General features: G+C 44.7%; 2 protein-coding genes across 2 annotated transcripts in view; one reads left to right on the top strand and one right to left on the bottom strand.

Moving 5' to 3' along the window:
- The window catches only part of LOC310798965 (E3 ubiquitin-protein ligase RNF123-like), a gene marked incomplete at its 5' end in the record, with an annotated part of 386,065 nt that extends 359,682 nt beyond the window's left edge, over positions 1–26,383 (bottom strand). The window contains 2 exons of the mRNA XM_083661528.1: positions 20,913–20,997; positions 26,302–26,383. Of these exons, the coding sequence (XP_083517654.1) occupies positions 20,913–20,997; positions 26,302–26,383 (167 nt within the window). The remainder of the gene's footprint in view (positions 1–20,912; positions 20,998–26,301) is intronic.
- Positions 26,384–33,247: 6,864 nt separating this feature from the next.
- On the top strand, positions 33,248–59,204 carry LOC310799006 (delta-1-pyrroline-5-carboxylate dehydrogenase, mitochondrial). Its single transcript, XM_083661576.1, has 15 exons — positions 33,248–33,338; positions 38,725–38,818; positions 39,014–39,106; positions 43,695–43,742; positions 46,897–47,052; positions 48,260–48,409; positions 50,211–50,285; positions 50,498–50,685; positions 51,166–51,239; positions 51,955–52,151; positions 55,126–55,173; positions 55,323–55,475; positions 56,565–56,686; positions 57,149–57,267; positions 59,012–59,204. The coding sequence occupies exons 1-15, from the start codon at positions 33,298–33,300 to the stop codon at positions 59,122–59,124; spliced, it is 1,671 nt and encodes a 556-aa protein (XP_083517702.1). The 5' UTR covers positions 33,248–33,297; the 3' UTR covers positions 59,125–59,204.
- Positions 59,205–72,089: the final 12,885 nt, after the last annotated feature.

The following is a 72,089-nucleotide window of genomic DNA, read 5'->3' as shown; positions in this document are numbered from 1 at the left end:
TGACGTGTTTGACGTGTTTTTGTTTTTATGAGTGCAGCGCATAGTTGAAACACTTACCCAGCCTGTGACATAGTTTCAAGTCCCTAACCTCAAAGTCAAGCCGACAGCACGTTATCAAACACATACCGCAGCTGTTGTTTGAAATTAGGAAGAAGGTGGAAAGGAGGAGAAACGCGCTTCCTTGTTGCAGAGGAGAAACGCCATTGAAATGCCCCCTCGCCGCGCTGCAGAGCTGATCGACTTGCTGCAGAGCAGCGGACATCGAAACCGCGGTAGTCAAACCCGTGACCAACATGATCGATCCTGGTCCCTGGACCCCGTTCCTATGTGCCAGCCCGAAAGAGACGAGACGAGTCACAACTGTGTGGAGGAGGAGAACAGCTGCAGCCTCGCCACAGAAATGGCTTTCACACAGAGTCAAGCAGCAGAGCAGCACAGCCACTTTCCTGGCGAGGAAGACTGGACTGCCTAGTCAAACCCGTGACGAACATGATCGATCCGGTTCCAGCAGCGCCTGGTCCCAAAGCCAAGCCGGACCCGTTCCTGTGTCGTGTCCATGGACTGTATATAGTCGTGTCGCAGCATTCGTCCCAGCCCGAACGAGAGGAGGAAAACGAGCAGAGGAGGCAAAACGCTGATGGGGAAGGAGGGGGAAGGAGGTGGGGGGAAGGAGGTGCGATCTAGCAGCAGCTGTGGACAGAACTCTCTCTCTCTGTGTGTGTGTGTGTGTGTGTGTGTGTGTGTGTGTGTGTGTGTGTGTGTGTGTGTGTGTGTGTGTCTGTGTCTGTGTCTGTGTGTGTCTGTCTGTCTGTCTGTCTGTCTGTCTGTCTGTCTGCACACTCACTCACACTGAGCAAACTGTATTGTTGAATGTAAAAAAAGCACTTCATATATATATATATATATATATATATATATATATATATTTTTTTTTTTTTTTTTTTTGTCATTTGTGTCATAATGAATAATATTTACATGTCTGATGTCAATACAGTTCAAAATAAAAGAATTGAGAGCGAGTTCTGCCTGAGATTGTGTGCTGTACATTTTCTGCAATTTCTTTTCTCAGAGAGACCTTTTGGGTGAAAACAGGGTGTATATAAATGGCTATAAGTAGAGTACAGAACATGCTAAAAGCTCACTTTTTTTTCCTGGTGAACCCAGAGACGTACATCTTCATTTTGAGGTATTGCAAATCACTCTGGTGCTAATAGATAATTTACTGTGGGTCTTGAAAGATGACCAACAATTATGAAAATCTTTGGCCTGTGCTAAATATTGGCAGTCCTAAACTGGCGGTGAATGAGTTAACGACCAGAGGAGGAACCACATTAGCAACCAGGATATTGCATGTTTTGGTGAAGGGGTTCCTATATGAAGGAAACCCCCGGGAGGCACGGGGAGAACATGCAAACTCCACACAGAAAGGCCTTTTTGACGACCCCACCCGGGCCGTCAATTCAAGTTGTGAATTAAGTCAAATTTCTCTCTTGATTACAAAGGTGGAAAATACAACTGTTTTTAACTGGGTGTTTACTGATTAAATGTTTAAAGGGGGACTAACCCCCTAGATATGTATCAGAACAGTGATTTGAAAATACCTATGGAAAAAACCAAGAAATGACATATGCTCTTGTCTATACTGGACTCTTTGGCTGTGTTCAAGTCAAGATTCTTTTTCGGAAATCGACGCCATTACAGTTTGCCTACTGCCTCAAAAATAATTTATTTGAGAGGGGCAATATCTTTATAAATATCAACAACTAGCCAACGCTGTTGGTCTGTATGGAAACAGAAAATCTGAAAATGGTTGAAAGTTATATCAATTTGGTAATTCAGTGGCGAACTAGAAATTTAATTATTTTTCTGCATGTATCTCTATGGCAGGGTGTCAAATTACGTTACGAGAGCAAAGTGACATGGGCTCGTTAACAGCAGCACACCCACAATAGGACAAACCTCTCGCTCTGGGGTAACACAATGCGAGATTTCTCCACGTAATTCCCTCGTCTAACTAGAGATAAACCGCGCAATGAAATCCGTTTTTAATTTGCGTTTTGGGGCTTTTCGTGATTCTTGTTGAAAGTTACAACACCTCTGATTTTTCCTCTCAGAGAGCAGGACAGAGCTCTTCTCCTCCTCGGAGCACACACACACAGACAGAGCCAGTTGCTCTGCTCTGCTGACTTTCATTTCCTGAGAAGTTGGCGTTGCTTGTACACAGTGATGATATTATATTAGCCGATATGTTTAGAGAAGCTTTGTCACGTTGTCACGTCGTAGTATAGCGTTATACCTTACATTCCCGCTAAACTGCGACGAGATTTGTTTGCTGAAATGTCAGACTGTTGAAAGCCCCCGCCTCTCACTGCTGCTGTCTGCTGCTGCGGGTGCATGAGCGAGCAGACTCTCCCGTTTGACTGGCCGAGAGAAAGTGCTTCCAAGTCGGACTGATAGCCGCGGAAATGTCAGACTGTGCACAGAGAGCACTGGAGAAAGTGCTCCAGACAGCAAAACACACACACAGCGAGTCAACCCCCCCCCCCCCCGTTGCTTGTACACAGTGACGATATTATTCTCAAATACACTACTGCCGCATGCGCTGGGACGCGTCATTAGTGATGTTATCTGGGGTCGTAAGGTGTTTCGGGTCTGTCAACATCATACACCCTCGCCCAGTAGACCCAGCCGAGGCCAATTAAGACCCCGACTCGCGTCCCAGAAGCCGCTCACGGATCAGCCTTACTACTCTGTCTGCAACGTTGCCCGCGGGAGGGGTAAGCGAGAACGCCCAATCCGCTGCAATAGAGCTAGTGCTACGCCGCAGTATTGGCCCTTCGGGGCATGGAGGATCTAGGCTCTGTGGGTTACTCCCGGCCGTGCTCCTCCTTCGTCTCACCAGACCCTCCCGTGGCAAAGGCAATCCAGAGGCTGAGAGGATGCCTCAAGGACGCCTCAAGAGGGCCTGTGCGCTGCACGTCATTTACCTGCGTCGAGCACCTCGCTCTAGCCTGGAGGACCCCAGGCCGCGCCGATCTTTGCGCAGATTTTCAGGAGGCTAATCCGTAGCGTTTGTGGATTTCTCCCTCACGAGAGAGCCAGGATGGGGTGCCAATCCCATCCCGTACCGGTTGCCGTCTCTCCGGCCGTCAACTGTCTCTCCAGCTCGTCACCAAACTATACTTGGTTGTCACCTAGTCTTTCCTAAGTGTCACTGGCCAGAGGCAAGCCAGGGTTCTATATTCTCAAATACACTACTGCCGCATGCGCTGGGACGCGTCATCAGTGATGTTATCTACTATATATTACAGTAGCCGATGTGTTTAGACCAGCTTTGTCACGTTGTCACGTCGTAGTATAGCGTTATATTTTACATGTGCGCTATACTGCGATAAGATTTGTTTGCGGAAGGATGAAAGTGAGGCTCTCACTTTGATGCTGGGCGAGAGAGAGTGTGCTGTGCTGCTCACCCCCCCCCCCCCCCCCAGTCCCCAGTCGCTAGTCGCTCTGCTGACAGGCAGAGGGGGAGAGAGAGAGAGAGAGAGATCGGCTCCCTACAAGCAGCAGAGTGAGTGAGAGAGAGAGAGGGAGAGAGAGAGAGAGAGAGAGAGGGGGGGGGATCTGCATGGGGAAAGTGGGAGAGAGATATGATGCTGCTGCTAAGTGCACTGAGTTGTGAGGAGCCGAAAGGGTACAGGGGGAGTAGTGGAGTAACTATCTTGAAATCCCATAGTCTTTGGGAACACTGTGACGTCAGTGTGTTCCTAATCTCCCATTCATTTGAGAAAAAAAAAAAAAGCAGTCTTCGACCCTTAGAGGGCGCTTATGCCAGGTATGCTGCTGAAAAATGATACAAATGGTAAAATGGCAACAGTTTGGTGTCAAATGTGGAAATTCTGACCAGAATTCTTCACACATCACCCCCAAAGTCATATATATTGGTTAAAAGCTGAAAAAAAGTGTTTTGGGGGTTAGTTACACTTTAAGCTCCCCACAAATGCAGATGTTTTTTTAAATATATTATAACCAATTGCAAATTATTACAATTACAAAACAGATAAAAAGTAGATTATTATATTGAAATGTTATTTTAGATTTAGAATGTTAATTTTCTATAAAACACAATAATACATTTTAATGTAATTCCACAACGTTTATTTTTGGCCCTCGGCCCTCCACCCAGATTGAGTTTTGGCCCTTCATGGGAAAGAATTTGGGCACCCCTGTGCTAATGGGACCACTGCCTAGTGGTCCCATTGCCTTTCTCAGCCTAGTTACTTATTTCACGGGTCCTATTTCAAATATTTATTTCTGATCAACTGGACATCTTTCCATATATTCACCATTTCTCTCAGCGAATGAGCACCCCTATCCTTATTTCCCCCCTTGTTGAAGTATGCTGTGGCCAGTGATGACCCTTCACACCTCACCCGCATCCATGTGAAACCAAACCTGCTGGAGATGTCACCTAAGCCTCACTAATGGCTCATTTCCACCACATACACCACAACAGCACAGTACAGCTCTACTCGACCTGGTCTTACTCGTCTCTACTTGATATAGACTGTTTCCATAGCAAGTTTACTCGCCTCCGCCCACACCTGGTCATCATAGTGACAGCATATCTGTCCTCCGCGAACGTATAACGTTCAAATTAAATCCATACACGGAACTTTTAAACTGGTTATGAAATACTGGTGCCTCCAAATGACCTACAGTGTGCATGGGCAAATGTGACAATCGGCCAGGAGAATGGATATCACTTTGTTGTTACTCGAACTCACATGCATGCACTGCGCGAGGGACGGGAGTTACGCTACGGGGAGAAGGGAAGCCAGCCCAGTACCCGCGGCTTCACTAAATCCCCGCCTCCGGCCTAGCGGAGCCGACGTAGCACACGACTACAAAGGGCTTCCCGAGGAGCTAACTTTTTCTCTCTCAAAACAATTGAAAACCACCGTCATGTTAAAGCTGAGCAAGGAGATCGATTTTATTTCACCAGAGCCGAAGGCAGCAACACAAAAGACTGATGGAAATAACAGAAGAGAAGGTAAGCCCCACTAAACTGGTATCCAGCATTGACAGTAGACACAGTAAACACGATTCTGCCTGACCAATCAGTCGTCTGCAGTGTTTTCACATCACCGTATGGTACCCGGTCCACAGCGCTGGAACCTCAACAAAGCAGGGACCAAAACTAGCACGACTCAACCCCGACTGTCCAGGTTTTTGACCAGTGGAATGAGACAAAAAAGCAAGATGAGCTGGGCGGGGCCGCGCTGATACCAGCGGTGGAAATGGGCCATAAAAGCGTGGGTGGGTTGGGGCAGTGGTGGCCCAATGGTTAGAGAAGCGAGCTTGTGACCAGAAGATTGTCAGTTCAATCCCCGGGACCGGCAGGATAAATCTGGGTGGGTAAAGTGAAAAGGCAGCGCTTGCTCCTCCCTCATTACCACCACTGAGGTGCCCTTGAGCAAGGCCCTTAACCCCAACCGCTCCAGTGGAGCTGATCAGTGGCCAGCAGATCAGATGGTGGTTGTACTGGTCAGCTTCCAGGTGTGAATGTGTGTGTGAATGTGAACAGGGCGCTCCTGAAAAAGAGAGCATTGCTCTCAGTGAGACTCCCCCTGTATAAATAAAGGTAAAAAAAAAAAAAGCCAAGGAGAAGGTCTTTAAAGCTTAGGACATGCTTGGGCCAGGCACCGCGAGGCGGAGCTCCGCAGATCGTGCAAGCGCTCCCCGCTGTGACCGAGGCTTTCATGGTCAGAGCACTGATGAGTGCTGCTCAGCACCTGGTTACATTGTACAGTGAGATCTGCTCAGCACCTGTTTACATTGTACAGTGAGATCTGCTCAGCACCTGTTTACATTGTACAGTGAGATCTGCTCAGTACCTGTTTACATTGTACAGAGAGATCTGCTCAGCACCTGTTTACATTGTACAGTGAGATCTGCTCAGTACCTGTTTACATTGTACAGTGAGATCTGCTCAGCACCTGTTTACATTGTACAGTGAGATCTGCTCAGTACCTGGTTACATTGTACAGTGAGATCTGCTCAACACCTGTTTACATTGTACAGTGAGATCTGCTCAACACCTGGTTACATTGTACAGTGAGATGAGAAACGGCCCATGAAAAGTCACAATGAAACGCCCTTATCTGCAGTACTGCGGCTTCACTCTCAAACGTCCGTATCAGCACTTGAATAGAATCACCAAACTTGTTTTTACTGAATGCGAATAGGCGTTTACATTCTCAGCCCTGGTGCCTACTTTGTGCTGATCTCTGTCTCAACACAGCATTTACTTTGTGCTGATCTCTGTCTCAACACAGCATTTACTTTGTGCTGATCTCTGTCTCAACACAGCATTTACTTTGTGCTGATCTCTGTCTCAACACAGCATTTACTTTGTGCTGATCTCTGTCTCAACACAGCATTTACTTTGGGCTGATCTCTGTCTCAACACAGCATTTACTTTGTGCTGATCTCTGTCTCAACACAGCATTTACTTTGTGCTGATCTCTGTCTCAACACAGCATTTACTTTGTGCTGATCTCTGTCTCAACACAGCATCTACTTTGTGCTGATCTCTGTCTCAACACAGCATCTACTTTGTGCTGATCTCTGTCTCAACACAGCATTTACTTTGTGCTGATCTCTGTCTCAACACAGCATTTACTTTGTGCTGATCTCTGTCTCAACACAGCATTTACTTTGGGCTGATCTCTGTCTCAACACAGCATTTACTTTGGGCTGATCTCTGTCTCAACACAGCATTTACTTTAGGCTGATCTCTGTCTCAACAGAGCATTTACTTGAAATGACTAAAAACGAACAGTTACAAATCAAAGTTTTACCACATGGGTCACGAAATGTGGTCAAAACACGGCTCAGTGTAGCGTTATTTCGAATCCCACATAGGTTACACAAAAACCACGCCCAAAAACCACGACGAGGGACATTACTGTCATTGACTGTAACGGCCCGAGGCCCGTGGATTGTATTTTCTGTTTCTCTTCCCTGTTTGCATGTGGTGTGGCTGTGTGCTTGGGTGCTGAGTGAGAGTTCTTGTTTTGAGTGGATCTTTCTTCTAACAGGCGATGGCAATCAGCAGTGATTGGGCAGTGGTGGCTGTGGATTGGTCGACTCCGCAGTTCACTTCCTTTATTCACCTTATTCACCACGCCCACTTTTTTCTCTCTTCCGCGTTACACGCAATTGTATTATGCTGCCTTCCAGACACCTGGGACGTGGGTGTTTCCCAGTGGAAAAGTCCCACCCCCCACCTTCAAAGCATTCCAGAGCACAAAGGCAAAACGCAACCAAAAAACATGCCGGACCGTGACAAACTTTTTTTTGTTTGGCAAATAGCAAGACAGCTTAACAACGAGCAGAGCACCCTCCTTGCATATTTAAATGAAGATGAGGAGCAGCAATGACACATAAGGTAACAGATTCCATTATACATTTTATTTAGGCACTTAATACTTTGGACTACATACTCCATGGTTGCGGCCATTGTTGTGTGACGTCAGACAACTGATTCCCAGCCCAGTGGGGGTAGATTTTTTTCTCCCAGTTTTCAAGTCGGAGCTCCCACTTTGAGTGCCATTCCAGCGCACTTTTCCTAATAGGAGGCCAGAAAATCCGAAGGTCCCAGTTGTCTGGAAGGCAGCATTAGTTCTTCCGGTTCAGCGCTAGTTGGCGGCCAATTTCAAAACAAAACGTCACTATAACAATGAATGAAGTTTGGCAACATTCAGAATTAAGCTACACTGCGGCCAACTTCAGTTACATGTTCATAGCGTTACTGCTGCGAGGAGCCGATGGGTGTACCCGGTCGGCATTTAACGTTAGTTACAAAAGCACGTCGAGAGTGTTTTCTCAATGCCAGTAGCCTAACTACAGTAGGGTTTGACAGATAGCTAGTCCGACCGGTGTCAGCACAGCCAGCGCTCCCAGTCCTCGCTGTTCGTTAAATATTTCCAAATAGGCGTTATTCTGATAAACTGGTCACATATATGTTACGTTCTCACCCGAAAAATATTCAAACTTTGTTTTGTGTGTGCTTGAAAACAGCTTTTTGGCAAGTCTAAAAATGACTACGGTAGGCGTAATCTACTTCAGTGTCTAAAACCGGAAAGACGATTACAAAATGACGTCATGCAGAAGCATCCTTGTATGGGCAAAGAATAAGGTGAATAGCTCCCTGGATTCAGCAAGATGGTGGGGAGAGGGCTGTGGTCATTCTCCCCCATTTGTTCCTCACTCCTCAACACCATGTTAGCTTTAGCTATGGTTTTCAATTTCATTGTTGGTGCTGGAGTCTGTGTGTGCTTGCCTTCTGAGAAGCATTAGGGGTTACTGCCATTTTTGTTATGGTTCTGTTTTCTCCTGTTTCTTTAGTTAGGGAATTAGGCTTTAGTCAACGTCTTTTGGTTATTTACTTTCTGGTAGGGATTATCTAGTGGGGGGGTGAGTGGTTTGTTTGTTTCTTTTGTTTCTTTATAGTTTTGGCATTGGTTATCCCTGAAGTCAATGCTTCTGGAACATCTTCTATATCTTTGTCAGTGTCTATGCTCGCTGTAATATTTATTATGTAAAATAAATGGTCCTTTTTAAAGCCTTGCTCTCGTGTCATGCCTTGGAACTCGGGAGTTATCTAGAGGGCATCCGGATGGCGGTGTATGTATGAACACATTTTGGTGAGCTATGCGCGCTCCATCCTAGCTCTGCGAAGTAGCCAGCTCAGTGAGTGGGATGAGGCGAGGGAGAGAGACAGAAAGCCAGCGTGACAGATTATTATTATTATATAAATAGTCGATGTGAATTAGCGGGGAAAAAAACATCATGCAGTTTCAGTTTTTCCAAATGAAGCTCAAACCTGCTCCGTGTGTGTCGGCCAACAGGCTACGTGCTGCTGGATTGAAACGCTCATGGCTTTGATCTGATTTCATTTCTGCATAGCTTCGCACAGCACACACATTTAACACATTCACTGCCAACAACGTGTAAACACGTTTTCAGAATCCAGCTGTTGACTGCCAACAACGTGTAAACACGTTTTTGGCATCGATTTTTTTTTTTTAACGGGGGGTTGTGCATCTAACCCTTTTACATATCTTATATAAGTATTGGACGTGTACAACGTGTACAACCCATTCCACCGACCCACTAAGTGGCGACAAGGAAGTAGGAAGGCAAGCAAAAAGCAGTGTGATCCATTTCCATTCTCATGAAAATGGATTGGCGGAGGCGCTTTCGTTTTCGCGTTGATTGCTGGCGGTGCGGGATTGCAAACTTGCATCGTGGATTGCGGATGGAGCACACTTTGAGGCACGCAGCGTAAATATGACCAGAGTCGCAGGGGCTTCATCGGAGCTCTCGGCCAGGGCTCCGGGAGGCGGGCGACTCCAGCCGGGCTTCCTCGGGGAGCGGCCACGCAGACAGGCACAGCCAGGCACAGCGGCAGCGGGGCAGTGAGGCTGGTGACAAGCAGCAGGCCATTTTGCCTTGCAAAATAGCACCAAATTGGAAACAGCCATAAAAGGCTTTTAGAATGGGATTTTCAACCCATTCTTTTTTGTTTCTTTTTCGCTCTAATTTAGAGTAATTTAATTTCTATTCAGAAATTTATTTGAGAGGTCGAGAGTATGAGAAAGTGAATTTGCACAGGTAGGAAAGTGCTTGTTACACGGCGCTGCAGCCAAGAAGAACGCCCACGGAGGGAGGAGTTGAAGCAACTCTCCCTCTCGCTCTCTCCCTCTCTCTCTCTCTCTCTCTCGCTCTCTCTCTCCCCCTCTCTCTCTCTCTCTCTCTCTCTCCCTCTCCCCCTCTCACTAGGATTAAACCTAGTGCGTCTCCCTCCCGGGAGGGAGAGAGAGAGAGAGGGAGGGAGAGCGAGAGGGAGGGAGAGAGAGAGAGAGAGAGAGAGAGAGAGGGAGGGAGAGCGAGAGGGAGGGAGAGAGAGAGAGAGAGCGAGAGGGGGAGGGAGAGAGAGAGAGAGCCAAAAATGAATGGTTAAAGTGACTGTTCTATCCAATTACACAAAAAGCCGTTTATCACTGAATATTTTTTCTGACGCTAAAACCATGCTGTATTCAACTGCTAATGCTTACATAACTACTAACTCTACAAACTAACTCTTTTAGACAGAGAAAGTACACATTCTATTAGTACTTTTGAGATATTGTATGTTCACAAAGTCCAAGCTGAAACGAATCCTCGGCTCTTGTAAAATGAGCCAGAATCCTCAAAAAACGGCTTGGCAGAAGCTACCTACAGCAAAAAAAAACGGCTGGCAGTCAATGTGTTAATGAGCATTTTTGGACGCGAGGGTCGTCCTGCTTCCCAGTATTGGACATCGCTAGGTAGGGTATCTGGATGTGGTTGCGTTCATGCCTTTGATTTAACGTTTACACAGCGTTTGTGAAGATTCACGTGCAGAACCGCAAATTCCAAGTAGCGTCAAGTCAGGCAGTATAAAACGGAAACTTCCGGGTATAACCTTCGCAATAATGGCAATTAAATAAAGTAAATGCATGTGTAATGTTTTTTGTGTGTGTGTGATCCGAAAGATACAGAACAGAGATAAACTGGAAGAATATATTCTGCTCCCTTCGAAAAGTCAATTTCAACCCGTAGTGAGTCGACCGTTCAGATTCTTTGTTACTAAGTAATACAAAATTGATTTTACTCTGAAGGTAAAAACATCTAGCTTCCTGTATTCTGTATAATTCTAGTAGGATTGATGCATTTTAGGACTGAACATAGCAAAGACCTGTTTTCTTTGTAGCGCTTGAGACTCGAGGATATCGATGCATCTGGGCGTGAATTGTAGGGTTGTTTAATTAATTACTAACGTTATGCGCAAACGATTATATGCCGTGAACGTTAGGCAGTTATCGCCCATTATGTATTTATAGCAACTTGTTTTCAGACTCTGCATGCCGTGATAGTTTGTTGAATGTCAATGTAGGGCTGTGCGATTTTGCCTAAAACTAAAATTGACGATTTTTTCTCTCAAAACTCGATTTTCGATTTCGATTACGATTTATTATACTATTATACTTCTCTAAACATTTGTTGCCCTGCAGAGCTCTTTTCCCCCCTTTTTTCCATAATTAAAACAACTTACGCTTTTACTCTGAAGGTAGAACAACTCAACTTCCTGTTTTAGCTTGCCGCTGCTATGCTTAACTTCCTGGCTGTTGCTTGCTAACTTGACACTGGTGGATTTGCGTGTTCCTCCGTGAGATAATTATATTAGTGTCTAAGCGACCACCCGTGCTCGGAGTTATATCTGTACTAGAATAACACAAAGTCACAACAGGAATGCGTGGAACTGCGATAGCAGTTAGGGGGAAATTCAGACACACAGGGACAGGTGAGTCAGCTGAGGCAGCCATGAATACAGCCAATCTATCAGTACTCGGTGGCCTCACGTGTTGTTTTGTTATTATGTGAACTGGCAACGTTTCATCGTCCGGTGATAATGTCTGTGTTCGTGTGCGCGCGTGAGTGTGTTGTGGCAATCGTTATCTTGTAGGCTACAGCCTGCAGTGCAACAAGCTGCTTTTTGGTCGGAGGTGTTGAAATAAGTCCATTGTGCTGCTGTTTTTAGTAGCCAGTATCACAGCCTCTAGAGAGACTTTACACAAGTAGCAGCATGCGTACATGAGAGAGAGCCGCCCCGCGTAACGTACTTACCCTAGTTAAAGTGAAAAAAAAAAAAAAAAAAAAAAAAAAAAAAAAAAAAACGATTTTACGATTTTCATTTTTTTAACATCGTCCTAACTAATTAATTCGATTACGATTCAAAATCGATTAATCGCACAGCCCTATGTCAATGTGATTCATTTAAAGCTATGCTCAGACAGTGAAGTACAGCTGTGTGGTCAGTTTTCACAACTCCCCATTGTGTGGTCATGCCCAAATTCCCCCCACCGGCGTCCCCCCTCTACTTTACACACAGAGGTGCTCCTCCCCCACCCCCGCCCCCTCTCTACTCTACACACAGAGGTGCTCCTCCCCCACCCCCGCCCCCTCTCTACTCTACACCCGGAGGTGCTCCTCCCCCACCCCCGCCCCCTCTCTACTCTACACCTGGAGGTGCTCCTCCCCCACCCCCGCCCCCTCTCTACTCTACACACAGAGGTGCTCCTCCCCCACCCCCGCCCCCTCTCTACTCTACACCCGGAGGTGCTCCTCCCCCACCCCCGCCCCCTCTCTACTTTACACCTGGAGGTGCTCCTCCCCCACCCCCGCCCCCTCTCTACTCTACACCTGGAGGTGCTCCTCCCCCACCCCCGCCCCCTCTCTACTTTACACCTGGAGGTGCTCCTCCCCCACCCCCGCCCCCTCTCTACTCTACACCTGGAGGTGCTCCTCCCCCACCCCCGCCCCCTCTCTACTCTACACACAGAGGTGCTCCTCCCCCACCCCCGCCCCCTCTCTACTCTACACACAGAGGTGCTCCTCCCCCGCCCCCTCTCTACTCTACACACAGAGGTGCTCCTCCCCCACCCCCGCCCCCTCTCTACTCTACACACAGAGGTGCTCCTCCCCCACCCCCGCCCCCTCTCTACTTTACACCTGGAGGTGCTCCTCCCCCACCCCCGCCCCCTCTCTACTCTACACACAGAGGTGCTCCACATGTATGAAAGCAACATGCCTCATGTCTGAAAGGGTTAACTTCACGTATCCCCCGGCTCAGGCTCAGGGCAAGCAATCCTGACCTGACCCGGAGTTCATGTCTGAAAGTGGCTTTAGAGTGCCAGCTAAGATCATCCCAAATAGTGACACCAAGAAATGTAAAGACTCTTTACCATCTCAACCTCGGTGCCATTGATTATAATAATTATTATGATTAATTATATTATAACAGGACGATGGGCCTTAGTACGGAAATCATTGACAAGCTCCTTTGTTTTAGAAGCATTAAGAATGAGGTTGTTGGCCTCAAAAGGCAGCGAAAGTTCCCCTATGCTGTCATACACCCTCACTAGAGACGTGTGTGTGTGTGTGTGTGTGTGTGTGTGTGTGTGTGTGTGTGTGTGTGTGTGTGTGTGTGTGTGTGTGTGTGTGTGTGTGTGTGTGTGTGTGTGTGTGAGCGTGTGTGTGCGTGTGTGTGCTCGTGCGTGTGTGCTCTATGTATAGAGCTGCTTGGGGTAACATGAGTCTGCCTGGCTTAGTTAAAGGGGCCAGTGGCCTTAGGGCACTGTAACACTAGTCTAGGTCAACAGTAGTACAGAACCATATACAACCACCACACATAATCTATAACACAGTGGTATGTGCATGTAGGGAGCTTATAGTGCAAATCAAAATTCAAAAAGGGACAACTGATAGAAAGCTGCTAGTATGTGATTTTTGATCAGGGACAGAGATGGGTGAGTCTGGATAGGTCACTCTTTGGGATGGGCCATAGGCACAGCACCAGATTGCAGTTTAAATGTTGACGTGTGCCAGCCTGGAGGCGTGGCCAGAACAGCACAGCCAGCTTGGAGGCGTGGCCAGAACAGCACAGCCAGCCTGGAGGCGTGGCCAGAACAGCACAGCCAGCTTGGAGGCGTGGCCAGAACAGCACAGCCAGCCTGGAGGCGTGGCCTGAACAGCACAGCCAGCCTGGAGGCGTGGCCAGAACAGCACAGCCAGCTTGGAGGCGTGGCCAGAACAGCACAGCCAGCCTGGAGGCGTGGCCAGAACAGCCGAGCCATCAAGTCAAGTCAAGTTTATTTGTATAGCCCTAATTCACAAGCATGTCTCAGAGGGCTTCACAGAAAATATGTGACACCAGCGGGCGGAAGGTACCGTAATTCGGCCGTGGCAGTTCTGTGCAGCAGAGCGTCAAAGTATTTTCTTGAAAAAATGTGGTTTTGCTTTTTTTCCAATAGTACAAAATATATTATTTGAACTATCCATTCCACATAAAATTGAGTCGTTTTAGAATCAGTAAATAGGTATATTTAGCGATTTAAAAAATCAAGATTTCAGGCTTGAGTCGCCTAGCTGAGGCGACTCAAGCTCATTTGCATGCGGTGTTTCACTGGCTATAATGTCTCTATTGTTCCGAGTTTCGGCCAATGAGTCACATCAATAGAATTCAGCGTGTTACATGGGGCGGGGTGCAAAGCTCTGTTTACAACCCAAGCAGGCGAAACATGGCCGCCAGACAGTGACTCTCTCTCTCGTAACGGGACATGCCCTTATAACAAAACAACCACTATTGCAATTTGCAATACATGTCCCGCAAGGTTTCTGAGATTAGGGGAAAGTCTGAGCTGGCATGAGGAGGAGTTGCGGATTTGTTTGGCGTTAACGTTAGCTGTTGTGTGGTGGCTAGCTGGTTGTGGCCTACCTAGCTAGTAGTTCAGCAGGTAGCGGTCCACAAGCTTGTTGTGACCAAAATCCCCGCATTTAAAGCACTTCATACTCCCAGAGCTTGCGTAAACCATAGAGAACCTCATGCATTACTCAAAATGAAACGTCCAGGGTTTGTGTCTCCAAAAGCAACCCGCTAACGTTAAATGCAAGCTAACATAGCTAGCTGCTAGCTAGTACACAAAGAGTACACAAAGAAAGAAGTGAGTTTTAACGCAGCGCTGCCGCCATTTTGGCCCGAAAATCGTCCCCTTTTGCGTGGTGTCATCGTCATGGGTGTCTCCAAAATGGCGGGTTTCTTGTGTGCGATTGACTCTCTCCAGCGCTTCTTATCAATAAGTTCTTTGGCGGGACATAAACCATAGATTATTCGCCTATTTTCAGATCAACTGTAACAATCAATGAGGGGAAACACACACATCTCTTGTTGAGAACAAAACTTTAGCGTGCTAGCGAGGCATGCTAGCCACGGTGTGTGTGTGTGTGTGTTTTATTTTTGTTCAGCAGCTCCTGTCTCTTATCAAATCTTTATTCATATTATATCCTTTTATTATTATTATATAAATGAAACCTTTATTGCCCCTCAGGGAATTTTCTCTGCACAAGGACCCCAAAAAGAACATAATAGGCACACATGTAATAATAATTACAATAATCCAGATGAGAAGTGATAAAAGCATGGATACCTCAAAATTAGACCACGCATACCCCATTTGATAAGATTTTTGCTTTCAGATGTTTTATTACAGAAAGTTTATGAAACCCATCACCTAAACAGTAGGCTATTACATTCTATCATTGTAACACATGTGTCCATGTAACACATGGACACTTGTGGCCAGTGTCCCAGTGTGGCAGAGTGACAGTGATCAGCTGTGGGGAGTGGTTAATGTAAATGAGGAGCCATTGTTCACTCCCCCTTGGCTGGCTGTCCCAGGTGTGAAAAACTTCTCAAACTTTGAGGGCCGATTTCTCAGTTCATGCTTCTCAGAGTGTGAACAATCAAATAAGCATATCTCCTTCAATTTCTTTCAGATTACAATGTGTGACACATCATTTGAAAGCTTACAGTCTGCCATTTCAGAATCTGTAAAAATCAGAAAAATGCCCTCGGCCTAATTGAGGGTCAAAACACCAGCTGGTGTCACATATGTCTAGCTAATTCTAGCTGACACAACAGTAGCAATTACAGTAGTAATAATAACACATTGAACAATCATATGATAGAGATATATAGAAAATATAGAAATATATGATAGAATGGGTGCCATGCTTTAGGGTAGAATGGGTGCCATGCTTTAGAATAGTGGGGGAATAGTGGGGGAGGAGAGATCAGGAAAGGGAGGAGGTGGGGAGGGTGCAGGGGAGGGAGAGCAGGGGGCATGTGTGAAAGGAGAGAGCAGGAAAGTGATGAGGTGGGGAGGGAATGGGAAATGTTGGGGAGGAGAGGAGGTGGGGAAGGAGCAGGGAAAGGGGGAAAGAGGAGAGAGCAGGAGAAGGGAGGGGGGAGGGAGAGCGGGGGGATGTGGGGGAGGAGAGAGCAGGGAAAGGGAGGAGGTGGGGAGGGAATGTGAAATGTGGGGGAGGAGAGAACAGGGAAAGAGAGGTGGGGAAGGAGCAGGGGAAGGGGGAAGGAGAAAGAGAATAGGTGCCATGCTTTAGAATAGAATGGATGCCATGCTTTAGAATAGTGGGGGAGGAGAGTTCAGGAAGGGGAGGAGGTGGGGAGGGAGAGCAGGGGGAGTATGAGAGAGAGTATGTGGAGAGAACAGGGAAAGGAGGGGATGTCATGCTTTAGAGTAGAATGGTTAGATAGATACTGTAGATAGATAGATAGATAGATAGATAGATAGATAGATAGATAGATAGATAGATAGAGTACTTTATTAATCCCCTGGGGGAAATTCTTGTGTTACAGCAGAAGCCAATGTCAGTACATCTCAGTAAAAACCACACAAAAGAAAAAGCCAATGTCGAAAATATGTCAGACATAGAAACCATGTCAGAAACATGTCAAGAAAGCACAGCAATTAAGTTATCCTATCTACAATAACGTTAAATAAAATAAGATAAGAAAAGAAATTGCACCTGTAATTTACAGCTGTAGCAAGCATACATGTTCTATGTGGCCAAAATGGACAAAATGGACATTGTGCAACATCATTATAATTATAAAGTGACATAGGCTACAGCAACAGCAATGATGAAATGAGGGTTCACCAGCGTATCTATGGGAGGGGTATGGAGGAGAGAGGGAGACGGAGTGTGTGCCATGCTTTAGAGTGTGAGAGAGGAGAGAGCAGGAAAAGGGGGGAGAAAATCAGACTACTCTAGCCATTACCTGGAGCTAACTAGAACACAGGGAATCTAGCTAATCTACAGCCTAGTCTGCCCTGTCCTATTCTGCTCTAGTCTGATTCTTAGCCTGAACACTATAACAGGTCTACAGCCTATAGTTAGGCTGTAGCTAATCTATCCCTAGCCTAAGCTATTCTAACCTACCGGCATCCCTCGACCAGTGATGGAGAGCACCGATGCCCCCCACCCCGGCCCCTGCCCCCACACACATAAAGCGTGGGAGAGAAGGCCAGGCCGGGACACAGCGGCGCCCCCCTCCACCCCCAGTGTGCACAAGGAAACCTTTCCACCACATGGATTGCCTCAGTGACTTGTTGGCTGAGGAGGAACCTATGGACCCCATCATCATCAGTGGGAGCACAGTCTTGATCATAACCTTGTATATCCAAATCTCAGGCATGCATGCTGGCTGGTCAAGAAAAACACAGTAAGGACCAATGTAGCATTGTATGTGACCCAAAATAGAAACCCTACAATGATGCTTCAATCAGGCCATCAGGACGTGCATAAAGCCCTGCATCAAATCAAAATGTGTGATTACATGTACTAATCTATTATTTATACACTGGGTAACTTCATACATCGACAACTCCAAACAACAGCAATGATGTGTAACTGAAAAAGTTGAACTTCAGTTGAGAAATCCTGTAATGCTGTGGCTGTAATCATGTAATGCTATGTAACGGCTGTGGCAGTAAAGTGCATGTTCATCAGCCCAGCTGCTCTGTAATGCTTTATACCAAAGAATACGAAAGGGACAAGAGAGGCAAAGACCGGACACGGATGAGTCCAGCTTTCTCGGGACACTGCAGCGCTCACTGCTGTTTAGGTGACAGTTTGTATTTCACTCTCAAGTTTCACTTGGTCACTCCATGAAGTGTCCAACAGCTGACACCACAATCCCTCCATGTCTCTTCTCTACTGTAGCCACACGTTGTCATTTAAGACGGGGAGAATTTTTACTTTAAAAAAGCACCCGTCCCTAACGCACCTAACGTCCCTAATAGGGATGGGCATTTTGAATCAATTTCCATAATCGAAATTCGAAAATTAATGTTGTATTGTATTGTGTATATAAATATATATATATATATATATATATATATATATATATATATATATATATATATATATAATTTGTTTTTTTACTCTGGTCTGGTAATAACGTTGCGCGTTCTCGGCCAGCTATAATGGCGATGCCGCTGTGTAGTAAGAATATCACACACTAGCGCTGTGGCCAGGTAAACAAACATGTTACATGTCAGGTTACATGATGTAAGGCAATCGGCGTCTTCCAGCTTAGCTGACAGCACAAGAGTCAAATCAACAGGCCTGAGCTCGGCGCGTCCTTATAACGTCATGAGCGCGCCCGTGGTAACATCTCATAACTCATCTGTCCTGATGATGGTCGAGTTCATCCAGCTGCTCAGAGTCCGACGCGTGGATATTATTATTTGCCACGAGGTGTGTGTGAATTGATTCAGGTGGGTGTTAGCAGCTAAAGGCTAGCTGAGTCCATGCTGACTGCCAGAGCATGTGAGCGGAGCGGAGCGGAGCGGGGGGATTTTGGCTTGAGCGGAGGGAAACAGGAGCACCCGGAGAAAATCTACACGAACACGGGGAGAACATGCAAACTCCACACAGAAAGGACCTGGGACGGACCGGGGTTAGAACCCGGGACCTTCTTGCTGTGAGGCAACAGTGCTAACCACTGAGCCACCAAGCTGCCTAATGTTGCAAGACTTGAAAAACAAAGACAGACTTCATGTCTCCCACTGACACTGCAAGTGATGAATGACTGTACAACTAGAAGAGAATTAGCCAGTGCTCACTCAAAGCCTCCAGGTGGATATGAGGTGCTCACTCAGCCTCCAGGTGGAGGTGAGGTGCTCACTCAGCCTCCAGGTGGATATGAGGTGCTCACTCACAGCCTCCAGGTGGAGGTGAGGTGCTCACTCAGCCTCCAGGTGGAGGTGAGGTGCTCACTCACAGCCTCCAGGTGGATATGAGGTGCTCACTCAGCCTCCAGGTGGAGGTGAGGTGCTCACTCACAGCCTCCAGGTGGATATGAGGTGCTCACTCAGCCTCCAGGTGGAGGTGAGGTGCTCACTCAGCCTCCAGGTGGATATGAGGTGCTCACTCACAGCCTCCAGGTGGAGGTGAGGTGCTCACTCAGCCTCCAGGTGGAGGTGAGGTGCTCACTCACAGCCTCCAGGTGGATATGAGGTGCTCACTCAGCCTCCAGGTGGAGGTGAGGTGCTCACTCAGCCTCCAGGTGGATATGAGGTGCTCACTCACAGCCTCCAGGTGGAGGTGAGGTGCTCACTCAGCCTCCAGGCGGAGGTGAGGTGCTCACTCACAGCCTCCAGGTGGATATGAGGTGCTCACTCAGCCTCCAGGTGGAGGTGAGGTGCTCACTCACAGCCTCCAGGTGGATATGAGGTGCTCACTCAGCCTCCAGGTGGAGGTGAGGTGCTCACTCAGCCTCCAGGTGGATATGAGGTGCTCACTCAGCCTCCAGGTGGATATGAGGTGCTCACTCAGCATCCAGGTGGAGGTGAGGTGCTCACTCACAGCCTCCAGGTGGAGGTGAGGTGCTCACTCAGCCTCCAGGTGGATATGAGGTGCTCAACTCAGCCTCCAGGTGGAGGTGAGGTGCTCACTCACAGCCTCCAGGTGGATATGAGGTGCTCACTCAGCCTCCAGGTGGAGGTGAGGTGCTCACTCAGCCTCCAGGTGGAGGTGAGGTGCTCACTCAGCCTCCAGGTGGATATGAGGTGCTCACTCAGCCTCCAGGTGGAGGTGAGGTGCTCACTCAGCCTCCAGGTGGAGGTGAGGTGCTCTTGCAGTTTAATATCAACTTGAAACAAACTATCCCTGCTTTGTGTGAGAGTGCCTGAAGCCAATAGACTTTTTGTACTTTTCCTGTACACCTCTGGTGTAAAGGAAATGAAGGATAGAGGTTTCTGATGAGATTCACTCCTAGGCCAGCAGGGGAAAGTGTAGTCCCAGGGACAGAGACAGGGATGTCACATAGCCACAAGCCAGTACACAACATCAGCAGACACACTGAGGAGAGACAGGGACTTAGCCTGTACACAAACACAACATCAGCAGACACACTGAGGAGAGACAGGGACTTAGCCTGTACACAAACACAACATCAGCAGACACACTGAGGAGAGATAGGGACTTAAGGCTGAATTATACTCCAGCAAGCTCCGTGGGGGTGTGGCCCCGCGAGTCTCCGTGAGTCACCGTGCAGACCTCGCGCTGGGGGTGATGCCATTATACTCAGAAAGTGGTTAGCATGTATTGTACAATCAGGTAATAGTGAGAACAGCCCGTGGGAAAGTCGCAATGAAACGCTATTATGTGCAGTACTGAGTGCGCTTTCACTCTCAAACGACCCCACATCAGCACATGAAGGAATCACCAAACTTGTTTTTACTGAAAGCCGTTTTAGTTCTCAGCCCTGATAGCCTACTCTGTGCTGCTTTTAATCTCTCTCAATAATGCTCTCAACACAACACATTTACTTGGTGAAATGACTAAAAACGAACAGTTGCAAATCAAAGTTTATAGCCTACCACATGGGTCAAGAAATGTGCCGAAAACACAGCTCAGTGTTCAGGGCTCAGTGGCTTGAAAGCGGACATGTTTGGAGAGAAGCCGTGCACTGCTCGCGCTGTTAGAAAAAAAATCATGCACAAGGCGAGCGCCAGACGGAGGTAGCGCCCAACCACGCCCAACAAATTTACGTCATTTGACGCGCCCGGCCCTCGCTCCACCCCCGCTCCCTTCACGGCAGGGTGAGCATAATACAAGCTTTAGCCTGTACACAAACACAACATCACCAGACACACTGAGGAGAGACAGGGATTTAGCCAGTACACAACATCACCAGACACACTGAGGAGAGACAGGGATTTAGCCAGTACACAACATCACCAGACACACTGAGGAGAGACAGGGATTTAGCCAGTACACAACATCACCAGACACACTGAGGAGAGACAGGGATTTAGCCAGTACACAACATCACCAGACACACTGAGGAGAGACAGGGATTTAGCCAGTACACAAAATCACCAGACACACTGAGGAGACTGGACTGTAGCGGGGCTACTGGCAGACCAGTGACAGAGAGGATTGAAGGTCAAGCTTACCTGAGGGAAGCCAGTGCAGGTCCCTGCTTGGTGGAAGGGAACACATGGTATAGGTAGTCGCTCAGTAACTTCTCATTCACTATACCTGACAGAGAGGAAGAGAGGGGAAGAAGGAATGGCATACAATTTCAATTATCAGTTGACTATCAGTATCCATATATGTCTTAAAATTAGACAAAAACAGGAAATATAATAATCTTCTCTTTATTATATAAAATAGGGTTCTGTCTGTTTGTTTAAATGTTTGTCCCACTGATGATGTCACAATGTCTATGACATCATCAGTGATGTCATCAGTAGGCTCTTTCACACCGGCCTTGAAAGCCGAAAAATGCACGGAAAATAGGATTCGCGCCGAAAGTCGTGAACGCGCTTTGGTGGTTGTTTTACGCCTTTTGTCCCGCGACGGTAGGTAGTAACGGCACCGGGTTACCTGGCAACCCGCCTCCATTTGAAAGCGTCGTCGCAGCAAGCCGGAAAAGGTGCGAATGGTCAGCTCATTCATAAAAAAATTACAGGGGAAATCACCTTATGTATCAAGAAAGTGCAGGAGTGAAGGTAAAAAAAGTAGTCTATACAATCATGACTGCAGGGGCGCCAGGAGGAATGCTCCGTGCGGTTAGGCTTTATGCTCAAATGATGTTGACATTAGTAGGTACAATTAACGGATATAATAATAAGCTTCAGAGGGCTATAGCTGTCTGTGGCGAGTTGGTCTGAGGTTATTCCCTCTCGAAATCAGCTCTGTGCATTCCCTTACAAAAACTACTAACGTTAAGTAGTCATGTGCATTTATAGCCTATACTATTCCCCCGACGAACGTTATGCAGACTGCAGCTGTTTGATATGCGGGCGGTCGTGTATCGTTCCAATTTTAGTAGGACACCATATCGATCTGCCCACCCACCATGCGAGTGCACCTATCCCCTGCTCAGCGGACTAGGAGGAGGGAAGTCTTGTTGTTGAATGAATTCGTTCATCATACAGTAGCCTAGGCTACACTAACCTATGAAAATATTAATTTGGGCTAGGAGGAGCAGCCAGGAAATCCCTCCGCTCGCCTTTCAATCCGGGAGCAGGGGATTTCACCTGAAAGTACACAGCAGCACGGGAATGTGGCCCTGCTGCTTGGCTCTGTGTGAAAGCAATTTCTGTGGCGAGGGTGCGGGCTTTGCGGGACTCCTAAACGGCAATTTTTGCGCGATCTGTGTGTGAAAGAGCCTATTCATAGCTTTCAAGGGGCGTTACGTGCTGCCGGGAACACCCACCTGGCGGTCAAAAAAAAAACTTGTTCATTCCGCTGGCCGCCTCGACTAGTTTCTCACGCTGTGTTTGTTCAGCCAAAATGCCGGATACCTGTTGTGCTATCGGTTGCACTAACCGACGAGGAGACACGCCTGGCTTGTGCTTTTACAGAATCCCGTCGGAGAAAGAAAACTCAGACAGGAGGAGGTTGTGGATTTGTGCGATTAGACGTGGTTCAGTCGCTGGGGAGGGCAAATGGCTTTTTTTCTACCATCAAAGTACACACGTTTTTGCGGCCAACATTTCATCAAAGGTAAGCTCAAGTAACGTTAACGGGGTATTTTAATCATTATTGTAACGTTACTTGAGCTTACCTTTGATGAAATGTTGGCCGCAAAGACGTGTGTACAAACGGCTGAACAAACACAGCGTGAGAAACTAGTCGACTCGGGTGGCAGTGGAATGAACAAGTTTTTTGACCGCCAGGTGGGCGTTCCCGGCAGCACGTAACGCCCCTTGAAAGCTATGAATAGACACCTTTGATCAAAATCATCTTATGACATCATAGGCACTGACGATGTCATAGGCATTGTGACATCATCAGTGATGTCATAGGCATTGTGATGCACATGCCAATAGAGAAGGCGAGGCTACACAGCAGCCGAGCTGCGGACGAGGCTGAAGTTGAGCAAATGTGCACTGAGTGACGTCACTTGAGCACTCCATGATGTGATCAGTGATGGTCACTCGAGCAATTGTGATGTCATCAGTGATGCGAAGTTGGGCAATTGAGGGCTGCGCATGCCAATAGTGCAGGCGAGGCCTTTTTTTGGGCTGTAAAATAGCTGTTATCTGGCAACCCTGCTACCAGCATGGGAGAACAGCAATGGGAATGGTGACAAACAACTCTGTCAACAAGTGGAGTAGCTGCAGCGACAGCTCCGCCTCGAGTCGTTGAAAATTAAAACGGTAAAAGTCTGTTATGGGGGTACTTTTCATTTGAGGCAAATCAGCAGGGATTAATAAAAGATTCACAAAAACCAGAGAAGGCTGGCATTGCTGTGCCCAATGTTATGACTGTATACTTCTAAATGCTATAGGCTACCATGGTAACATGTAACCGTACCCTGCCTCTCATTTTTTAAGCTCTGCGTAGTTACCGTCCTGAACGTTCAGTCTGTCATCTTGTCGTCATCAAAATATGTCAGTTTTACATGTCACCAATCACCATGTCAGTAACTTTTTTTTTTTTTTTTATGATGCTATTACAGATACAGGCTTCATGAACAACATTCAGAGAGCCTAGCATTTATCTGCAGCTACACATACATATATGTGAGACTGATTAAGTATGATAAATAGAAGTCCTTGAGTTTTAGGGTCTCGTGCTGAGGAGGTGCTTGTTCAGTCTCTTCTTGAAGGCATCAACACTGCTTGATGTAATGTCTCCAACAACCACGGGGGGAAGGCTGTTCCATGTTGCTATGGCAGAGTGGAGAAAGCTCCTGTCCAGGCATTTGGTGTTTTCCCTGGGCAGTGACAGGGCATGGTTGGGTGGGAGCCTCCGGGTGGTTCGACCTGTGGGTAATCTGAGTGTGTGTGTGTGTGTGTGTGTGTGTGTGTGTGTGTGTGTGTGTGTGTGTGTGTGTGTGTGTGTGTGTGTGTGTGTGTGTGTGTGTGTGTGTGTGTGTGTGTGTGTGTGTGTGTGTGTGTGTGTGTGTGTGTGTGTGTGTGTGTGTGTGTGTGTGTGCGTCCGTGCGTGTGTGCGTATGCGTGCAGCCTCTGTTGTTTTCACACAGTAATAAACTACATCTAATAACTGAAATCTCAATTCCCCCTTCACAGTATGAGCCAAAGGAGGATTTGGACCAGGAGAGGCAGGAGCAAAGTCAGCAGCAGCAAACACAGCCAACCATAACAGAAGCTTTTCAGATGCACAGAAAATATGCTACATGCCACTTTTTCAAATGTTTGTATGTTGAAGTACACGGGATTTATTGTTTGTTTTTGCCCTGGTATCAAAATGGTATCGAGAATTGTGGAATTTCACTGGTATTGATATCAAAATTTCTGGTATTGTGACATCCACAACTGTAGCCTTATCTGTATATCTGCTCAAAATCTTGCAGCAGTCCTTACCTATAGTTTCAAATTTGTCAGTGTGTTATTTGCATATAATCGTTGTCTTAGATTTGTCCATTGTTTCATGTCATTAGAGGTGCAATATGTAAGATGTTGACTGTCCCAAAGCACAACATGTGCATAATAAACCTGCAGGGGGGTTGATAGCATTGTTGACCATTTGTTGATTAAAAATTCTAATTTGGGTATTCAAATTGATGATATGACTGTAGGTATTTTTTTATATGCTGATGATATTGTTTTACTAGCCGAATGTGAACAAGACCTGCAGAATATGTTAATTGGTGTTTCAGATTGGTGTAAAAAATGGAGACTTGTGATAAATCAGGAGAAAACGAAAATTGTTCATTTCAGAAAACACTCTGTACAAAGAAGTTCATTTGTATTTACGGTAATTTTGGATCAAATACATTGACCTATGCAAATCAGTATAAGTATCTTGGCTTGACATTGGACGATCACCTGACCTTCAACCCAGCTATAGGCACTCTATCAGACTCAGCTGGTAGAGCTTTGGGCTCTGTACTGAACAAAGTCAAAAACTGTAGAGACCTAGGTTTTAAGTCATTTACTCAATTGTATAGATCCTGTGTATGTCCTGTTTCAGACTATGCAGCTGGGGTCTGGGGCTTTAACGAACAGACCAAATCTAACACAGTACAATACAGGGCTATTCGCTCCTTTTTGAGAGTTCATAAACGTTCTCCAATAGCAGCCATTTGTGGAGACATGGGCTGGGAACCGTCCAATGTCAGGCATAAATGTGAAATGCTTCGTTTATGGAACAGACTGGTAAATATGCCTGATTATAGGCTGACGAGAAAGATTTTCAATTGGGAAACATCAAAACTATCTCCCTGGGCCAGTGAGGTGAAATCTTTATTTTATATTTCTGATTTGTCATTCATATTTCATAATAGACTACGTTGTAATATTCAAGAAATTAAAAAAGCTTTCTTCCAATTACATAAAGAAAAATGGAGTATAGAAATATGGAATAAGCCTAAATTAAGAACTTATTGTCTTATAAAAAATATTTATGAAGTAGAAAAATATGTTGAACAAAATCTATCCAAAACACAAAGATCTCTCTGTGCCCAGCTACGCTCAGGTACCTTGCCTCTTGCCATAGAGACAGGTAGGTTTACCGGTGTACCTGAGGAACAGAGACTTTGCCTGTTCTGTGATCTAGAACAGATTGAAAATGAGATTCATTTTATGTTCTTCTGTCCTCTGTATGATGAATTTAGACATGTGCTTTTCGAGAAAATGAGCTGGCTATATAATGATTTTTTTTATTTGGATGATTATAAAAAATTGGAATTATGTTTTAGAAAGGGAGCATTCCATGCAGCCAATTTCATTTCTAAAGCCTGGGAAAAGAGAAAAAATATGCTGTATATTTGATTTGAGTTTTATAATGTGTACGTTTGTGTATATGTATCCAGTGTGGATATGTTTATATATGCATACACATTGTGTGTGTGTATATGTATGCATACATACTGTATGTTTATGTCAAGTTGTTTACACACCTTGCAAGATTGTTGTCTTTAGTGTCTTATAAGCCCATGCGGGCTGGGCACCCTGTGTGCACGACACTTGAATAAAAATATCTATCTATCTATCTGTTGACCAATAACAGTCCTTGAATTTGATTTCTTGATTTTGTCACATTTCTGCCTTTCAATACTCACTTTCTGCCCCGTGCTCTTCTCTCTGTCTTTGGAAGCTGCGTGGTGAAATGACGTGTTGGTGGGCAAGTAGCCTAATGTAATCATCAGTGTACGTCTGACCACCGTGTAACAGCGCTAACATCGACTATCGCAGCAAGCCTGAGCTGTACACGAAAAATGTCAATGTTGTTGCAAATGTCTTGGCTGCCGATAGAGGTGAATAAAAGGCATCATGGGTTATGTGTCTGTATCCTACCTGTACATATGAGACTATAGTATGTACTACAGACTATAGTCTCATAGCCGCACATCATACACTACTGTACCTGTGGCTTTAGGCTTGTCTGTGTCTGAAGCCAGTCTGTAGTTTCGGCGGGTCAGGGCAGTACCGCCCCCCTTAGAGCTCATGCTGCCTGGCTGGAGTCACCTGGGCCATACACGGCTGCAAAACAAAGACAAACACGTTTCAAGGAATTCAGAATAGGCTTGTTTTATTCTCCAAGCTATGAGGAAAGACAAGGAAAGAGCAGTCCCAACAGCCCGACTTTGGGGGACGTCCCCTGTATATCCAGGTTTGGTTGGCATGACAACACTGTTCTCTCTTCTTTTCCCCCTGGCGTTTGAGGCAGGTATTTCCCAAATGAGTTGTGTTCAACAACACACAAACTTGGACACACGTTACAAATCATGCTGCCTGATTTATTTCACAACACTACTCTCCTCAACCTCCAGCAGAGAGAACACACACAGCGATCTGCATAGCAGACAACTATAATAGTAATGCATTATACAAACCATTTGTGTATTTGGCAGAATAACTGGTACAAAGGCTCCATAGACAGCTGTCATGATGAGATTGCAGTTAGTGTTACACCTGAAACATACTTAAGTACCTGCTGTGGTAACTTCAAAGATTGTTACTAGTATATTAAGTAAGTAGGCACGCATGAGACCTACAATGTCCTACTAGTCTAATCCTCCTCTTGGCCTTTTAACATCACTTCTGTGTGCATTGGATGCATTTACAAGGTTGTCTTCTCTACAGCTCCAAGATCCAAGGTAAGGTGCTGACTACAAAGAGAGGTTTCCTTGTCTGTTGGTTCTCTGCATACCTATGCCCATTCTCAAAAAGCACCTATGTGTTTTGCAATTGGACTATAAAATAGCCATTAGCCAGGTTATCCAGGTTCATCAGTTTTGCAGTTCTCCTCTGGCTGACCGACAGGTTGCTGTTTGCTTACACTGGGACACAGGTTTGAATCCAGTCTGTTACAGCAACTGGAGCTAGTTCGGTGTTGTCAGAGGCACGCTGGAAAATAGTGGCTTGGCACAAGCTAGCTAGTAACTAGCTTAGTTAGCTCCTGCCTGGACTAGTATGACAATGACATGTGATCAAGTCACATAATGTTCCATCAACACTGCAGAGTAGTGACGGCAGCTTAGATACCAGCAGTGTGATGAGCTCAGAACCAGCAAGTCGAACCTCGGCTAGCTAGCCTGCTAGTTAGCGAAGCTGCCCCTGCAAGCCCGAATGCACCTTCTCTGCTTACAGACATAACGTTAGTTGCCCGCTAAAATGCAATTATATGTCATTATTATAACATTCGTTGGTTGCACTGGCTGTCGCCTGAACCAAATCGCAAGACACATCCACAGCACTGCATCTTGCATAGCATTGATACTAGCTATGTGGCTAAAGACTCAGTGACAGCCACAGAAACACTGGCTGTATTTGGGCTTGCTGAGCAGTGGAGTCGATGCAAGCCAGCTGACAGCAACACTTACCGCTGTGTTCTTTTTAGACGAACCTCTCCTCCAGTTAAAATGTCCCCGATGTTTTGTTTATTTTCACTAAGTCAAAACGGATGTGTTACACAGGCTGTTGTCGTGTGTAATAAAAGCTATTTTCTGCCACAACAGTCCTCTGCTTGTCAAACGGTTCCCACGTCACGGAGCGTCAGTTGGTACAAAATACGTCGGTTCCGGCAGAACGCGAATGCAAACATGGTCTGAATAAAATGTGATAATAAAGCACCCGTTGCATAGATCCATGGTTACAAACAGTGATGTAGTGGCAAAATAAAATGGGGCTAACCTGAGTTAAAGTCGCTAATCACACAGACAAACAACTACCGATAAATAAATGTAGCCTGCATGGGGAAAAAGTCACAATCTGATCATAATTGTTTCAGCTTGACTCTCATTCAGATTCAGTTGTTTTCTCTCAGCCTAGTGAGCCTACCATAAATAAATAAATAAATAAATAAATAAATAAATAAATAAATAAATAAATAAATACATAAATAAATACATACATACATACATAAATAAATACATAAATAAATAAAGGGCACTATAATGTGTATGTATATGTATATATATATATATATATATATATATATATATATATACAGTGTTGGGGGTAACTCATTACAAAAGTAACATATTACATGTAATATATTATTTTTAGCAGTAACTCAGTAATATAACTTATTACTTATAGGATGTCAGTAGGCTAATATTATAGCAGTTACTTTGTCAAGTAACTCAAGTTACAAATTGAGTTATTATTATCTTTTAAATCAAAGCACATATTTAAAAAAGATACAACCATTTCCTAATCAAACTGTGTGTTTTTATGCAAATAACCACTATAGATGAGAAGGAAACTATAAAAAAAAAAGATAAAAAAGGAAAAGAACAACATTTAGAATCTTGGATTGTTTACACTGACTTCAAGGCGGTTGAAATTATTTTCCGGGGATGGTTCCGGGGCGGCCATGTTATTCTGCTGCTGCTGTTATTTTGGTGAAAGTAATGCAAAAGTAGTGTAATAAGCAGTGTTGGGAAATTTACTGAAAATTGGTAATTAGTTACAGTTACTAGTTACTTCTCTCAAAAGGTAATTTAATTACTTTAAAGTTACCAGTTACTTCAAAGTAATTAGTTACTAGGGAAAGTAACTTTTGCATTACTTTTAAAAGTCCGCTTCGATTGTTATTAATGCACACATTATGTTAGTGTTGCTGTGCCACAGTGTGGCATTGAACATTCGCTTATTGGGGAGGCTTATAGCCTATCAAGGTCCTTAGCCTCTGGGACTCTGGCTGCAGCTCTCTCCCCGGACTAGGTCTGAGGATCAGAAACTGGGTAATCCTCTGAAGTTGTCCGTTATTTTCATGTCCTAAAGTAACTAGTAACTAGCCCAGTTACTATTTTAGTAACTGTAACTGAGTTACTGAATTTGAAAAAGTAATTAGTTAGATTACTAGTTACTGAAAAAGGTAGTTAAGTTACAGTAACTAGTTACTTAGTAACTAGTTACTCCCAACACTGGTAATAAGTAACGAGTTACTCTACACAGACAGTAATATTGTAAAGTAACGTATTACTTTCAAATGAAAGTAATTAGTAATATGTAGTATATTACATTTTGAAAGTAACTTGCCCAACATTGTATATATAGGTCTACTGTATATGTGTGTGTGTGTGTGTGTGTGTGTGTGTGTGTGTGTGTGTGTGTGTGTGTGTGTGTGTGTGTGTGTGTTCGTCAGAGTTCGTTACAGGTTTGAAAGACCCAGACCCTGGTTCGCATTCGGGGTTCAGGTATGAACCTGGCTCAGATCTCGAAGCTCGCGTTGTCGCAGGCATATTTGTAAGGGTATGTCGGAGGTCCCTCTCGCTCTCCCATAACCCGCTGGCCAACTGGGTGTTGGCCAGCACCTCCTAAGCCCTCGTTCACACAGGACGCCGAACGTATACAGAACTGAAGTTTGAAGCGGGCACAAGCTGAATGTACGCCTTACCGTTCACACAAGACGCCTTCTCTTTTCCTCTCAGCTCCTACTCTCACGCCTTGAACCCGCTCACAACTCCCAATGGCTTCATGCCTCACGGCTTCACGGCTTCAGCGTCAAGCTTGGAAATTCGGCGTCAGTCCTGAGTGATCGCTTCGGCGTGGCGTGAGCATGGCTTCGGCACGGCGTCAGCGTGGGACGCGCGCGGGTGGTGTGAACGGCTTCGCCTGTTAACAAGGACGCCGAAATGAAACTTGTGGGTAAAGCGTAGGTAGCCTACAGCTTCGGTTGAGCGTTGCTTCGGCATGCTGTGTGAATGGGGGCTAAGTCAATGGTTCTCAACTGGTCTAGCCTCACAACCCACATTTTTCCTTAATGATTAAGTCGTGACCCAATTTTCAGAATTTAGCCTAAATTTTTAGCGTCATTTAGCCTCCTTCACAACAAGCCAGCAGGGCATGTTGGTACTAATGGATGCCTTAGGACGGTCTTCTCATTTCATATGGTACCAGTATCTTCACTCTGGTTTTCAAAATGAGCCCGCTAAAGCCTCTGAAAGACAGTCATGTTGGCTGCGGATGCCAGCGTGAATAGAAGAACTTTTTTCTCATGCACACATATGCAACCCACTCAAAACGGCCCCGCGACCCACTTTTGGGTCCCGACCCACCAGTTGAGAAACACTGTTCTAAGTTAAGGCTCCATCTGGGCCCTTCTTGAACTAACTTCTTTCTCTCTTACTAACACTTACTAACTTAACTTTACCACTATTCCTTCAGAAGTTGTAGTTGTCATAGACTGTGTTGCATAGTTGATTGCTCTATTGCTGACAAAAATGTGTTATTGTAAGTCGCTTTGGATAAAAGCGTCTCCCAAATGACGTAATGTAATGTAATGTAATGTAAGTTGTCTTGGGTTGAAGCCCGCCTTGGATTCCTGTTTCATTCATACTGGTTGTCCTCTTCCCTGGATATCGAAGCCATAGACCAGAACTAAAACACTGCACTGGTCCTGGAGCGTGTGCTACAGTGTTGCATACTGCCGATGATGTCACAGTCCTATTGTGATGTCATCGGAGATGGTGACATTCCCATTGTGATGGCATCGGTGATGATGTCATACTTGACTATGACATCATCGGCAAGAACATATCTCACATGATGTCACAGGTAGCATTGTGAGGTCATCGATGCAGTGATGACCATGAGCATCACCGAAGTCTCATCCAGAAACAGCTTCCAGGGACCTAGCTGGACCCAAGAAGCCCAGAATCTGCTCCGGGGGCCGGCCGGCCAATTGGTGTTGTTGATGCAAAACCTTTAAAACAATGTGGGACTTGGCGTGTTATTGAATAATAACTCTCGTGAGTTCTTCTGTCTCTTGTTTAACGTGACATTTATTTAGACTGCTCTCAGCATGAGTAGCACACACCTCTCTGGTCCTCACATCAGTGTAGCGGCTCGGAGGGTCCAGGCTTGAGGATTCTCAATGACTTGAAGCTGTCTGTATTTCCAAGCATTGGCGCCCTCTTGTGGAAATAAATGATAAACGAATTTGTAAATTCTGTTTCTTTCCATTGCAAATTACATGAGATATCAGATATCAGATATAAGATATCAGACAATAAAAATAGTAGACAAGTGAGGTGGGAAGGATTGAAGGAAGCAAGGAATAAAGAAGGGAGGGAGGAAGAGAATAATGAAGGAAACATTTCTACTGCATAAATCAAAGCTTGAGGACCACACCAGGATAAATAAAATAAATAAATAAACAAATAAATAAACAAATAAACAAACAAATAAATAAATAAATAGATGGATACTGGATAGATAAAGTCAGGCGATAGCAGCCAGCCAATAAAAAAATGCATCAAGTAGCCTACAATAAGATGACTATGAACTCACTCGAAATGAAGAGATGAGAGAGAAGAAGAGATTGACAGAGATCGATGGAGATCAGTATGGATTATGGAAATGTAAAGATAGAGCTTCCTATTCTGAAATCATAATGGGTAGTGTCCTCTAGTAGTGTCCTCTAGTAAGAGAGTGGCGTCAGCGGAGGACCAAAATGCGAGACTCATTAGCCAATGAACAGCCAGGAATGGGTCTCGCGCTACAGGACCTTACTTCCTGGAACTCTTGAGAGTAAAAAACTGGTCCATTGGGGTGAATGGAGATGTCGTCGGAACTCTTCTATTATACGATTCTAGTAATGGGTTGTGATTAGTCTGGGCACCTTTCACCCCGCTTTTTGTCATGGGGGCGTAAACCACGGAACCAGAATGAAAACCGGAAGGCAGTGCATCAAAAAAAACGTCTTTGTTGCCGTTAGCTTGACGTCTCTTTCCTCGATTAATTGTCTGATGCAAAGCTTCTGTATTGGCTTAAAAGATGTGAGATTGTGACTCCGCAATGTTTCTAAAAGAACTTCTTCAAAAACTTCGTTCGGTACGTCCATCGTTTGTTTTGTTGTTTGCCGTTCTGATACTTGTGTCAAATTGTCAAGTTAACGTAAAAGTTGACGAGCTAGAAACGCTGCCCTTCCTGTCTAGGGCGGGCTCTAGGCCGGAATCAGGTAGGGTGACAAAATCAATTGTGAACGGAAGCCAGGCTCACCGTAACCTCGCGTCACCAGGCTCTTCTCGGCGAGAAAGAGCCTGGCTCCCGCCCACAATTGATTTTGTCACCCTACTGGTTCCGGCCTAGAGCCCGCCCTAGACCGGATGGCAGCGTTTCTAGCTCGTCAACTTTCACGTTAACTTGACAATTTGACCCAAGTATCAGAACGGCAAACAACAAAACAAAAGATGGACGTACCGAAGTTCTTTTAGAAACATTGCGGATTCACAATCTCACATCTTTTAAGCCAATACAGAAGCTTTGCAATTAAGACAATTAATCGAGGGAAGAGACATCAAGCTAACAGCAACACAGATGTTTTTTGGCGCACTGCCTTCCGGTGTCCATTCTGGTTCCGTGGTTTACGCCCCATGACAAAAAGCGGGGTGGAAGGTGCCCAGACTAGGCTCACCGAGATGAGCCTGGTGACGCGAGGTTAGGTTGTGATTGGTCGAGGGGATATTTTCCCTTTCGCTGAATGGCCAGTACACGACTCGCCCTCAACGGGATGTTCCATCCTAGAATCGCGAGGCTTTCCTAGAAAGAAATGTACAATTTTGACGCGATCATAACACGTTTTACCCCTGTTCACACACTTATGATCGAAACACATACAGCAAGTATAATTCAAAGTGGACGGTTCTTTCGACAGTGAGAGGAAATATTGTAATAAATAAATACCCCCCCACACACACACACACAAACACACCCCTCGAAGAGATGGTTCGGTCCAGGTTGTGTACCCTAGCGATCCACCAATGAATCTCCGATCCAACTGAGTGCGTGAATCAGGTCAATATCGGAAATTGATCACTGTGTAGTAGGTCAGTTGGTCAGTCTTTAGGTCAGTTAGGGGTTTGTTATTTTATCATTTATTTGAGCATATTTCCCCTCAAACAGTGACGTTATGCTGCGAGTGAGAGCGGCCGTGTGCCAGTCTTGGAGGGGGTAGGTACTTCACATGAGCACACACGAGACTCCTTCACCTTTATGCTTGACTTTAACGTTACAAACGTCATTCAACGTCAACAGCAGTGTCTGTCTGCCAGGACTGTTGGTTTCTAATGATAGTTTAGTTAACCTGAGGAGGTGACACTCGTGACATTACAAGTCACGTTAGGCTGGAAATGTAATGTAACGTTAGGCGAATAGCACTGCTAATTTGGTGTGTACAAGTTATGTAACTACTAACTAATTACTCTTGAGCTAATGAGAGTGTTGCTTCAAAGCCTCATAACAATGACTCTTCTTCTGAGTTCTGATGAATATGGTCTAGCAATGCACTTCACGGAAGTTCGTGCAGGGCGCCTATGTTAAGTAGCCTACTACCATAGTCATTCAAGTGAAATGCTGAAAAAAGTAATATATTCGGTTTTCACAAGCATTTGAAGGCTGTCAGTCTCAGCAAAGAACGTGCATTAAGAAGTGACACTCAACGCATTTATTTAATCAAAAACATAGTTTGGAAACAGTCAAGACATAAAGGGGTGTATCTCACTCAATCTTTGGAGTACAAAGATCATTTTTATATTACCAGAAAGCTTAAATTCTTCTCTTTCCAACAGTGTATACAACTCCAAATGTGTTTTTGGGGGCAATGTGATTTTGTCAGAGTGCAGGTCACATATGGTAAAAACAGCATCTAGTAAAATGCAAAAGTACCTCTGCTAGTTTAACAGTGAAGAAAAATATAAAAAATGTGCATACTATTCTAACTATTTACTTGTTTATTTATTCAATCTATGAAAGAATCCAAGCAGAAACATGTAGGCTAAAACTGAATTTCATTTATTAAATAACAAATACAGCACTTTGAAATCACTAGGCATCTCGTTCTCGCGCGTTCCGCGCACTCAATTCCTAGGCTCGCCCGCTGTGAGGGGCGAGCCTCACCCACCCTGCACCTCGTCGAGCTGGCCCTGCAGTTGGCATAGGCAGCTGGGTCACTACGCGGCCTCGCCACCCTGCAGCTCGACCGCTGTGCGGGTTCCCTTGCTCTTATGACATCACTGATGATCACTGATGATGTCACAACTTCGCATCACTGATGTGATGCTCTTATGACATCACTGATGATGATTTTTTGACATCACTGATGAATGACATCACTGATGATGTCACAACTTCAAGGGAGGCTGATTTTAGGGGGCAATATGGTGGCGGTGCCACTAGCGCAGCACCTCTAGCTATAAGAGTGTCGTCTCTTTCCTTCCACGCTCTTTGGTCTCAGTCGCTTTGTATGAGCAAATCCACACTCACTAGTCTGCTACAGCTTTGCTTTTGCTGCAACACCTGTAAAAACCTTTGACAGCCCAGATTCTCCCAGATGACTTCCAGATGTTTGTTATCTTTCTCTCTTGGTGGACATGATAACAAAACAGCCATGCTGGCCTAGTTCGCCTATATAGGAATCAAATGTTTTCTATGGCAACATAGTGTTGTTTCTTTATGCGTGTTCATCATTGATGTCTTGGCTTATGGGAGCCGACTTTGGTGCATAGATGCTTTTGCCAAACTGTCAAGAAAAGAGAACTTTAGGCTTTTAGGGCATGAAAAGACCTGCCTCTGGCACCAGCCAACCACTATCAACCCTGTGAACCTCAGTTTGGAAAGTTGAGACTGGATTAGTTAATCATATATGAAGGAGTGAGGTTCACCAGAGGTCTGCTGTGGTGAAATTTCCCACGAATGGGTTTTAGTTAGCAGAAGACACAAGGTCACATTAGGTTTCAAGGTTTCTTTATTAGTACCCGAGGGTAAAATAGTTATGCAGACGGGAAGTTCAGCTGTTCAGAAGATAAAAACAAAACATACGAAATCACAAGACATCAAACAAGCATCATTACAATAGAGCACATTAAAATACAGTAAGATCAAAGTAAAACCATGATAAAGTGCTTTGTGACAAGAGACTAAAGTGCTGAAAGACTAAAGTGTTTCTGCACATGCTTGTGCGCGCGCACACACACACACACACACACACACACACATGTAGCTACTCATGTGACTGTGTCGTCTGCAAATGTAAGTAGTAGGGCTGTGAATCTTCACTGGCCTCACGATTCGATTCGATTACGATTCATCTGTCAACGATTCGATTCGATTCGATTAAACGATGCATCACGATGCATCGCGATGCATCTTAAATCGATGCATCACTTTTTCCGCAATACATGATTTATTTTTTCTCACTTTCTTTTTTCTCACTGTGTGGCTACTTTTAAAATAAAAGTGCATTTGGAATTGCATTGTATTATGATCCATAATTAAAATAAACAACTGCATGTACTTACATTCTATTTTATTTGATAATTTTTTTTTTTTTTTTTTTTTTTTTTTTTTTTAAATAATCGATTTTTGATATTTGTTAATCGATGCAGAATCGTGCACGTCCGCATCGCGATGCATCTTATAATCGATTATTTTTGACACCCCTAGTAAGTAGGGTCCTGTTTGCGTGCTTACTCTGGCACATGTTTGTGTACAGGATATAGAGCAGAGCTGAGAGCACACAGCCTTGAGGTGAGCCGGCAGAGGAACGTAAAAAGTCAGATAAAAAGCCATTCACTTTGACTTGCTGTGATCTGTTTGTTAAAAAATCTAAAATCCAACCCACCAGATTGTGACTCAGGTTAAACTCCTCGATTAGCCTTGTGGCTAAGATATGGGGTTGGATGGTATTAAAAGCTGAGGAAAAGTCAACGAATAAAAGTCTGGCATGGGTTTTGTTTCCCTCAAGGTGTTTAAATAAAAGGTTAAAGAGGGTGGTTGAAGCGTCCACCACTCCTCTGTGTGCCCTGTAGGGTCGAGTGCATGCTCCGTTTCTCTTGTGAGCTGTACCTTGACAAGCCTTTCAAAGGATTTCATCACAAGAGAAGTGAGGACGACTGGCCTTAGGTCGTTCAGAGCTTTGGGTCTGCTGCTTTTTGGAACAGGGATAATCACAGCCTGCTTCCACAGGCTAGGTGGTTCAGGTTGGTTGGCTCAGAGACAGGTTAAAAATATACGAAAAAATAAAACTGAATTGCCTTGCACAGGACTTGAGTAAAATGCCAGTGATATTGTCAGGGCCAGCCAAGGCTTTAGTTTGTTTTCAGCGAGAGGAAGGACTTTTCCACTTGTCTCTGCTCTAGGACAGAGTGTTGATCATCCTTTAGCTTATGACTCAGTTCCTCAATTTCATCTTTAAAATCATGCTGTTGATCAAATCTCTGATAAAAAGTATTAAGAGAGTTGGCAAATTCCCTAATTGACCTAAAGCCATCAATAGTGATGTTGGTTTTGCTCTTGCATTGCTGTATGCCTGCGATTGTTTTCATGCCAGACCAGGCTGAGGCAAGGTTCCTTTCGGCCAATTTACTCTCTATCTTAGTTTTATACTTTTGTTTAGCCCTTAGTATTTCAACTTTTACCTCCTTTTTGGCTGCTTCCATTTCAAGAGCCCCTCCTTGACTGAACAATTGCTTTTTCCTCTGTAGGCTAGATTTAACTGCTTTAGACATCCACGGTTTGTTATTGGGGTAAACCTTAATCGTTTTAGTACGAATGATCATGCTCTCGCAAAAAGTAACGTAGGAGCAGATTACATCAGATAGTTCATCAATGTCATTACAAGAGTTTGTAAACGTCTCCCAATTGGTGCAGTCAAAGCACCCCTGGAGACAAGCAGTGGAATCCTCTGACCAGATTTGGACTTCTTTAGTCTGGATTTTCTCTCTCCTTAAGACAGTTTTATATGTAGGGAGCAGCAGCACACAGTTGTGGTCGGCAGACCCTAAGGGGGGCAAGGGGATTGATTTATATGCTCCCTTTACTGTACATAACAGAGATCTAATATCTTATTCTGCCTGGTTGGACAGGTTACATATTGATCAAAGTTAGTCAGGGTCTTTTTCAGGGACACGTGATTAAAATCTCCAAGTATTAGATTTGGTGCTTCAGGTGAGATTGACTGTAGTTTTTGCACAGCATCAAATACAGTACTTGTGGCAGTGGCAGGATTAGCTTTTGGGTGGATATACACAACGGATAAGAATATTTGTGGAAATTCACGGGGTAGGTAAGATGGACGGAGCGACACCGACAGAAGTTCCACATCAGGTGTGCACAGTCTTTCTCTGACGGTTACAGAGCTGCAGTAGCGTTTGTTGACATAGAGGCACACGCCCCCTCCGCGGGATTTTCCTGTCGCCTCTGCATCCCAATCTAGGCAAAATGGAATCCCAAATCCATCTATGGACAGATCGCTGTGCGGATCATTCTCAGTGAGCCAGGTCTCTGTGAACGCCATGACGCAACAATCTCTATAGTCCTGGAGGAAGCCAGCATTTCCTTGCAGCTGGTCAAGTTTATTTCGCAAGGACTGAACATTTCCCATAACCAGGGAGGGCAGAGGGAAACATAACCAGGGAGGGCAGAGAGGGAAACATAACCAGGGAGGGCAGAGGGCAGAGGGCAGAGGGCAGAGGGCAGAGGGAAACATAACCAGGGAGGGCAGAGGGCAGAGGGCAGAGGGCAGAGGGCAGAGGGAAACATAACCAGGGAGGGCAGAGGGCAGAGGGCAGAGGGCAGAGGGCAGAGGGAAACATAACCAGGGAGGGCAGAGGGCAGAGGGCAGAGGGCAGAGGGCAGAGGGAAACATAACCAGGGAGGGCAGAGAGGGAAACATAACCAGGGAGGGCAGAGGGCAGAGGGAAACGGGTGAGCTGCTGTTACAATAAAAGAATGAATTAAGTAACATTTGCAGCGCTGCAAAAGCCAAACCTTTCTTTCTCATGCAGCAGATCTACCTTCACATATTGGCCATTTTAGTTTTGAACAGTATCATGATGAACACATACATTTTTAGCATCAAAGCCCCTAATCCAGTGTTAGCGGCATGCTCTGCCCATTGGAGGACACAGGACCACCAGTCATTGGAGTATCATACCAGTATCATCATCATAGCAGTTATTACAAAAGCTACCTAAAATAGGCCTAACTGTGAGAATACCCACTGAATAATGTATTTGCTCATTTATAAGTTGACCGTTAGTTAAAAGATTAATGTGCGCCGGAAAGCTTATCTCGTATTACAGCTGCTGCAAGACTGCAAATGGATGATGGAAATGAACCGATTGTAAGTTGCATGATGGCACATGCCCAGCTGTGTGAGCTCCTGTCTATTCATTGAAAGAGTTCAACATCCTCTAGCCATGAACAAGATGTCCAAGTCTGTTCAAAGGTATCTGCTGACCTGGCCCAGACAATACACTGAGGGGAAATCATGTGTGTGTGTGTGTGTGTGTGTGTGTGTGTGTGTGTGTGTGTGTGTGTGTGTGTGTGTGTGTTTAAGGTTCAAAACCTTCCCTTGTGCAGCTGTTGAGGTGAAGAATGAGCCGATCCTGGGATTCACTGAGGGCAGTGCGGAGAGGAAAGAGCTGTTGAAGGTTAGGAGGCACAGACATGTCATCTCACAATCATTAATGTGTCAGTTATTATTACATACTAACTCTTTTCTCACTGGCATGTCACCTCACGGTCATTAATGTGTCAGTTATTACATACATACATACACTCTTTTCTCTTCAAGTTCAGCTTCATGCTCTGTGCCTACTGCCTGTGTCGTGTGTGTGTGTTTTCAGGCCTTGGACAGTCTGAAAGGAAAGACAGAGGAGATTCCCTGTGTGGTTGGAGACGAACATGTGTGGACCAAAGACATCAGATACCAGTTATGTGTGAGTGAAGCAAAGAGCTATAATAGTACTGTAATATAATAGTAATTACCGGTATACAACATGTAGTTCCGACCAAGCAATCTGATTGGTCAAGGACCGTTCTCAAATGAGCATAACAGCACACCTAGCCGTTCTCAAATCGTTCATTTGAGAACGGCCTCATCACTAAAATATCACTCCACCGGCCGGTCTGTTCAGCAGAGAACAGCAGCGGCCAAAATTCTGCAGGCAAGATGGCTGCCTATATAGCACTGTAACCTGACATAATTTCTAGCCCATAAACTAACTAATAACTTGGCCAATAACTATGTAACATACAAAATAAAACAAACAGTAATGTCTTCTTTTGATGTAGAATGCATAGGACATGTAACTGGTTCGTTAAACTCGCATTCCGGGAATAAGGTTAACGTAAGTGGCGCAAGACTCGGAGAGCCTGGTTCTCCTCGAACCCACTTGCTTAGCGCCAGAACACACAAGATTTGGTGGCTGAACACGCTAGGATTGGCCAACGCCAACTCCAGTGTCCAGAACTGTCAAATCAAATCATGTCCCGCCTCTCAATCCTCTTTCATCTCAGACAGGCAGTATTATTTTCAGTCTGATACATCACCGTCCTAACCTGACGCTGCCAGATGAAACCAGCAGCTTGTTTGTTTATCTCTTCTTCCAACCATTCATCAACAGTAAGTCTGCCAAATAAATTAAAATTAACAACAAAACAATCCATTTAGCATCAACGCTGTAAGCTAGATGCTGCTTTCTGCACACGTGTTTGTTACAGTTAACTCATGTGATGAGCATATCAGCTGTTTGTTATAGTTAACTCATGTGATGATGAGCATATCAGCTGTTTGTTACAGTTAACTCATGTGATGATGAGCATATCAGCTGTTTGTTACAGTTAACTCATGTGATGAGCATATCAGCTGTTTGTTACAGTTAACTCATGTGATGAGCATATCAGCTGTTTGTTACAGTTAACTCATGTGATGATGAGCATATCAGCTGTTTGTTACAGTTAACTCATGTGATGATGAGCATATCAGCTGTTTGTTACAGTTAACTCATGTGATGATGAGCATATCAGCTGTTTGTTACAGTTAACTCATGTGATGAGCATATCAGCTGTTTGTTACAGTTAACTCATGTGATGAGCATATCAGCTGTTTGTTACAGTTAACTCATGTGATGATGAGCATATCAGCTGTTTGTTACAGTTAACTCATGTGATGAGCATATCAGCTGTTTGTTACAGTTAACTCATGTGATGATGAGCATATCAGCTGTTTGTTACCGTTAACTCATGTGATGAGCATATCAGCTGTTTGTTACAGTTAACTCATGTGATGAGCATATCAGCTGTTTGTTACAGTTAACTCATGTGATGAGCATATCAGCTGTTTGTTACAGTTAACTCATGTGATGAGCATATCAGCTGTTTGTTACAGTTAACTCATGTGATGAGCATATCAGCTGTTTGTTACAGTTAACTCATGTGATGAGCATATCAGCTGTTTGTTACAGTTAACTCATGTGATGATGAGCATATCAGCTGTTTGTTACAGTTAACTCATGTGATGAGCATATCAGCTGTTTGTTACAGTTAACTCATGTGATGATGAGCATATCAGCTGTTTGTTACCGTTAACTCATGTGATGAGCATATCAGCTGTTTGTTACAGTTAACTCATGTGATGAGCATATCAGCTGTTTGTTACAGTTAACTCATGTGATGAGCATATCAGCTGTTTGTTACAGTTAACTCATGTGATGAGCATATCAGCTGTTTGTTACAGTTAACTCATGTGATGAGCATATCAGCTGTTTGTTACAGTTAACTCATGTGATGAGCATATCAGCTGTTTGTTACAGTTAACTCATGTGATGAGCATATCAGCTGTTTGTTACAGTTAACTCATGTGATGAGCATATCAGCTGTTTGTTACAGTTAACTCATGTGATGAGCATATCAGCTGTTTGTTACAGTTAACTCATGTGATGAGCATATCAGCTGTTTGTTACAGTTAACTCATGTGATGAGCATATCAGCTGTTTGTTACAGTTAACTCATGTGATGAGCATATCAGCTGGCTGACGTCTGGCTGACTCAACGGGGACTATTTCTTGTCTCGGACTAACACACTCGGCAAAAAAATTGTTATTTTCAGAGCAAATGGCACCAAAATATGAACACCTTTTGTTTATAGCTTGTATTTTGTTTGTAACTGTTCGCAATATTACACTCGAGGGTGTACTTTACTGTGCTTATTGGCACTTCAGTGACGCGTACGGACCTCGGCTTGCGCCTCGTCCTGCTGCATCACTTTCGTGCCAATAAAGTACACCCTCTCGTGTAATATTGCTTAAATATACAACACTTAGTTCCAGTCAAACAATTTGATTGGGCAAGAGGCTGATGTTCAGTATAACAGCACTGTATGTATATCACTGCACTTCACAGCTGTTCTAATGTACCGTAAATTCCGGACTATAAGCCGCACCGGTGTATAAGCCGCACCTGCAAAGTTGACTATTTTTTTCTTATATAAGCCGCACCGGACTATAAGCCGCGGGTGTTTTAATGGTATTTTTTTTTTTTTTTTTTTTTTTTTTGTGTTTTAATGTTTAACACATTCAGTGCCAAGGACGTCTGTGGACGTCCTAAAAAAAAGTAACGAGGAGTGCCAAGGACGTCTGTGGACGTCCTAAAATCATAATTCATATTATTCCATAATTCTGCTGTTTAAGGTCGTACCTAGCCAGTGAGCATGAATCCCTTCAAGGGATCACACGGCGCCACCTTAAACATCGTCACAGGAGCTGCTCCACCCACCTCAGATCCTTTACTTTGTACAGGAGACAGCGGAGAAAGTGGAAACCGATGCATGCTTTCTGCCAGAGCCGTATATATTGCTCTGTCTACAGCGGAGAGTGGGCTCGGCTGCATCCGCGCTCACAACTGAGCTCTTATGCTTCTATCTATCTCCACACGATTTCCTAGAAAGCCAGCATCCGAAGCCGAACGGCCATGCCTTTTCGTTCAGTCGCGTTTGCCCATCAAGGAAATGATGCGCGCTGGGATCTGTCCGGGGCAAAAACGAGAAAACAAACTCTGTGCGTGTGGGAGGAGCCCGCAGCTCAGAGGTGGAGAGGGGAGAGGGGGGAGGGGGGAGGGGGGGGGGGGGGGGGGGGAGGGGTGTGTGACACACAGGCTGCACAGAAACCACACCACACGCCACCACATCAGAAAACACCAGCCAGAGTCAGTGAATGTGCTCGAAATTAGAGTGCAAAAGGTATTCATAAAAGGGCCTATATCTTGGAAAGTAAAAAAAAACGACAGAAAACCCTTGAAAGTGCACTTTTTTGAGAGGCTGTAATTTCATAATGGAACTGTCTAGAAACAAAATTTCTTCTTTGGAAGAAGCAGGAGTGTTCAATGTTTCATTAAAGTCCAGCCCCGTTAATATAGCCATAATAGAAAAAATTCTATAGCTGTTTTCAACTGAATGGAAGTGAATCTGGCACAGGCTCCAGACAATTTTACTGAAGCGCTGTGGCACTGAATGTGTTAATTACCATATGTAAGGGTTCATGCACAGAGGGGATTGTCGGGAAAGAGATGGCTGTTTGAGGAAGCTCCCATTTATTAACATTTCAACAAAACAACATAACACAACACCACCTGTGTTGTTTTTTACAGTGCACACAGTGTCATACAGTGTCATACAGTGTGGTGAAAAGAGGGCAAGAGAGGAAATTAAAACTTATTATAGTTATATAGGATTTATAGTTAGAAAGAGTGCTAAAAAAGAGAGATTTTTTTTTTTTTTTTTTGGAAAAAATCCATAGATAAGCCGCACCGTTATATAAGCCGCAGGGGCCAAAAAAGGCCAAAAAACGGGAAAAAAGGTGCGGCTTATAGTCCGGAATTTACGGTAACCTTGATTAGGCTGTGTTCACAGTGTTGTTCTGTGTGCACCTAGCATGGGTAGCGATATGGATACATTTGACCTTACATTTGACCTCTGTGCTAACCTACAAGTAGTTAGCTTAGCAAGCTTGCAGTCGGGAAAGGTTACCTGTTGCTTGGCAACACTTGGTCACGTTAGTGCAATCCTAAGGGAACTGTTTCTGTTGGCGGAGACAAATAACAGAGAGAACTCATGAGTTGTCTCAAATTAATAAAACATCTATTATTATTACTTGATGAATTGCTTTGTTTATACTGTGCAACTGTTCGATAAAAGCAATATCACACTCGGGGTCATTTATACTGGTAAACTTGCTGCGCCATGCACAGATATGTCAACTTAGAGACTGAACCTATCGCTGCCTGAATCATTATTCAAACATACTTTAAATGTACATGCATGTAAATGTACTGTGCTACTCTACTCTGTTTGCCCCAACGGTAGCTAAGAGTGAGAGACTTTCCAGCTGAATTGCAATAACCGTCATGCTGCTGTTATTAGCTGCTGTTATCAACTGTTCTTATCAGCTGTGTGTATCTTTTCTTGATAAGATTTGTGAGCTTCTGTCATTTAATAGCTGTCATTTACATGTACTTTCTTTCTTTTCAAAGCCCTTCAATCACTCGCATAAGGTGGCCAAGTTCTGCTATGCTGACAAGGTAATTTGGAGCATGACAGTTTTTTGTTTTTCTGTTTCCCCCCCTATTTTTCTCCCCAATTGTACTTGGCCAATGTCCCCCCCTGCTGCCCCGGTCGCTGCTCCACCCTCTGCCGATCTGGGGAGAGCCGAGACTAGCACCATGCTTCCTCCGAAACACGCGCAGTTGGCAGCTGCTTCTTTTCACCTGACAGTGAGGAGTTTCACCGGCAGGACGTAGCACGTGGGACGATCACATTATTCCCACCCTTCCCACCAGGCTCTCCGACCGACCAGAGGAGGCGCTAGTGCAGCAACCAGGACACACACCTCCAATCCGCCTTCCCACCCGCAGACACCAGCCAATCGTGCCTCTGTGGACGCCCGACCAAGCCGGAGGTAACACGGGGGTGCAAACCTGCGACCCTCGTGTTGGTAGGCAGGGAATCTATATTCTACACTACCCGGACGCCCTGCATGACAGTTTCTTAATATCTCAAATGTACCACACTATATATTTTTTTCTTTTGCTTTATTTTTTTAATGAAAACTTAAAGTGATAATCCAGAAGATTTCACTTTTCTTGTCCCTATGGCCATGAGCAGTAATTGCAGGTGAGAGCCACACAGTGTCGCATATCTGACGGGAAGGTTTTTTTTCTCTCCTTAACTCATTGAGTGCCATGGACGTCTTTCGACGTCCAATTAAATAGTGACGTAGAGTGCCAAGGACGTCTTTCGACGTCCAATGCGTTTTTTGACGGTGGGACGTCGATCAAAGCCTTCTGCATCTCCTGTACAAATATTGTAGCTATTGGAGGTCTATAACCTATTTTACAAACCCATTAGGTGGCGACAGTGCTCTCCAGATTAGAGACAGGTCCTGAGAAACAGGAGGAAAAAGCCGTGATCAAAGAGAAACCGATGCGTGCTGCAGCCAGAGCCATATAGATTGCTCTGTCTGGAGCTGACGTTGGCTGCGAACATGAGTCAATCCGCGCACACAACTGAGGCCCTCTGTCTCTGTCTGTCTGTCTGTATAGTTTCTCCACACGATTAGCCACCAGAAAAGCAGCACCCGACGCCAAACCATTCAGCAGTCCGGTTTGGCTCTTCCCTATCGCGCTGGGAGGCACACACAAACGGAGCACTCCGAAAATAGAGTGGGTGCGTGAGGCTGTGTAGTGTGGGGAGGAGTTTGCAGCTGAGGAGGGGAGGGGGGGAGAGGGGGGTGGGGCACGCAGGGCATCACACAAGTACACCACGTCACTACATCAGAAAATATTATCTTCAGACTCAGTGAATGTGCTTGAAATGCTGCATTTCACAAAAGGCGGAATAACTCAGCTTCTAATTTGAAAAGTGTCTTTTTGCTCAAAACAGCCTATCTTCTCCGGCTCATAACTAAAGAACGGAAAATGGGATCAATAAACTTTTTTTTGCTGATGATACAATAGGGCCAGTTCGTTCTTTGTGCGTGTTCGGTGTTTACATAGTAATATCACACAATATTCTGTGGGCCTCGAGAAATCACTGAAAACGCTCTGAAAACTCTGGCATTGGGAGCGTCCGTTCTCCAAAAGTGGCTGGCACTCAATGAGTTAATACATTCAAGTTTGCCAGTAGGGGCAGTAATGCAACACTTGGATGCCAACCGCCACACAACTCAAAAGAAGAAGTTGGTCAGCGGTGCGTTATTATGGATCCCACTGGAGATCGCTATGACACGTGGGCGGCTGCAGGCGCAGAGTGTGTGTGTGTGTGTGTGTGTGTGTGTGTGTGTGTGTGTGTGTGTGTGTGTGTGTGTGTGTGTGTGTGTGTGTGTGTGTGTGTGTGTGTGTGTGTGTGTGTGTGTGTGTGTGTGTGTGTGTGTGTGTGTGTGTGGGATTTCAGTTGTCAAAAGGGAACAAAAGGCTCGCTCCTGGCCAATCCCGGCACTTGACTGCTTGCTGCATAGGCTGCCGCAGGGTGTGTTCTGCCCAAATCTCCAGTGGGATCATAACGTGGAAACAACAGCAACTTGCTTCGACTCCGCCTACCCTCTCTGGAGGGTGCTGGGTGATGCGAAACCCGTCAAGAACTGTGCGCCACTTGCGATATCTTTTTGTTTTTTTTGTTTTGGGGGCGGGGAAAGTGTTGCCATAGACACAAGTTCATAAATGTTGCAATCAGTGTTGGGCAAGTTACTTTCAAAATGTAATATACTACATATTACTAGTTACTTTCATTTGAAAGTAATAAGTTACTTTACAATATTACTTTCTGTGTAGAGTAACTCGTTACTTATTTCACTACTTTTGCATTACTTTTACCAAAACAACAGCAGCAGCAGAATGACATTACCGCCCCAGAACCATCCCGAAAAATTATTTAAACCGCCTTGAAGTCAGTGTAAACAATCCAAAATTCTAAATGTTATTCTTTTCCTTTGTTATTGTCATCTATAGTGGTTATTTGCATAAAAACACAGTTTGATTAGGAAATGATTGTATCTTTTCTAAATATGTGCTTTGATTTAATAAAATGTAACTCAATTTGTAACTTGAGTTACTTGACAAAGTAACTGGTATAATATTACTGAAATCTTATAAGTAATAAGTTATATTACTGAGTTACTGCTAAAAGTAATATATTACATGTAATATGTTACTTTTGTAATGAGTTACCCCCAACACTGGTTGCAATACAGAGAGATGCAAGGGCTTTCATCAATGGGCCATAGGCTCAATCATCATTGTTAACTCCATTGGTGATATATAGTGACTTTACAGACATTTATGTACATGAAAATCTTCTGGATTATCACTTTAAATATGTATTTTGAGAAAAATGTGTCTTGTGCAGTAACAATTTGCAGTTTAGCTCATTTCACAAATCCAGAAAATAACTTTTTGAAGCCAGTTGTACCTAAAGCCTAAACTATGATGATTCTCTGTACTGTAAATCTGATTCACCATCACAGAAGATAATAATATACAAATTTCCCTTAGAAATCGAATGTACATTTGCTGGGATTTAGATTTACATGACAAATGCACCAAAGAATGCGTAGTCTTATAATAAGTGATTTCTTCGGGCTTGTATGTGATTGATGCAGGAGCTGCTCAACATGTATGTGATGTATGTGATTGATGCAGGAGCTGCTCAACATGTATGTGATGTATGTGATTGATGCAGGAGCTGCTCAACAAAGCTATCTTGGCGTCTGTGGCAGCGCGGAGAGAGTGGGACCTGAAGCCCGTCCAGGACCGAGCCCAGGTTCTCTTCAAGGCAGCAGATGTCATCAGTGGGCCCAGGAGAGCGGAGATCCTGGCCAAGACCATGATTGGACAGGTAGAGTGATGCTCCTTCTGGTCCTGTGATGGAGGCTGCAGCCTGGGCAGGACACATCTGAATGGAGGAAGTGAATGAGTAATGCTCTCCACTCCTTCAGTAAATATCCCCAGGCTGGAACGTCTGGCTCGTGTAGATGTAAAAGCACTCCACTTTTCAATCGTCAATTAGACCGCTTCATGTCTGCATCTTTGGAACAGGGTAAAAACGACTGTAAATTGTTTCGTGTGTTTCAGTGTGCTCGTATGCGTGCGTGTGCATGATGAACATGCAGAGAGGGAGGGAGACCGAATGAGCCTGTGAAGAAAAAGTAATGTTTTACTATCAACCACAATGATTAATGCACTAATGCAGTGGTTCTCAAATGGGGGTCCGGGGACCCCCAGGGGTCCGTGGCACTTTGCCAGGGGGTCCGCGAAAAGTTTTCAGGAAAATAACAATAAACACATTTGTTGTTGTTGCAAAAGCTTCATAGTTCAACGAAAATATTTTATGCTTTAAATCTAAAATGGTTCATGGATTACATTCTAATCCACATCTTCTAACAAACCTACCAATTTAAAAGTCATGCACATTACCTGGAAACAATTAAGCTTAGCCCAAAATCACAAATCAGAATGAGGGGGTCCCCGGTAGGGTTTTCTATCTTGTAAGGGGTCCTTGGCTGAAAAACATTTGAGAACCTCTGCTGCACTAATGTACCCGATCTGGAGGGAAACAACAACAACATGATTATCAGGCACTCCTCCACTGATGCCACCCCGTGAAACTTTTACTTGCATTTGCGCCGCCCACCCACATGGCATGGCACGTGTTAAAGGGCACTTGCAACATTTGTTTTAACCATTTAACTCATAGCATTAATCAGGTAATGTTGAAACGGTCGGTTATCGGTTAAACGGTTATTGGTCGACATCCCTACACTTCATACAAATCTGGGGGGGAAATATTGGAAGGGATGAAGAACGGAAGCTTGTTAAAATTGATCAGTGTCCCTCACTCTGGATGAGTTGAGTCGGGACCAAACACTAAAGAATTGAAGGAAATTCTGAATGTGGTTAATCAGACTTGTGTAGACTGCATTTATTTTAACACTCCATGCCTAGTTCAGTATTTGGTTTTATTGATAGTTTTGTTTAATCCAATCCAATATGTGCTTCCCTCAGAGGGACACTATTTAATTATTGTTATTATTATTGTATTCCAGGGGAAGACGGTGGTCCAGGCGGAGATCGATGCTGCTCCAGAGCTGATTGACTTTTTCAGATTCAACGCTAAACATGCCATTGAGCTGGAGAAGCAGCAACCACTAGATGCTGAAGGCAGCACAAACACCATGCTCTACCGTGGCCTGGAGGTGAGAACATGTCAAAATACATCAATATATACCTTGCCCTGAACCGCCACTGTCATTTGTATCTGTTCCCTGTAACTGTTGCCTGTTACCTGTATCTGTTGCCTGTTTCTGTTCCCTGTTGCTTGTCTCTTGTTCTCTGTTAAGCGTCTTTGGGTCTGGAAAAGCACCTTATAAAATAAATGAATTATTATATATATATATATATATATATATATATATATATATATATATATATATATATAGACAGCAAGACATGAAAACAGGCATAGGCAGGCATGCCTGTTTTCTATGTTTTGAAAATTGAAAAGGAGGTGAAGAGGGGGACTTCCATTCCTTCAGAATGAGTTTTATTGGCAACAATTGTCCCCAGTGTCAGAGACTGTTGCACAGTTGTAGGGAAGTTCAGAGAGGACTCAGAGCAGCCGAAGATGGCGAGTTCTGCCTCCGGCTGAAGGGTTATATTGTAGGCCTTAGAGTACCAGTCAAATATTTTGGCACAGAATCCTGTCAGTGAAGGGCAGAACCAGAAAGCATGAGACAGAGTGCCTGCCCTCTAACACCTGACACCTGTCACACAGTGGTGAGATGGAAGGGTAAGTGCACGTTCACACAATAGGCAGAGCATAGGCAGAACTGAAGCTTGAGGCAGGCTGACGCTTAACCGTTCACACAAGAAGCCTTCTCTTTTCCTCTCAGCGCCTCCTCGGCGCACCTTGAACCCGCCCACAACTCCCATTGAATTCATGCCTGGCAGCTTCAAGCTTCACGCGTCACGCCTGGAAAATAGGACTGAATCCTGAACGATCGCTTCAGCGCGGCTGGTGTGAACGCTCTCACCTGTTAACAAGGACGCCGAAATGAAACTGCGTGGTTTCAGCGTGACTTTGGCGTTGCTTCGGTTTACTGTGAACGGCCACTAAATCCTGTGCAACTGGATCAGCTGGTGTCTGCTATTAACTGAGCAGAGTTGTATCACAGACACCATATAATGTAGGGGTGGGGGAAAAAATCGATTCACCTAAGTATCGCGATTTTTAATGTCACGATTTTTTGGATCGAGCTTTTATTCCAGAATCGATAATCGCAATTTTTTTTTTTTTTTTTTTTTTTTTTTTTTTTGTGTGCTTGCAGTCAGGCCACTCACTGAACAGCAGGCCAGGCGCCGCCTACTGGTTTACTAGTGGTTTTATTACTTTATTAGTTAGTCTGAAGTAATAATTACACTTCAGGGTTAAAGTGGGTGCATCTCATTGTAAAATTGGACTTCAAACGGCCCAAATCTGGCTTCAAATGGCCCAAATTTCACGCGCGTTGGCCCATATCAGCCTGGCCTGCTTGGTATCTAATGCCCGGCCTGAATTATGATCCCAGTCCGCCCCTGTTTTTAACTATATCGCCCAGCCCTACTCATGATATATAATATACAGTCTCTAGTGTATGATTCAACTTTTCCCATGTTCTAATCTAGTGTAAAAAAGCAAACAAACTGAAAAAATAAAAGAAAAAAATAAACAAAAATCGCAATAAATCGTAATATCGAATCGCAATAATCGTAGAATCGCAATACTTAAGAATCGCAATATAAATCGAATCGGCACCCAAGAATCGTGATAGTATCGAATCGGGAGATAAGTGAATCGCCACAGCCCTAATATAATGTCAGATAAATCAATACCAGGTTCCCCTGCCACGCTTCTCTAATCCTCTCAGTAGAGGCCGTGCTGTGCTATCACTTTATTTAGTAAGAGGAGGTGTTATCTTAAACAAACCTTGTATTCTGTTATTTCACCCTTTCCCTCAGGGTTTTGTAGCAGCTGTCTCCCCTTTTAACTTCACTGCTATTGGTGGAAATCTGGCAGGTACCCCAGCTCTGATGGTAAGTGCAAGGACTGTGGATTGTTGTGTCTCTTGTCAACCGAGTACAAATTAGTTCATGGAAAGAGCAGGCCTAAAATCTTACACACCCATACTGCTCCTAATGTATGGTATGTGTTGTGATATAATCTGGAATGTCATTTGAAACAAAAGGTTGGTTCTTTTCTCTTCGTTTTTTTCACCTGACTTCCTGCTTGTGCTCCCATTGGTCAGGGTAATGTGGTGCTGTGGAAGCCTAGCGACACGGCCATGTCTGCAAGCTACGCCGTCTACAAAGTCCTGCGGGAGTGCGGCCTGCCGCCCAACATCATCCAGTTTGTGCCGGCTGATGGCCCGGTGTTTGGAGACACCGTCACCTCCTCTGAGCACCTAGCAGGCATCAACTTCACTGGCAGCGTCCCGTAAGAGAACGTTTCTTCTTCATACGTTTCAGGCTTTCATTCCAAATTTAGCAAAACTTGAATTTGCTATTTTAAGGCGTTGTAAAATAGTGGCATTGTAATGCAGTGTAATTTTGAAGTACTCAGTAATGAAGCAACATTTCCCCCCAAAATAGAAATATGGCATTTTGGAATAAATCCATTCATATCCAAATCAACTTAACACCCTGGTTAATGTTTTACGTTTCACCCTCTTGGCAAATGACCATTAGAAAAAATTAGAGAGTTGCAAGGGCCTCTTGTCCGAAACATCAGTGTTTAAAATAACCAATCTTATATCATTTGTGTTCTTTGATTCTGCTTAGTATTATTGATCATTCATCAGCCAGTTTGAGCCACACAATTTAGTGAAATGCATTCTTTCTTAACCTCCTTAAATTAGTAATTTACCATTTACAAATTACATTGTATCCATGTTTTTGTTTGATGTCTTCTCTGTAGGACCTTCAAGCGTCTATGGAAACAGGTGGCCCAGAACCTGGACATCTACAGGAACTTCCCTCGAGTGGCGGGAGGTGAGCACCACCAGTAGCCTCTGCAACACATGACACATGAACCTGTTTTCAAGCCAGGTCACGATTATCATGACCAAAATGATCTAATATGCTGCTTTAGTTTATATAAACTGTCATGATAGTTTTGAACAACACAAATAAAAATCCAAATAAAAGCATCAAAAATAAATAATTTCAATTGAGTCTCAAATAAAGTGCTACTGGTGTGCATCCACTTAACCTCAGCCAGTAAAACATTTATTATAGGACTTCCTCCTCTTGTGGAAAATAAAACTGATCGTAAGTTATCGCACTGGTCAGTGTCATGGAAATGACTTGCGGTGTCATGGTTTATATTAGCTATATTGTCCCATCCCTATTGTCAACAAAGAGCCAGTGGTGATAAAAGACTACATGCACAATTAATCTTGAACCTAGTAAGTATTACTTGTGCGACATCTCAACCAATTGGAGGTCTTTGTCAGGCAAAATTATTGCTATTGCATGATGAGATCTGGTTGAAGCTTTGCATGGGAACCAGATTTAGTGTCTGAAGACAAGCCACTGCACAATGGTCTCTCCCTTAAAGGTGCAGTGAACTGACATAACTGTATTAATATAAATACAGTACATCAATAGATAAAAGATATAAAAAAGACAAACTGACATAACTGTATTTGCACTCTTCAGTCATGTTTTGTGTTTCTCATTAAACATGGCTTGTCCCACTTTTCAGAGTGCGGTGGGAAGAACTTCCACTTTGTGCACAAGTCTGCAGACGTTGAGAGTGTGGTGAACGGGACCATCCGCTCAGCGTTTGAGTACGGGGGTCAGAAGTGCTCCGCCTGCTCCAGGATGTACGTACCAGACACCCTGTGGCCTCACATCAAACAGCAGCTCCTCGCCATCCACAAGAACATCAGAGTGGGAGATGTAAGTAGAGCACGCACGCACGCACGCACGCACACACACACACACACACACACACACACACACACACACACACACACACACACACACACACACACACACACACACACACACACACACACACACACACACACACACACACACACACACACACACACACACACACACACTGCCCTCGAGCCAGAAAACCTGCTTTCCAACTACTTGTTATATGACAGCATTTCTGTCATTTGTCATTCAGGTCCTTAAAGGGATAGTTCAGTTTGTTTGAAGTGGGGTCCTATGAGGTACTCTCATACAGTCAGTGTACTGGGTAAAGCACTCTGGATGCATCACGCACTGAGATAGGAGAACTGCACTCCTGCTGCAGCAGGCATAGAGAGCTGTTTGCTGAGTGTGAAGGGGGCCATGAGCAAAAACGTAGAAAACAACAGAAAAAATCCATAAAATGCTTCCATACTGCTCACCTGGCTTAATCCAAGTCTCCACAAGCCCTGAGATGCCAAGTTGACTTGAAAAGATGTCATGTACACCCAGTGGTGATTCTACAGTCTGTTGGGGCCCTAGGCAAAAATTCCAAGGGGCCCCTTCCAACCAGCGTTCTTTCACTTTCAATTCAAGAGAAAGTACATGAATCATGCCAGTTTGACAGGAAGGATTCACATATGTTCTCTTGAATTGAAAGTGAAAGTGAATGACCGTGAATCATTCTCTTGAATGTATGTTTCACTTTCAATTCAAGAGAATGTACATGAACCATACAAGTATGACGGGAATGACATGGGGCCTCTTTAGGGAGGTTTCAATGTCATTGCAAATCGTCCATTGGTTGTTTATGGGGAGGAAGTTGCAGTCACTGCTGTGGCTGCCGCTGCGCCTCTGTGTACACCCTGTTTTTAGCTGAAATCGTCACTGGAGCTAGCAGCTGAAAGTACAACAACTAGGGTACAACCTTGCTACAGTGATGATTTCAGCTAAAAACAGGGTGTAAATGACATCTTTTCAAGTCAACTTGGCATCTCAGGGCTTGTGGAGACTTGGATTAAGCCAGGTGAGCAGTATGGAATCATTTTATGTATTTTTCTTTTTGCTCATGGCCCCCTTCACACTTCTCCTATCTCGGTGCACGATGCGTCCAGAGTGCTTTACCCAGTACACTGACTGTATGAGAGTACCTCATAGGACCCCACTTCAAAGAAACTGAACTATCCCTTTAAGTCATTTTGAAGTTAAAGCTGCATTCAGCGATGTGTTTGTGTTCAAATAAGTGTTAAATGGCTCTATATTCTGACAGCAATCACTCAAATAGAGTGTTTGGTCAGTAACTTGGAACCCCCAACCCCGCGCTATGCTCTATCTCTCTCCTGTAGTCCTGCATGCAGGGCGGACGTATCTCCACAACTGTAACTCATAGAGACTCATGGGAAATACAGGCCTTTACAGGCATCATGATCTGACCTTCCGTTTCCCAGAAAATGTCAACTGTTGACATTTTCTGGGAAAGGGAAGGTCAAATCGCGATGCCTGCACAAAACCATATGTATTTTTTCACCCCGAATCCAACGCCACCACCCTTGAGTCTCTACGAGTTACGGTTGTGGAGATACGTCTGCCCTGCCTGCTGGACTACAGGAGAGAGATAGAGGACAGCAGGGGGTTGGGGGTTCCAAGTTAAGGTGCTGACAGGGTTCTGCGCACCCTCGACTTGGAGCCTTGCCGCCGACTAGCGGCGACAGCGAGACTGTGCATACTCGAACGTAACTTGGCCCGTTGGCTGCGGTACACGTCCAAAACACTAGGTGGCTTGTGGTACACTTATGTCTCTTACATATGACGTGATCGTGTCGTTTACCAAGAACTTACAATCATGTCGGTGGGGGGACATTTTATTGTCCCTCCATTTCAAAACTCATTCCGGTGAGCCTGCAGAAGGCTTTGCTAGATGAGGGACAAGCACTGTTAAATGAGGAAATGGCATTTCCTCATTCCTCACAACAAGTACTTCAGCAGATATGTGCTGACCATGGCTGTATTAAAAGAACTGGATAGGGACGTGCCACGCCCACCCATGCATTCGGACTGAGGTTGCTCACTGGCGCATGAAGCCATCATTGGGGCTTTTTCTTCCTGGTTTTACTTCCTGACAATGCAGCCCAAGGCGAAGTGCGCATGTGTGCCATGACATATTCCATGACGTCTCCCACCCCTCCCACCCATGGATTGTATTACAAGAAGAAAATACACCCGTATACGGCTCTTAGTGGCTTCTGAAGAAGAAATGCCCCATAAAAAAATAGTTGATAATTAAAAGAGTCGTTTTATACTTTGAGTGACACCCGGAAAAAATTCCCCTGGGTTTAACAGCTGCCGGGGTCCCCATGCAAGTGGATGGGAATTTTCCTTTCTGGGCTGCATGGCGTCACGTGACTTGCAATACAGAGCTTCGCCACCATGTTCAAATGGCTTCACAGCCCAGCGCTATTCCTAGGGGCTTGGTGCTGACATGTGCAAGGCAATGGCCAATCACAGCTCTCGTGCTGGTCACGTCACGTCCGCGTTGGCGCCGCGGAGTCACATTTTCAAGGAGCTGCATGCACCCTCCACCGAGCTGCGCCGATAGGACGCCCAGCTGCGGCGACCCCCTCGGCACAGTCAGCGCCGGCGATTTCCCGTGAGCATAATTTGCGCTTTAGTGACCAAACACTCTATTTCAGTGATTGCTGTCAGAATATAGAGCCATTTAACACTTATTTTAACACAAAAGCATTGCTGAATGCAGCTTTAACTGGTAACCCTCACATGTCACAAAGACGCATGCTTGGTGAAGAAACGTCTGAAGATTCAACATTATCATGTTTTTTTCTAGGCAAATCTGCTATACATTCTGAGATTATCTGTATGATAGCTAAAACGAGAAAGACTTAAAATGAAGAAATATTCTTCAATTTTGTGATGATCTTTCTGTCTTTTTCATCAGCCTGTGGAAGACTTTAGCACCTTTTTCTCAGCTGTCATTGATGACAAGGTAGAGTATTCACCCTATCATTTATAGTTGCCAGCGGTTACTTCCAGTGAAGGTTATTATGTCTTCAAACATTCACGATTTGTTTATTATTGTTGTTGTTATTAATTCAACATAATGACAGTAAACCCTTCCTGTTCCTTTTCCTGTAGTCTTTTAGTCGCATCAAGAAGTGGCTTGATCATGCCAAATCTTCCCCCAAGTTGACTGTCATCGCTGGGGGCAATTGTGATGACAAGAAAGGCTATTTTGTGGAACCTACCATCATTGAAACCAAAGACCCACAGGACGCTATCATGAATGAGGTAAAAATTCTGAGATTTTCCAAGAATTTGTGGTTGCAGTGGAGGAGGATGGGAGTCAATTCAGTGCTGTAACTTGGTGTCAGTGTCAGAAACTGCTTATAAAAGCTCTGAATTTGATATTTATGTCTTAATTTATGGAACAATGTTGTACTGTAGAAATTGTGCTATATTTGTTATTTAGGTATAAACAGGTATGCCCAGATGACTATTTTCATTGTCTTTACTGTTCTTTTCTAGCAGCAAGGGTACTTGTACAGCACTGGTTAGGCATTGGCTGAATAATGTAGAAACAAACAGCACTGGTTAGCCATTGGCTGAATAATGTAGAAACAAACAGCACTGGTTAGCCATTGGCTGAATAATGTAGAAACAAACATTGAGGGTATTAGATAACAAGGCATTATGTCTTCTTAGCCTCAGAATAACTGCATGGATTACCTGCAAAAACATGTCAAATGTGCCTCTGTCAAACATCACTGGTGTTTGGATTACTAAACTGTCAAACAGTCACTGGTGTCTGGATTACTAAACTGTCAAACATCACTGGTGTCTGGATTACTAAGCTGGCTCAAAGTCATGAGAACACAGCACCACATTCACATTATGTATGGGATTATGATTACGTCGGTCATAGTGAAATGTCTCCCTTCATCTTTATTTACTCCATAAATGAATATGAGTCTTGTGTCCAATAGGATATTTATTGAAATATTGGTACACATGTATTTCAAGCCAACTTTGGATGGAAAATATTATCCTTACAGTGATACTGATTTGCATCTGTCAAACAAAACATGAATATTAGGGGTAGGAATAAGATTCAGACAAACATAAAAAAAACATTTCAGAAGATATTTCATTACACTTTTTAAACTGAGTCTATCCTGCTTTGCATCATACATTTGCAAAGGATGTCAGACACATGTATTCTTCAGGTTACCTGAAGGCCTCTCTTTCTAAAGGATGTCAGACACATGTATTCTTCAGGTGACCTGAAGGCCTCTCTTTCTCCGTTTCATCTTTGTAATTCCTTGGTGCTCAGAGCTTCCTTGCCTGTCCACTTTGTGACATCTAGTTTGTTTTCTGCAGGAAATCTTCGGGCCTGTTCTGTCTGTATACGTTTACCCTGAGAACAACTACAAAGAGGTGCTGCACCTGATAGACAACACATCGCCTTATGCCCTGACGGGGGCAGTGTATGCTCAGGACAAGTAAGACGCAACCATCAACCAATTTGCTCATTTGATATGTAGATTTCCCATTTTTGCTTTCTTCTTCTGCTCTCTCTCTCTCTCTCTCTCTCTCTCTCTCTCTCTCTCTCTCCCTCTCCGATTTCATTTTGCCCTGTTTTTATTCCCCACTTTGTAAAGCACGTTCAAACTTGTTTTGTATTTAAAGTGTTATATAAATCAGTTGATATTGACATTTCTAAACAGATTTGCTAAAATATTAGGATGACATGTTTCTCAACCGATTTGCTCACATAAGCCCACAATTATTATGAATACTGTTGTTCGATCCTAACAAGAACATTATGGTACTATACTATGAACTTTTCCATCATGATGGATATTTAGTATTTTCTACTGTGAGCTTTCCTATTTGATAGTATGTATGTACTGTGTTGCACACTTTCAAATATCATAAATTGATAAGAGTTTAATTTGTTCCAGGAATGTTATCGATGAGGCAGCCAAGGCCTTGAGAAATGCTGCAGGGAACTACTATGTGAACGACAAATCCACCGGCTCCATTGTTGCTCAGCAGCCATTTGGGGGCGCCAGAGCCTCTGGTAAGGATGCTTACTTGTTACATTGATGAGGGAACCGTACATTTTAGAGGACATGTCAACAGAAAGAGCACTGCTGTTTTCTCCAGTTACACTTCTCCTCTGTGACGGTACAGTCAGCTTTGTCTTCTGTAGCTTAGGGAAGGCAAATTTGATTTAGTCTGCACAAGAAACACTTTCCCAAATTTCACTTGTGTTTGTTCCAGATAACATCGGGAACAGTTGCTTTATCCTTCTTTTCTTTTTGTAGAACATTTTATTTGTTGGCCGTTTTTAGGGTTTATTTCAACTAAACTGTGGGGCAGCTGTGGATCAGGAGGGTCGTCCACTAATCACGTCGATGGTTCGATCCCCGGCTCCTCCAGTCTGCAGGTCGAGGTGTCGTTGTGCAAGACACTGAACCCCAAATTGCTCCCGATGGCTGTGCCAGCACCCTGCGTGGCAGCTGGTCGCCTTCGGTGTGTGAATGGGTGAATGTAGGCACATTGTAAAGCGCTATGGTTAAAAGCGCTATATAAATGCAGTCCATTTGCCATAACTAAAGTCTGTTTCAAAACCAGAGCAGTGTGAAAGAAAAGTATAAAATATGTATAAATATACACTTGGTGATCACAAACAACATTCTAGTACATACACGTAGGGGCCACCCGCCCTCAGCTTGCGCCCTGGGTACTCAGTACCCCCATTCCCCCCACCACAGCACCCAAGCCTGGCGTGCATTACACAGAGCAGAGAGCTACTGATGAAAATATGATTATTAGCGCTATCAAGGTGGTGCCCAAAATATATAATTTAAATCAGGGATCATGTGTCCCACACGAGTCAATGAATGTGGAGATGTGTTTGGAATGTCCACAGAGATGTTTGCTATAGATGGAACAAAAGTCAAGTGGAGGCCGGGTGTCCCAGAGTCTTCTTGTGCATAGGGACATAATTCCTAGCTACACCTCTGCTGCCTGGATCACATGTTCACCGCCCAGCTGGACTACTGATCCACCAAAAAGCACACATTCATTATATACTGTTAGATAAAAGCATCCTGGGGCACCCGGGTAGTGCAGTGGTAGGTTCCCTGCCTACCAACACGAGGGTTGCTTCCTGTGTCCATACAGTCACAATTGGCCGTGTCTGTGGGTGGGAAGCCGGATTAAGGGTACCGTATCAGTTCTGCTCGCTGCATTAGTGCCTCCTGGTCTTTTGGGGCGCCTGTTCGGAGGGGAACTGGGGGGAGTAGTGTGATCCTCCCACGCGCTACGTCCTGCCGGTAAAACGCCTCGCTGTCAGGTGAAAAGAAGCGGCCGGCACATGTATCGGAGGAAGCATGTGCTAGTCTACAACTCTCCCCAGATCGGCTGAGGGGGCCGAGCAATGACCGGGATGGCAGGGGGGATTGACCAAGTGCAATGCCATTCTCCAAAATGATGTATTTAAGTGGCATCTTCTTTGACTGATTATCAACAATGGACTGGATGGATGGACTGCATTTATATAGCGCTTTTATCCAAAGCACTTTACAATGTGCCTACATTCACCCATTCACACACAGAGGGCGGCCAGCTGCCACGCAGGGTGCTGGCACAGCCATTGGGAGCAATTTGGGGTTCAGTGTCTTGCCCAAGGACACTTCGACATGCAGACTGGAGGAGCCGGGGATCGAACCACCGACCTTCTGGTTAGTGGACGACGTGCTCTACCTCCTGAGCCACAGCCGTCCCAACAACTAAACTGAACCTTCTTCTTTTCCAAGGAACCAATGACAAACCCGGTGGTCGGCACTACGTTCTGAGATGGACATCGCCACAGGTCGTCAAGGAGACCCATGTCCCCCTCACAGGATGGAAGTACCCCTACATGGGCTGAGCTGTGTCCCTCCAGCCCGGGCCCTCCGTCAGATCATTCTCCACACTACACACAGGCCATCTCCTTGTCCAGTTTAGTCATACCCCCTCCCCTCCTAACCCCTAACCCCTAACTCCTAACTCCTAACCCTAACCCTAACCCCCTCCCCTCCCCCTGAAATAGCCTTGCACTGAATCTAGACATGAAAAAGAATGTCATTTTGGAGATTGGGAGCAGCACAACAGCGCCCCTTGGTGACACTATAGGCAGAATCAACAGCTGGCCCAGGATTCTTGTCTCAAGAAGGACGCTTTGATGTACCTGCATAGCTATTCTGAGAGTTTGGCTGCTGGTACTTTCCCAGTTGAAACACCCTGAGGTATTCTCTCTCTCGTTATGTTGTCCAACAATGGAGCTTTTATTAGGGGCATTGTTTCCCAAATATAATTTGTTGTTTTATTAGCTGAATCCAATTGAAAGGTTATATTAGGTCAAAGAATAACCTAGAACATGGAAAGTATTAATGTGAGTATGTTATATACTGTATCTTATCTCTAAGCACACACAAATGATTTTATCTGTCAAAGTAAGAGCCATTAACATCTGATTCGGGTTCTTGTAATGATTCACATATTTTCGAATTATATTTTTGCTGCTATTACTTTTAAGATATTTGTGTGTAAAAGAGGAAACATGCAGAATTGGTTGACTTGAACGTTACAGTGAAATTCCTATTCCCCCGACTTTCTTAAGCTTAATTTATACTTATAAAGTGTCGCTCAGCACATGGTCGCAGATGAAAAAGAAAGTGTCGCTCATGGTGTTGCATTTATACTTCAGAGGACGTTCGCCTCGGTTCAACGGTGACACTCGAACGCTATAGTGCAGACAGCCAAGGCAAGAGAGGGAATGGAATGCACAGTGAAACCACCTCGGAGGCAAGATGTAACGTACTTGGCTGCAGCCGCATATAAACAGCACACAACCACACAACTCACCACCTCTCTCTCTGGGAAATTGGTCACGACGTTCTTTGTGATTTTCACGAAGTCATACATCAAGGACAGGCTGATAAAAATAGCGGGGACACGTTCATTCATTTCAATCGAGCGAAAACTAGTGGGTGGACCCCAACCAAAACAAGGAAGCGCGTGCCGTCTATATAGCCAATCAGACTTGCACGATACTATGACGTAGTCAGCGACACTAGACATTTCACCAGGTAGCAGACACTGCTGCTCGCCAACACTTGAAAGTATCGAAAGTGTCAGCAGACGAAGCATAAATTGGGCTTTAGAGTGTTGCTTACATGACAGCAGACAGCCTGTTTCAGTGAAACAAAGCGTTTGTTCAAAGGTATTTTCAAATAATTCAAGGAGTTATTTCAATCCTCTTGGAGTAGCAAATGAATGGAGGTTACTAACTGGACAGTTCAGAATTTGTCTGATAAATTGTCACAGACAAGAACCAAATTTGCCCTAATGCTGTATGTACTGTGACTTTTCAGAATTGATCCTATACTACAAGCAGATTAAAGCAAACGCATGTAATTATGAGCAAATACAATTAGATTTTAGTCTGCTGTGAAACTAGCTCGGAGGCTTTGCGCAGATAACCTTCCTCACTAAAACATACTTTATGACTGATTACTGTTTACAAAAAATCAAAAAAACACGCTCAACTCAACTCAACTAATAACTGGGTGCTAAATCCTACAATGAATGTCAAGAATATTATATAATATATATTATTCTTGATTACTGTTTACCTCATAATCCATACAGTCATTGCACTTGTGAAATGTTTAAACAACATTTTGCACTTTTAAAGTGCTGATTATGTTCACAGTGATTTAGCCTGTATCATAAATGTGTTTAGGGGGGGTATTATTATAATTTCTAAAAAGTATTTTTGTATTTTAATCTTTTGCCGTCCGAAAACAAATTAAATTGATTTACTATCTTCAGAATGTGCCTGCATTAGTAACACACTGTAAATGTACTTAGATACTGTAACACATTTTTGACAATAAATATTAAATTATTATTATTATTATCATCAAGATTTGGGTATGTTTTTGTTTAGGCCTAGAGACCTTCACCTTCCCCTTCTGTCCATCTGACACCAGGGGCCGCTCAAAGTACAAAGGATTTATGACTACTTAGCAGGATGTTGAGAGTGTGAAACCATCCCCAGTCTGTCTCTCTGTCACACACACACACACACACACACACACACTTGCCATATTGAAGTCTCATTGGAGGCACTTAAATGAGAGGTCCTGACACGCATCATAAACCAAGCGCAAACTCACAATAGCTGTGACCACGTACACACACACATACACACATACATACATACACACATACACACACACACACGTCCACACATACATACTACATACATACACACGTACACACACACATACATACATACACACACACACACACGTCTACACATACATACATACATACACACGTACACACACACATTCTCACACACAGTCCCCACCACCCGTTTTCAAAAGGCAGGATGGCGGGCGGGGGGCGGGACCCGCCCTACTCTGCTTCTGCCACCCTGCATTTGCAAAGTTGCCCAAACACACACACACACACACACACACACACTTGATGTCAATTTCAGCCTCGTAGGGCAAAAACTGCCCGCCAAAGGGAATTTTTGTGCACCAACATAGAGCTGCTGATCGCAGCTAAAAACAGTTTTATATTAGCCCGAGAGAAACATGTTACAGATGTGTTTTTGCTTGTCTTGTCTTGTCTGCCTACTTTTTCCCTGCTGTGGTCCTGAGTCCTGATCACATCCCTGATCTAAATATAGATGGTTTTCACGGAATGGTCAGTCCTTCACTTTAATGTGTTTTGTTTTTCTTTTCTGTCCATAGCAAACACTGCAACAGGAAGTGAGCTGGGGTTCAACTTAGAATGTTTTTGTTGTCAAGTTAAAACCGTCTATAGGTTTGAATAAGAACTTAAAACCATAGGGGGGCACGGTGGGGCAGTGGTAAGCGCTGTCGCCTCACAGCTAGAAGGTCCTGGGTTCGATTCCCACCTGGGACACTGTGAGCGCTGAAGGAATGCGTGCCCGTCCGCATGTCCTCGAGCGCCAGCCGCCCAGGTGGGGTCGTCAAAAGGGCCTCTCTGTGTGGAGTTTGCATGTTCTCCCCGTTCCTCCTGGGGGTTTCCCTTATATAGGAACCCCTCACCAAAACATGCAATATCCTGGTCGCTGATGTGGTGCCTCCTCTGGTCGTTAGGGGCGCCTGCTCGGAGGGAGGGGAACTGGTTGGAATAGCGTGATCCTCCCACGTGTGCTATGTCCTACTGGTGAAGCTTCCCCTGTCAGGTGAAAAGAAGCAGCTGGCTACTGCCCATGTCTCGGAGGAAGCATGGAGCCAGTTTCGGCTCTCCCCAGATTGGCAGAGGGTGGAGCAGCAACCAGGATAAATAAATAAAAAAATTAGCACGGGGGATAAAAATGGGGGGGGGGGAAAAAAGAACTTAAAACCATTGGAGGAGCTTTTTTCCCTCTAGAGTGGATCAGGCCTCAATGTGGTGAAATCTGACGAATATTAAAGGAAATTTTCCAGATCCAGAAATATGCGGCTTATTTGCATTTGCACAAAAGAGCGCGGGACTTTCTGCTCATTTTCTTTCATGTCGTGGCGTAGCTGCTTAGCAGGTCCTTTCATTGTTATGGAAAAGCAGGCTGAGGGCAGCATCACTGCAGAACATCCAGATACATAAAAGAGATGGAATGCTTTGTTACGGCCAATGAATTGAACACAAAACAATAAGTGGGCTTCAAATACCTCTCTCACCCATTTAAATACGTCTCTCACCCATTTCAAGAGATTATGAGAGAGGTGCCCATTGTTGCCCTCAATAAACAGATCAACACTAATTCAACGGTCGGATATCCAACAGTTATCATGTCATAATGAAGCCTAAATTTCTGTCCACGGCCATATTCACACGGGAATGTTAAGCTGCGTATTACCGAGTGGAGTGAGACAGCTCTGGATGGTGCCAGTGGAGTGAGACAGCTCATATTGGCACCAATATACTGGCATGTCTGGGTCTAACCCTTCTTAAAGGCCTACCAGAAATGGTAATAGGATATGATATGATCAGCCTTCATTTGTATTTTATTTAGCCTACTCTATACAGTAGTTAATTTCATGAATGGAGAAATGCAGACTGCTCATCACTATAATAGCCTATATTTTGCCAAGAAGTACATTGTCCTGTACTGGCATAAGAGAAACACCTGAATATAGAACAAATAACCTGTTATTTCTTACCTTTTGGGAAAAAAGATAGTTACATTAAACTGCTAAATCATCGATCTATTTTGAAAATAATTAAATATGGACGTCCAATGCCCGTGTGTGCGTGTAGTAGTAGTAGTAGTAGTAGTAGTAGTAGTATAGCCTATTATTAGCCTAGTGTTGTTGTTCTATAATGAACCCTAATGTTGTTGGTTTCGTTAATATTACTTAATATACAGCTTCGAACACAACTCAGCCAATAGAGACACTGCGTGAAATAGGCCACGCCCATCACGGGGGAAAGCTCTCCATTCACTTCAATACACCAGCGTAATTTTCCTTGAATTAAACATAGCTAAAAGCTGTTGTGTGGTGGGCTGCGCAGACAGCAAATGTAAAAAATCACAAAATAAAGTTTTGTTGTACTTCCGAGCAAAACAAGGAAGCCATTGAGAATTGGCAAGAAGAAAAATGTGGATCTAGCTGTCAAGGAAGTAAGTTGGAGTGTTCCTCTTCCATATATATGATCTTTGTGTGCAACACACGACCATGCACGTGACATAGGAGAACGCCAGGATTGGGGGGGAGAGTTTGTGTTTTCTCCTGTTTTGGGCGTAGTTTCTGAATGATGACGCGCTCCGTAGTGTCTCTATCAGAGAATGGGAAGAAAACTCAAAGGAACTGAAGGATTAGACAGTTGTAATACTTTGGCCTTGACAGTAGGCCTAAACACAGCACTGAGCTTTGACAGGTGCATGCCTACTGTGAAGTGAGTGTCTCTTGAGATGAGTTGGTTGCCTTGTCGGTGGGTAAAGTTGGCCATCAGTGGTTTCTGATTGACTTTCTCAAGTGCTGCTCTGTAGACTAGCCGTATACGCCCTCCCCACTGTAAAGTGTGTAGGTCCTGGTGTGGCATGGGGTTCCCACTGTAAAGTGTGTGGGTCCTGGTGTGGCATGGGGTTCCCACTGTAAAGTGTGTGGGTCCTGGTGTGGCAGGGGGTTCCCACTGTAAAGTGTGTGGGTCCTGGTGTGGCAGGGGGTTCCCACTGTAAAGTGTGTGGGTCCTGGTGTGGCAGGGGGTTCCCACTGTAAAGTGTGTAGGTCCTGGCATGGCAGGGGGTTCCCACTGTAAAGTGTGTGGGTCCTGGTGTGGCAGGGGGTTCCCATTGTAAAGTGTGTGGGTCCTGGTGTGGCAGGGGGTTCCCACTGTAAAGTGTGTGGGTCCTGGTGTGGCAGGGGGTTCCCACTGTAAAGTGTGTAGGTCCTGGCATGGCAGGGGGTTCCCACTGTAAAGTGTGTGGGTCCTGGTGTGGCATGGGGTTCCCACTGTAAAGTGTGTGGGTCCTGGTGTGGCAGGGGGTTCCCACTGTAAAGTGTGTGGGTCCTGATGTGGCAGGGGGTTCCCACTGTAAAGTGTGTGGGTCCTGGTGTGGCAGGGGGTTCCCACTGTAAAGTGTGTAGGTCCTGGCATGGCAGGGGGTTCCCACTGTAAAGTGTGTGGGTCCTGGTGTGGCAGGGGGTTCCCATTGTAAAGTGTGTGGGTCCTGGTGTGGCAGGGGGTTCCCACTGTAAAGTGTGTGGGTCCTGGTGTGGCAGGGGGTTCCCATTGTAAAGTGTGTAGGTCCTGGTGTGGCAGGGGGTTCCCACTGTAAAGTGTGTGGGTCCTGGTGTGGCAGGGGGTTCCCATTGTAAAGTGTGTAGGTCCTGGTGTGGCAGGGGGTTCCCACTGTAAAGTGTGTGGGTCCTGGTGTGGCAGGGGGTTCCCACTGTAAAGTGTGTAGGTCCTGGTGTGGCAGGGGGTTCCCACTGTAAAGTGTGTGGGTCCTGGTGTGGCAGGGGGTTCCCACAGTTGGGGCCAATGGAGCAGCGCTGCAGCCACAAAGGAGGCTTCAATGACTTCATGCTAAATTGACTGTCTATTGCCACAGGACAATAGCCATGCCCCAGGGGAACAGGTGGAGTGTGCAGTAAAAGAGTGGACAGAGTTGCCTCTATTCCTCCTTGACATTCCTCTATGTGTTTTTGACCCATTCACACGAAAGGCTGTGAAGCCGCATGGCGGGAAAACTTGACCACAATTAATGAATAGGATCCACAAAGATTACCAGGGGATAAAAGCATTCACTCGAGGAGGCTTGGCTGTTCACTTTCTCGCCGCTCCTTCTTAAAGCAGGACTAAACCAGTGGCGCTGGAAGTACTTTTAGGTAGGGGGTACTGTATGCTGCCCGCAAGGTCAGCGCCAAAGAAAATTTGACGTTTTTTGGCCTTTCATCCATATTTAGAAGAATATTTAATTTTAAATTAACATTAGGATTATACTGTTGTGATGTCATTATTCAGTACAGTATCTTCTCCTTTTCTCACTCACTTTCATGTAAGCACCTGCTCTCCCTTTAGTCATTTTACACTACAACAGACAGCAACACAGGCATAAACACTGAACTTATTATTATTATGCAAAACCAGATAATGATGAAAATCAAACACTTTTGAAGAGAGAGCGTATGAAATAAGATTAGAGCTGGGAAGCACAAACTGTTTTTCAAAAATCCCATCTCTTGCCACCAGGGGGTGCTGTAGCACCCTCAGCACCCACCTTCCATCTCCCTTGAGCTGCTTTCACACATGTCTGGAATTCAGGAGTTATCTAGAGGCCATCCGTATGGCGTTCCAAGATTAGTCCAGACTGTGCCCTAACCCTACAAGATTAGTCCAGACTGTGCCCTAACACTAACCCTACAAGATTAGTCCAGACTGTGCCCTAACCCTAACCCTACAAGATTAGTCCAGACTGTGCCCTAACACTAACCCTACAAGATTAGTCCAGACTGTGCCCTAACACTAACCCTACAAGATTAGTCCAGACTGTGCCCTAACACTAACCCTACAAGATTAGTCCAGACTGTGCCCTAACACTAACCCTACAAGATTAGTCCAGACTGTGCCCTAACACTAACCCTACAAGATTAGTCCAGACTGTGCCCTAACCCTACAAGATTAGTCCAGACTGTGCCCTAACACTAACCCTACAAGATTAGTCCAGACTGTGCCCTAACACTAACCCTACAAGATTAGTCCAGACTGTGCCCTAACACTAACCCTACAAGATTAGTCCAGACTGTGCCCTAACCCTACAAGATTAGTCCAGACTGTGCCCTAACACTAACCCTACAAGATTAGTCCAGACTGTGCCCTAACACTAACCCTACAAGATTAGTCCAGACTGTGCCCTAACACTAACCCTACAAGATTAGTCCAGACTGTGCCCTAACCCTAACCCTACAAGATTAGTCCAGACTGTGCCCTAACACTAACCCTACAAGATTAGTCCAGACTGTGCCCTAACCCTACAAGATTAGTCCAGACTGTGCCCTAACCCTACAAGATTAGTCCAGACTGTGCCCTAACACTAACCCTACAAGATTAGTCCAGACTGTGCCCTAACACTAACCCTACAAGATTAGTCCAGACTGTGCCCTAACCCTACAAGATTAGTCCAGACTGTGCCCTAACACTAACCCTACAAGATTAGTCCAGACTGTGCCCTAACACTAACCCTACAAGATTAGTCCAGACTGTGCCCTAACCCTACAAGATTAGTCCAGACTGTGCCCTAACACTAACCCTACAAGATTAGTCCAGACTGTGCCCTAACCCTACAAGATTAGTCCAGGCTGTGCCCTAACCCTAACCCTACAAGATTAGTCCAGACTGTGCCCTAACCCTAACCCTACAAGATTAGTCCAGACTGTGCCCTAACACTAACCCTACAAGATTAGTCCAGACTGTGCCCTAACACTAACCCTACAAGATTAGTCCAGACTGTGCCCTAACCCTACAAGATTAGTCCAGACTGTGCCCTAACCCTACAAGATTAGTCCAGACTGTGCCCTAACCCTACAAGATTAGTCCAGACTGTGCCCTAACACTAACCCTACAAGATTAGTCCAGACTGTGTCCTAACACTAACCCTACAAGATTAGTTCAGACTGTGCCCTAACCCTACAAGATTAGTCCAGACTGTGCCCTAACACTAACCCTACAAGATTAGTCCAGACTGTGCCCTAACCCTACAAGATTAGTCCAGACTGTGTCCTAACACTAACCCTACAAGATTAGTTCAGACTGTGCCCTAACACTAACCCTACAAGATTAGTCCAGACTGTGCCCTAACACTAACCCTACAAGATTAGTCCAGACTGTGCCCTAACACTAACCCTACAAGATTAGTCCAGACTGTGCCCTAACACTAACCCTACAAGATTAGTCCAGACTGTGCCCTAACACTAACCCTACAAGATTAGTCCAGACTGTGCCCTAACACTAACCCTACAAGATTAGTTCAGACTGTGCCCTAACACTACAAGATTAGTCCAGGCTGTGCCCTAACACTAACCCTACAAGATTAGTCCAGACTGTGCCCTAACACTAACCCTACAAGATTAGTTCAGACTGTGCCCTAACCCTACAAGATTAGTCCAGGCTGTGCCCTAACACTAACCCTACAAGATTAGTCCAGACTGTGCCCTAACACTAACCCTACAAGATTAGTCCAGACTGTGCCCTAACACTAACCCTACAAGATTAGTCCAGACTGTGCCCTAACACTAACCCTACAAGATTAGTCCAGACTGTGCCCTAACACTAACCCTACAAGATTAGTCCAGACTGTGCCCTAACACTAACCCTACAAGATTAGTTCAGACTGTGCCCTAACCCTACAAGATTAGTTCAGACTGTGCCCTAACACTAACCCTACAAGATTAGTCCAGACTGTGCCCTAACCCTACAAGATTAGTCCAGACTGTGCCCTAACACTAACCCTACAAGATTAGTCCAGACTGTGCCCTAACACTAACCCTACAAGATTAGTTCAGACTGTGCCCTAACACTACAAGATTAGTCCAGGCTGTGCCCTAACACTAACCCTACAAGATTAGTCCAGACTGTGCCCTAACCCTACAAGATTAGTCCAGGCTGTGCCCTAACCCTAACCCTACAAGATTAGTCCAGACTGTGCCCTAACACTAACCCTACAAGATTAGTCCAGACTGTGCCCTAACCCTACAAGATTAGTCCAGACTGTGCCCTAACACTAACCCTACAAGATTAGTTCAGACTGTGCCCTAACACTAACCCTACAAGATTAGTCCAGGCTGTGCCCTAACACTAACCCTACAAGATTAGTCCAGACTGTGCCCTAACACTAACCCTACAAGATTAGTCCAGACTGTGCCCTAACACTAACCCTACAAGATTAGTCCAGACTGTGCCCTAACACTAACCCTACAAGATTAGTCCAGACTGTGCCCTAACACTAACCCTACAAGATTAGTCCAGACTGTGCCCTAACACTAACCCTACAAGATTAGTCCAGACTGTGCCCTAACCCTAACCCTACAAGATTAGTCCAGACTGTGCCCTAACCCTAACCCTACAAGATTAGTCCAGACTGTGCCCTAACACTAACCCTACAAGATTAGTCCAGACTGTGCCCTAACACTAACCCTACAAGATTAGTCCAGACTGTGCCCTAACACTAACCCTACAAGATTAGTCCAGACTGTGCCCTAACACTAACCCTACAAGATTAGTCCAGACTGTGCCCTAACACTAACCCTACAAGATTAGTCCAGACTGTGCCCTAACACTAACCCTACAAGATTAGTTCAGACTGTGCCCTAACCCTACAAGATTAGTCCAGACTGTGCCCTAACACTAACCCTACAAGATTAGTCCAGACTGTGCCCTAACACTAACCCTACAAGATTAGTCCAGACTGTGCCCTAACACTAACCCTACAAGATTAGTCCAGACTGTGCCCTAACACTAACCCTACAAGATTAGTCCAGACTGTGCCCTAACACTAACCCTACAAGATTAGTTCAGACTGTGCCCTAACCCTACAAGATTAGTCCAGACTGTGCCCTAACACTAACCCTACAAGATTAGTCCAGACTGTGCCCTAACACTAACCCTACAAGATTAGTCCAGACTGTGCCCTAACCCTACAAGATTAGTCCAGACTGTGCCCTAACACTAACCCTACAAGATTAGTCCAGACTGTGCCCTAACCCTAACCCTACAAGATTAGTTCAGACTGTGCCCTAACCCTAACCCTACAAGATTAGTCCAGACTGTGCCCTAACCCTACAAGATTAGTCCAGACTGTGCCCTAACACTAACCCTACAAGATTAGTCCAGACTGTGCCCTAACACTAACCCTACAAGATTAGTTCAGACTGTGCCCTAACCCTAACCCTACAAGATTAGTCCAGGCTGTGCCCTAACCCTAACCCTACAAGATTAGTCCAGACTGTGCCCTAACCCTACAAGATTAGTCCAGACTGTGCCCTAACCCTACAAGATTAGTCCAGACTGTGCCCTAACACTAACCCTACAAGATTAGTCCAGACTGTGCCCTAACCCTAACCCTACAAGATTAGTTCAGACTGTGCCCTAACACTAACCCTACAAGATTAGTCCAGACTGTGCCCTAACACTAACCCTACAAGATTAGTCCAGACTGTGCCCTAACCCTAACCCTACAAGATTAGTCCAGACTGTGCCCTAACACTAACCCTACAAGATTAGTCCAGACTGTGCCCTAACCCTACAAGATTAGTCCAGACTGTGCCCTAACCCTACAAGATTAGTCCAGACTGTGCCCTAACACTAACCCTACAAGATTAGTTCAGACTGTGCCCTAACCCTACAAGATTAGTCCAGACTGTGCCCTAACACTAACCCTACAAGATTAGTCCAGACTGTGCCCTAACACTAACCCTACAAGATTAGTCCAGACTGTGCCCTAACACTAACCCTACAAGATTAGTCCAGACTGTGCCCTAACACTAACCCTACAAGATTAGTCCAGACTGTGCCCTAACACTAACCCTACAAGATTAGTCCAGACTGTGCCCTAACACTAACCCTACAAGATTAGTCCAGACTGTGCCCTAACACTAACCCTACAAGATTAGTCCAGACTGTGCCCTAACACTAACCCTACAAGATTAGTCCAGACTGTGCCCTAACACTAACCCTACAAGATTAGTCCAGACTGTGCCCTAACACTAACCCTACAAGATTAGTCCAGACTGTGCCCTAACACTAACCCTACAAGATTAGTCCAGACTGTGCCCTAACACTAACCCTACAAGATTAGTCCAGACTGTGCCCTAACACTAACCCTACAAGATTAGTCCAGACTGTGCCCTAACACTAACCCTACAAGATTAGTCCAGACTGTGCCCTAACACTAACCCTACAAGATTAGTCCAGACTGTGCCCTAACCCTACAAGATTAGTCCAGACTGTGCCCTAACCCTACAAGATTAGTCCAGACTGTGCCCTAACACTAACCCTACAAGATTAGTCCAGACTGTGCCCTAACACTAACCCTACAAGATTAGTCCAGGCTGTGCCCTAACCCTACAAGATTAGTCCAGACTGTGCCCTAACCCTACAAGATTAGTCCAGACTGTGCCCTAACCCTAACCCTACAAGATTAGTCCAGACTGTGCCCTAACACTAACCCTACAAGATTAGTCCAGACTGTGCCCTAACACTAACCCTACAAGATTAGTCCAGACTGTGCCCTAACCCTAACCCTACAAGATTAGTCCAGACTGTGCCCTAACACTAACCCTACAAGATTAGTATATATATATATATATATATATATATATATATATATATATATATATATATATATATATATATATATATATATAACTGATTAAGGATATCCCCCCAAACAAAGACTGGCCAACGTCATGTTAATGAATGTTAAATTAATTATGATATGCAAACAAATAATTTCTTTATGTTGTCAAAACTCCTAACATAATGATTTTAATTTGCCTATAGCCTAGTAAATCTATAAGGATTTAGCCTACAGGGCTACCAAATACCCACAACCTAATTGATTAAATTGCCCTTGATTGAAATTAATCCTAGTTAATCATGTCTATTACGATCATTTAGCCTAATAGTTAAATTGCATGTAGACAAGGCTTGCGTGCAGACTAGGAAGCCACTATTTAATTTATGGGTCCAGGAATCTCATTAAGCTTAATGTCATCCCAATAACCATCTTTTCAGCCCACCTTTTTAGCTGATATAGGTTACTTACTATTTGTGAACTAAATTCATAGAGGTCTACAATTCATACCTAATAGGTCTACTATTTTATAAAAACTGGTGTAAGTTATATGGCAGAGTGACTTTTATGGACAGAAGGCATATAGATTAAGCCTAGTTTTTTATTTCTGTAATTGAAGTTCATCTATACTGGTGGATGACTGACTGCTGGTCACAGTTTTCCCATAGGCTATATCTATTCCCGCCTTTTCTTTTCTTCTCTTTTTTTTAGCACGCTATTTCCCCGTTGTGTCTCTTGGGAATCCAGCGTCTCTGTGCGGCCTGTGACTAATGCAGCATTGAGTGCGGCACACGTCCATTGTTGCGTGGTTGAAAGCGTGCTGTGGGAAAGTTGGGGCAACACGGCCTACAGGATTAAAGGCTTTGAAGGCAGCAGCAGCTGCCGGGCCCCATGAGAGAGAGCGCCAAACCTCTGGCAGCCTCTTCAGACCGGCTGCCTGTGGGTCACTCACTGCATCAACTAGTAGCATACACTTTGCACAGTAGCTCAGTGAATCATTATAGACCTGCTGATGTGACATTTTCAACACT

This window comes from Poromitra crassiceps (assembly GCF_964638095.1).
Source record: "Poromitra crassiceps genome assembly, chromosome: 27".
NCBI lineage: Eukaryota > Metazoa > Chordata > Actinopteri > Beryciformes > Melamphaidae > Poromitra > Poromitra crassiceps.
The sequence above is the reverse complement of the archived record's forward strand: the minus strand, read 5'-3'. Positions and strand labels throughout refer to the sequence as shown.

Excerpts from the sequence above, each read along its gene's own strand:
- LOC310799006 (XM_083661576.1), top strand. The coding sequence starts at position 33,298 with ATGCTGCGAGTGAGAGCGGCCGTGTGCCAGTCTTGGAGGGG. Across the intron at positions 38,819-39,013 it reads AGAGGAAAGAGCTGTTGAAG|GCCTTGGACAGTCTGAAAGG; the intron begins GTTAGGAGGCAC and ends GTGTGTTTTCAG. Across the intron at positions 39,107-43,694 it reads ACATCAGATACCAGTTATGT|CCCTTCAATCACTCGCATAA; the intron begins GTGAGTGAAGCA and ends TTCTTTTCAAAG.